We start from the raw sequence: 72,089 nt of genomic DNA, 5'->3' as shown, positions 1-72,089 counted from the left end.
TCCCCCAGAAGTTGTTTGTGTGTTGTGTTTCTTGTGTTTTGATGTCTAAGTGTAACTGAAAGGCGAGTCGGCACAGGGGGCAGCCATAGACTGTGTATAAAAGATGGACAGAGCCTCCGTGACGTCACCCATAGGTTTCTGAAGAGCAAAAGTGAAGCTCTTGGGCATTCCCACTGTTGCCATCTTGGTAGGGTCACGCATGTCGCTAGTCCCGGAAAATCCAAAAATGGGCAAAGAGGTCGAGTTGAGAGGTGGACTGTGAAGGTGGGGGTGGATGATTGACAATCATCAAACTCCGAGCTGCCCCTAGCTAAGAGCTAACCGAGCTAACCCCGAGCTAACGGTAACTAACCAGCTAACGGAGGTAGGTGGGCTAAAGCTAAGGGACGCTGTTAGCTGGCTAAAAACCTCAGTTGTGCTGCACTCTCCCTTCTTTCCCATTCAAACGGATGAGCTAGAAAAACAATTCACCCCCCTCACAGTTGTCATGAAGGTAAACTTGACCTATTAATCCTAAAATTAATTTTTGTACCAGGCTTTAAACATGCTTATTTCTGCTGTGAAGTTGTTTTTTTTTTTTTTTTTTAACATGGGTGACTATGTGGATTTGTTCTGTTTTGGAGCCGGACCCTAAGAGATGAGGGGTGAACTGCAATTTTTTAGATGATACGTCTCATCTTAAGTGTCACACAAGCATAAAGGTTACATGTATAATTTGCCCTTACAGTTGCTAGCAGCACTAGGCACCCCTGTTCCCCAGGAAGCCCCTCAGGGCAAGACAGGTCAGGGGCAGCTGCCCCCCATAACTGGGCCACGCTGCGACTACCGCCAACAAGCCGCCACCGACCCCAGAAGGCACCCACCCACCACACACCCAGGGTGGAAGGAGAGGAGCGGGAGGAGAATAGTGGGAGATCCATGGCGCACCACCCCCAGGCCCACCCAGGTCTCCCCCACAGGTTCATGTGATCCCTCCTCTTGCATCCATGATATTGCATTCTAGCACACACACACACACACACACACACACACACACACACACACACACACACACACACACACACACACACACACACACAGCCCTCTTTAGAGCTGTCAGATTATTACAATTTTTAATCAGAATAATCACAGCTTTTAAAATAATCATAATTAATCACCATTTGCATGTTTTTATATGCCTGAAGTATGTCCATTTTGACTGTATTGTATCAACAGAACAAGCCAATCCTACAAACATTTACTGTTAACTGACCTTCCCTTGGGTAAACGCCAGATGTCAGTAAATGTGGCATGTAACGTACATGCCGCATTTACTGACCATGGTTGGAGTTCTGTATATGTTGTTCTGTTGTTCTTAATCATCTTCCTGGGAGCATTGGGGTGGGTGCTGGCTGAAGAAATTTTACTTATTATGCTCTACATTTATTCATTTGTAAATTGTATTTATACTGATTGTTACTATATTACACTTTTTACATTGTACGTTTTTATTCATCATGCTTTGATTCACTTTTAAGGTTTAACTATTGTTTATCCTCTTGCCTCCCCAGAGTCTCTCCTGACTTCATGCGAGTCGGGACGACCACCCTCATTACTTGCAAGTAATTCTGTATTCAATACTTCTCCTGTAAAAAAACCTTATATACTTTTACTTGTTCCAGAGTTTTGGTCATTTTTCTACAACATGGCCCATGCTGGGTGGTTGTCTGGGGGGGCCAGTGCCATGTCTCCCACTAGACGTGATGAATTTGACTTAATATGTTATTTGAAATTAAGAAGTTAAATAATAATAATAAAAACAATAGTAGTCAGAGGTTCATGTTGATGTTGACGGTTTTTCCTTTCTTATTGGTGATAATAAATTTTCTCCAAAATGTGGTGAATTTAATTTATATTGAATATGTATTTAAGTTATTGCTTATTTGTATTGTTTTTGATGTTATTATTATTGTCATATTTTTGTATGTTGTTTATAGATGAATTGAAAATTGTGAAAAAGTTAGATCAATAAATGTTTTTTGCACATTTTATATCAATGAAGACATAACACGGAACAACGAGGGAGGAAGCAGCTACAACACAAACAGAGACAGCCACAGTCACTAGAATAACACTGCGCAAAACGAAGGATAATTTTGAACAAGAATGCAGGAAAAGTGTGGGTGTGTGAGGGATCTAAGCATAGCATTTTATGATACACACTTAAGATTTACCATATAAGGTTCTCTGTCCTATAGACTGGATTCACACACGAACATGTCTTCTACGCACACGAACATCCTATATGCAAACTCTATGATTGGAGGATACAGGACTGAGGAATTTTCTTTGTTTAAACCATATATAAGACAGAACTTTACATCAGGTCTTTGGGTCTTCGTTCTGGTTTTGGGACCTCCAGATTTTTCTGCAGAAATCTGTTTTGATGTCTAAACTTTTGTAATAAACTTCTTTTTATTATTCGAGTCAGCGTCCAGAGACATTTTTGCCTGAGGTTCAACTTTTCCACATCTCCTTATCAAGATACATCATGTGGAACCCACTTTAAACTTGATCCTGTTTTAAAACTGTCTTTCCCCACACTGGAACGTTCTTGCATTTTATCTATTTTATTTTAGCTTTTTCTTTCTGTTTTTGTTAATTAATTTTATTTCTTTTAGTCTTTGGTTTATTTTATGCACTTGTAATGGTTTCTTCACCCTGCTGTAATGTTTTATGTAAAGCACTTTCAATTGTCTTGTACTTGAAACGCGCTTTACAAATAAATTTACCTTGCCTTGCCTATATATATATATATATATATATATACAGGCAAACCAAAAATAGCAGAAATGTCTTGGAAGTTCTTATTCTTTAAATTTGCGGCTTACATCAAAAGATCAAAATAAATTTAAGACGCTCTTTACCTGTTATGTTTGGGTTTATTGGTTTCTTTTATAAAAAAAATGGGAACATGCGTACAGCTGTGAAACACCGAGACTCATCACTTTTTAATTTCTCTGTAACACTCAGGTTCTGCTATTTGCTTGATAAAAGATGAAAGTTCCTCAACCTGCTCTTTGCAGAACTAAATATCAAAATCAGAAGTGAGTTTACTTCCTCTTGAGCAGCTGATCCAGTTTTGAGAACCTAACTGAGGCCAGATAACATTGCAGACAATAAATTGTCCAATAAATAAACACAGACTTTTTATTTGTGTTTTTCAGAGTCTGAGTCACAGCTATCTGGTAAGTTTTTAATACAGTTAATTACTTCCTTGTGTCATTTTTACAGGTTCTATATAAAATTGTACATTGATAGGAAGATCTTTTATTATAAGATCAAATGGATCAAACATCTTCTTTTCAACTTCTTCACAATAGCCGATTAATTTCAGTCAGGTGTGTTAGATCAGGGAAACAATGAAAATCTGCAGGATACCGGCCCTCGAGGACCAAAGTTTGACACCCCTGGTCTAAGTTGTGTAAAATCTGCTCTAGAGGCTTTATTAAACACTTTGGCATTGTACCTGCACTTGTGTCCGGCTTCTCTCTCTGGTTCGCCTGGCAGAAAAAACTTGCTGAATCCACCAGAAGTTGGTTTTCCTGAGCACACATCCCCAACATGAACAAGGGTTGGGCCAACCAATCAGTTCTGGAAAAAAGATGTTTTCTGTTTTTTCTCTCTTTCTTAGCTTCCTCCTCCCATTTCTTACTCTGCATCTGGGACGTCAGAGTCAGGAGGGACCACACCCAAACGAGGTCACTCTGCCATTTGCAGGGTTTGTTGTTCATCCCAAATACAACTACAGAACTAATAACAACGACATCGCCCTCCTGAAGCTCCCCATAGCTGTGAATTTCACTGCTTTCATTGCACCAGTCTGCATTGCTGCCTCAAACAGCACCTTCTTTAGAGGAGTGACCGGCTGGCTTCGACCATTCTCCAGACAGATGGGTTGAATGTGGTCACTCAGGGTGGGCCGCACTGAAAGCCAAAGCACTGCCACGTTGTGTTGGGTCATCTCAAGCAGAATGGATCAAACCCCTCTGAGGTATCGATCAAAGTCTCAAACATCACTCGGAGCAACCTGATGGGGTCCAACGTGGCAGTGCTTCGGCTGTCAGTGCGGCCCACAATGAGTGACCACATTAAACCCATCTGTCTGGAGAACGGTCGAAGCTTCCCCATGGGATCCACATGCTGGGCTGCTGGCTGGAGCTCAGGGCGAGGAGGAGGTAAATCCACAGCGCACAGGTTCAGATAGTCATGATTAAACTCTGCACACCAGCCTTATCACATTTTCTTTTTCCGTTTGCTCCTCAGAAGAGCAAATCCTGCAGGAGTTCCAGACTTCAGTGCAAAATTGTGGGAATGCATCAACAACTGACAGCATTTATACAGGACAGTTCACTCAGGAACAGGTAAATGATGACAGGTAAATGACCTTTTATCATTTTATAGACCATAATTTATGCACCTTATACGGATTACAATATATATGAGTCCTTTTATTTATTAAACAAACTGACAAAAGCTTTCCCATCCATCCTCTCAGGGTGACACTGGTGGTCCACTCATGTGCCAGCAGGATGGGTCTTGGTTCCAGGTCGCTGTATTATCAGCTGCAAACGGCTCTGCCAGGAAAAAACGAGACGCTGCAGTGAAAGTTTTTGAAAAACTAAGTCGTTTTCAGACCTTCCTGACTAAGACCCTGGGGACGTTCTTATCTCCAGCTTCCACCACCACCATCACGGCCACCACGAACCCCACCAGCTCTACTACGTTCAATGGGAACACTCCTGCTAACTCCCCCTTCTTCTCCTGTCTCTCTCTCCTTATTCTCACCTTCTGGCTCCAACTCCTTTCATAGAGATGTTCAAACTCTGTCTGGTTTACATGATGTGTCATGCACAGATGAATGTGGATAAACCTTAAATTATACACAACTTTAAACTCTGAAACTATGACTAAACTCTGCCTCGAAACAAAACATAAAATTGCACAAAGCAAAGCAGCTCAGTGTTTGTGTACCTGATGAACCTAAATTCAATGTTATGCAAAGATATGCACCAATGTAATGGTGTGTATATCTTTGGTTTTCATTTAAGCAAAGCTTTACATATAACAGGATATTTCTAATCATTTAAATGTATTTTTCTGTGACAAACAAAGCCTTTCTTAAAGTGTCTTATTCTCAACTTTTCATCATTAGAATGAATTAAAAATACATTGATTAGAATTATACTGGGTTGCAACTTAAGCAGACTGCAATTTGCTAAGAGTAAATTTAGACTCCATGTATAGTGTTATATATTATTTTAATTTGTCTTTGAATGCATAACTTGTGTATGACCTTAGTTAAAATATTTAATTGCAGCTTTGCAAGTTGGGGAAAAATAACACACATGCTTAACAAGAACATTGTATAATCTTGGATTAACATGTGTTTCTTTCTGTTTTTAAGTAAACAAAAGGAGAAGCTGACATTTAAAGACTCAAACTGGTATTAGGGGAAATGTCTGACCTGCAACATGTGGATGCTTTGGGCCGTACTTCTGTTTTAGCAGAAACAGGAAACCAGCACCTCAGATGGAGCCGAAGCAGACAGACGAGGCTGACAACAGAAGATACAGAAAAAATCTGCCTTGCAACAGCTGACTAGAGTTTGTGAATGTTATCAAGGACAATAACCAACAAAATGGCATCACAAGCCAGAAAGAGGGTCACCACTCAATGGAATCACCTCATCACCTGTTTCATCACAGAAACTACAAAATGCAATCACAAACTATTTTTCCACATCACCTGCTTCCACAAAATAAACAACACTTTACAAAGCAAAGCAGCTCAGTGCCTTCTACCTGATGAACTTAAATTCAATGTTTTGATTAGAATTAAAGGTGCATATCTTTGGTTTTTATTTAAACAAGAGTCCCATGTGTATCAGGACCCATATGTATGAAATATGGGGAAATTGAGGTTATTCATTCATTCATTCATTCATTCATTCAAACACTGTTGTTTCTTCACTGTGGTGTATAGAGGATGTGAGGAATCTTTCATTATTTTTACCACCTTATGCAATATTCTTTTCCAGACAATCTGTTCCAACATCTGCAGAGTAATCTTCATCAGTTTGTTCAGTCTCTTGAAATTATTTAGTTAGATCATTTTTTTTTGAACATGTAAAACTCATACATCAATGGACAGACATAAATAATAATAATAATAATAAAAAATTATATAAAATAATAAGTAAAAAGAAACCATCACTGAAAATACATATTCTATAAAAGTAGTGGGAAGAAGTAAAAACTAATATTGTCCCACCCCCTTTTGGGGGTGGACGAGAGGGTAGCCGTCCTCCGCCTTCAGGTGAAGGATGAGGCAGTAGACAGTGTTAGGGAAAGTCTTCCCAACACCAACACCAATAAACCTTCAACCAAAAGAAGACACAGAGAGTTATTCTCAAGGTATACAACTTTACTTGCAAGGAGCATGTGTACGTTACAAGTAAGATACACACACTGAATTGTTTTACAGATCACAAGACATTATAAATGGAGGTTCACGAAGTTCATGCTTCAAACATAACAACATTACTGAAGACTAATGCTTCAGCATTTTCCACTGGAAGGTAAGAGATGCAGAACTGGAGGCATGGGTGGATAAGCGACTGGTCTCCTTGCAAAATCGTGTTGTGGTTCTTCTTTCTTCCCTTCCATGGCTTTGACATCCTGTACTTTCGGACCCAAGCATGAAACCATCACACATGCATCACAGAATGCTGCTGAGTACATTTTTAAAATGTTGATACATAATATAATGAAGGATATAAAAAAACATAATGATAATAAGATATATAGAAAACATAATGATAATGAATTATATATATATTTTTTTACATTTCCCCCCTGCTTATCCTTATTAATAACTGACAACACTTTTGTTAACATACATAACTTCTTTCGATTTTCTATGTAAGCAACATCAAGTTACTAATCTCATAAATTTGTGGTCTGGAAGCCTAAATATAATTTTTTTCACATCATTATTTTCAGTGTACTTTAGGAGTTGCAGATAAATTTCACCATGTTCATGGAATAGTACTTTGATTACTGATCCAGAAATCATCTTAGTGACCAAGCTGCAAAGACAAGGTATTATACATGAAGCAAATGATAAAGAGCAGAAATATTATTACAATAGGGATTAGAAATCTTGCAAAGATATAAAGCCCGGAACTCGCTGTCAGCCAGCTCTAACAGGTTTTCTCCCATGGTGTGGTCATTGTCTACTGCTTCCCTAAGAGCTGTAAGATTAGCAATAGCTTGGGAAATAACACCTCAGTCCTCATCATTAGTAGGGACAAAAGAACAGCACAAAGAGCTGACCATAGCGCACAGTCCTACTTTTAAGTGGAAAATGAAATCTTGTTTCAGAAGATTTATGGGGCTGTGGGTGGAAATACTACAGGATCTACATGTATTTTCCCAGTTTTAGAGTCAGTCATCATAACTGGTTGTGTTAGTTTCTCTTTTTGTAGGCATCCATTTATGCAGTAAACCAGAACAGAATTAGGTGAGAACTTCATATACTTAAGTGTTCTGTTTATTACTGTATGTGTTGCTCCTGAATCACACAGGGAGGTTAATGGCTAGCCCAAAACTTACAATGTTATTTGTGGTTTCTCATCTGCTAAAAAAGGATCTCTTCTAATTTCAAAACTTCCTCTTCTACTTCCCCTGAACCTTTATCACTTCCTGTTTCCGTTTGTTTCCAGTAAGTCATGCTTGTTCTGAGTCAGGGCAATCTCGTGACCAGTATTCTAAATGTCCACAATTATAACACCTGTCTCCCTCAGCACCCTCTCTTCTATTATTTTGCCATCCACAACGTCCTCTCTGTCCTTGTCCTCTGCCCTTGAACATGCCTCGACCTTGACCTCTTGCTCAACCTCTAGTAACTTCCCCATACATAGTGTCTTCTACCACAAAAACATCCTGGGGTTTCTTACTTTCCTTTTCTTTCTGTCATTCATTACCTTTTCTGTATGTTTAGCATAATCTAAGTAACTCTGTAAGGTTCCTGATGCAAAATCTATCGTGTTTTTCAACAAACCCTTTGACTGGGGGCAAACTACCCACATACTGTTGGTTATATGCGTCTTCATTCGCTCCTGGAGTTAAACCACAATGATTGTGAATTATTTCCTCAATTCTCCTGTAGTAGTCCTCAAAACTTTAAAACCTCATTTTATTTGGTCTTATATGATAGTCCAGTCTTTCTATGTGGACAACTGTCTCCATGGTGTGCCTACCTCAGCGGAAGCCAAGAGGTTAGTGGAAAGCATTCGCCAACTTCTGGCTGAAGGGGGATTTGAGATCAGGCACTGGGCATGCAATATACCATCTGTCACTGAACATCTCCCACCTGAGGCCAAGTCTGCTTCTAGTGAGCTGGTTGTCAAGGAGCAGTACTGAACTCCAGGAGTCTGCTCTGGGCATGCAGTGGAACTGCCTTGATGAAACCCTGGGTTATTAACACTGTTCAACAGAGCCAATGTCTCCTACTCTCAGAAAGCTGTACAAGAAACTAGTCAGCCAGTATGATCCTCTGGGCTTCATGATACCCTTCACCTCCAGGACCAAAATCCTTATTCAGGATATTTGGAAACAGGACCTTGACTGGGATGACCATGAGCCTCAACATCTACAACACCAGTGGTTAACTTGGGAAGCAGAACTCTCTAACCTTCCACTCATGCACTTCCCGAGACCCTACTTTCCAGCCTGTGCTAATACCACAGATGAGCATGTTGGAATCCACAGTGCCTTCATATTAGCAAGGTTTAGAGTAGCACCAAAGAAACAGCTGTCAGTGCCCAGACTGGAACTAAATGCCACGTCGAGTTCATGTCAAGGTGTCCTTGGTCAAGACACCGAACCCTTACTTGCTCACGATGGGCCGTGGTTGAGCAACTTGCATGGCAGCTTCAGCTATCATTGTGTGAATGTGATGTATGATGTAAAGTGCTTTGGGTATCGTTCCAGGTACAGTAAAGCTCTATATAAATACGGACAATTTCCCATTTAACCCTGGAAATTGATCAGACCGATTTGTACATGTAGAACTTCTGGGAAGTCTGGATTCAGATGCCTTTCTCCTCTCTTTGCATTGTTTCATTGCTCGAAGAGGCAAACCATTTGAGTTGCTATGTGACAACGGCACTAACTTTGTTGGAGCTGAGCGGGAGCTACGGGAGGCCTTTGAGGTCATGGAACCCCAGCTGAAGGAGCAACTGGCCAGTCAGCAATTTACATTTTACTTCAATCCACCCAGCGCTCCACATTTCAGAGAGACATGGGAGTGAGAGGTGAAATCAGTAAAGACAGCCCTCAAAGTTATCCTGCCAGAGGAAATTCTATATACTGTCCTTGTGGAAATTGAGATTATGCTAAATGCCAATCCCCTAGGATACATATCATCAGATGTCACAGATCCTGACCCCATAACGCCAAACATCCTTTTATTAGGACAAAGGGACTCCTCATTACCACAGGCCAGGTTCTTGCAGATCGCACCTGGAAAGCATTAATTTCTTTTTAACTTTCAGAACTGCAGGAACGCCAAAAGTGGAGAACTGATACTTCAGGACTTACTGCTGGGCAAGACATATTAATAATGGACCAGCGGGCGCTGCTGAGCTGCCAATGGAGTAGGACGTGAGTTTCGGTGCTCCTGCCAACTTCGATGAAAAAATTGTAATTCACTTGCGCTCTCGTTCACCAGTCAAGTTTACATCGCCTTGTTCAATTGTTTATCGTGAGGAGTAACTCAGACAAGCCAAAATGTCTGGAAAAAGCGCAAAAGGCCGTACTGTTGTACAGACTCAACTGAGGCCTAGTCTCCGGGCCGCGACCACGCCTTCAGGTGAATCATCAGCCTCGGCTGAACCCACCCTAACACCGGCTGACTCCGACTTTGCCGCCCTCAGGCTTGAGTTGCTAGCAACCCTAAGGAAGGACATTGCTGATATTTTTAAAAAGGAACTCCAAGAGACTCTTGGAGATGCTTTATCATCTATAAAGCTCGACCTGCAAGCCGTGAAAGCACAGTTGGCGAAAGATAAAGCCGTTACTGACGCTAATGTGGCTACACTGAAAAGCACCGTGGGTGAGATGGAGCATGCACTCTCTAGTTGTGCTGATGACGTTGCTCAGATGAAAACTACCATAGAGTCCCTCACCGCTAACCTAACCAAGCTCGAAAATAAATGTGAAGACTTGGAGTCCAGATCTAGGCGTAGTAATATCAGGATTGTGGGAGTTCCAGAAGGTCCTGAAACAAGCTCCACCGCGGCTATCGCCGCCCTGCTAAAAGACGCCTTTGAATTAAAAAAGGAGCCGCTTTTGGACCACTGTCATCGGACCCTTCAGCCCATGCCAAGGCCAGGTGAACGACCACGAGCCATTGTGTGCAAGTTTCACTATTATAGTGATTGTGCTGACATATTACGCCGTGCGAGGGAGCTCCGTCAGATTAAAATCAGGGACATCACTCTCTCAGTATTTCCGGACTTCACTGCCAAGGTAGCCCGGGCTCGAGCTGCATTCAACGAGGTCAGGCGACAACTCCGCGGCATTGATGGCGCTAGGTATGGACTGATCCACCCTGCGCGCCTCCGCATTACATACAAAGGCGTTGAAAAGGATTTCGTGTCAGCGGAGGAAGCGACCAAATACGTCCAAAACATGATTCCGGGGTGAACCACGCAAGTATCTACAAGCCGACTTATAAGTGTGGGTATTCACATACAAATAAGTATATATGTCAGCTCAAACGGACACAGTGTCTTTGTAATTTTCTCAGTTGTGGTGTGCTTGGAGCCTGTGGTCTCATTGGACCTATATTGTTCCTAACAAGTAGATTGATGCACTAACTGTCTCAATGTTACCTTAGTTTAATGTAGTAGGCCTTCTTTCTGGCATTTGTTTTAATTGAACAGTTAAATCGTGACTAATTTTTCTGAAAAAATTGGTTTGTGGATGTAGATTAATATTTTATAAAATTACAATAATAATTGCGCATATTATTGTTAACTTTTTACTTGGCAGGAGTCTTCTGTTTTCTCTTTTTTGTTCCGCCTTGCCTCTGAGTTGTCTTCACGTTAGTGTGGACAGCCTTTTTTCTAATACGAATAACACTGCTGTCTCCCTTGTTCTTTTGTTTTGTGGAGACCCTGGGTGCTCTTATGTTTTGTTCTGGGGAATGTTGGGTGAAGGGGGTCCCATCTCAGCTCTCAACGGTTATGTATATTCATGTACATGTGTGTTTATGTATATTTTAAATGGTTAACACCATAATTAATCCCAGCTTCGCTGGGCCAGGCACGTCTCACAGATTTATTAGTTGGAATGTTAGAGGCATGGGCAATCCCATCAAGAGATCTAAGGTCTTTACTCATTTGAAACGTCTAAACCCGGCTATGGTGTTTCTACAGGAGACTCATCTCCGGATTAAGGATCATCATAGGTTACACAGTCCTTGGGTAAGTCAACTCTTTCACTCAGACTTTAATTCAAAGTCTAGGGGGGTCGCCATTTTAATCAGCAATAAAGTACAGTTCTCTTCCACTAATGTTATTGCGGACAAGAATGGCAGATACTTGATAGTCGCTGGTACTCTAATGCAAAAAAAGGTCCTATTGGTAAATGTATATGCCCCAAACTTTGATGATGCTGCTTTTGCGAATAGGTTAATAAGCAATTTGCCCTTCCTAAATACACATTTGCTGATTCTGGGTGGGGATCTGAACTGTGTTATTGATCCAACCATGGATCGTTCTAATCCTCGCAACCTAAATCACTCGGCTATGTCTCATGCATTTGCTGATTTTATTAACCAAAATGGTCTGGTTGATCCGTGGAGATTTCGTAACCCTTCTATTAAAAAATTCTCTTTTTTCTCCCAGGTACATCATTCCTACTCTAGGATTGATTATTTTTTTATTGATCGTGCTCTCAATTCCTGTGTAACTTCCTCAGACTATTTGAGCATCGCTATATCTGATCATGCACCTGTAATATTAGATATTCAGTTTTCATCTTTTAGGCGTAGTCCACCACCTTGGAGGTTTAATTCTCTTTTTTTGGCAGATGAGGAGTTTTGCGACTTCATTTCTAATTCGATTGATGAGTTTCTGTTGTTTAATCAAAATGATTCCACTTCGTATTCATTGTTATGGGAGACTCTAAAAGCTTATCTTAGGGGACAAATTATTTCTTATGCTGCACTTTCTAGTAGAAAGCTTAATTCTAGGCTTAATGATCTTAGTACTGCGATTAGCAATCTTGATCAAGAATGCGCTCTTAATCCTACTCCAGAACTCCTTAAACAACGTGTGAATTTACAGGCAGAATTTGATTTGATTTCGACTAAAGAAGCAGAACGCTTACTACTTCGTAGTCGCAGTTCATACCACGAACATGGTGAAAAGGCCGGTCGTTTATTAGCACATCAGCTACGCCATCAGGCTACTTCCCGGTTGATACCTACAATTAAAAACACCTGGGATGTAATAACCACTGACCAGACTGAAATTAACTCAATTTTTAAAACATTTTACTCTTTACTATACAAATCTGAGTATCCTACGGACAACACTAAAATGAATGAATTTTTACAAAACCTTTCGAATCCTGTTATAGATTCTGATACTGCGCTACACCTGGATTCCCCACTCTCTCTTAAAGAAGTGCTAAAATCAATCAAATCTATGCAATCTAATAAAGCCCCGGCCCAGACGGCTTTCCAATTGAATTTTTTAAAAAATTTAGTGAAAAATTGGCGCCACTACTTTTAGGTATGTTTAATGAATCCCTGGAGTGTGGTACTCTACCACCTACTCTCACGCAAGCCTCTATAGCTCTCCTTCTTAAAAAGGACAAAGATCCAAATTCGTGTAGTTCTTATCGACCATTATCGTTGCTGAATGTGGATGTGGAAGTGTTGGCAAAGATAATCGCATCTCGCTTAGAGAACGTGCTTCCATCTATTATATCTGAAGAGCAGAATGGTTTTATAAAAGGTCGTCAACTGTTTTTTAACACCCGTACACTTTTTAACATTATTTACTCTAAACATTCGGCTGAGGCCCCTGAGATTGTAATTTCCTTAGATGCTGAAAAGGCATTTGATAGGGTGGAGTGGAAGTACTTATTTGCAGTTTTGGAAAAATTTGGATTTGGTGATCGGTTTATTTCTTGGATTTGTCTTCTTTATGCTTCCCCAAAAGCCAGTGTTCATACTAATGATACTCATTCGGATTATTTTGCTCTTGAACGGGGAACTCGGCAAGGCTGTCCCCTATCACCGTTGTTATTTGCCATTGCGATTGAGCCTCTGTCTATTGCATTGAGAACTTCCCCTCTATTCAGAGGAATCACTCGGAATGGGATTGAATTCAAGTTATCGTTATATGCAGACGATTTATTATTGTATGTGTCTGATCCTACAGCTTCTATCCCTGGAATATTGAGTATTTTGGAAAATTTCAGTTTCTTTTCAGGCTACAAGTTAAACCTGGAGAAAAGTGAGTGTTTTCCTGTTAACACGGCTGCTTCCAGTCTCCAACAATCAGACCTACCCTTTAAATTCACTCAGTCGGAATTTAAATATCTGGGTATCACTGTAACGCGTTCTGTATCCAAACTGGCACCTGCTAATTTCACTTCTCTTATCTCTAAGATTAATTCTGATATTCAAAGATGGCGTAATCTCCCTCTGTCATTAGTCGGTAAGATCAATGCTGTCAAAATGAATATATTACCAAGATTTCTCTTCTTATTCCAGTCGATTCCTCTTTTTCTGCCAAAGATTTTTTTTGATTCATTAGATAAAATCGTTTGTGCTTTTATTTGGGGCGGGAGGCCACCAAGAATTCGTAAAACCTTACTCCAAAGGTGCAGACTTAGTGGTGGACTTGCGTTGCCCAATTTTCAGTCATACTATTGGGCTGCTCACATCCATAAACTGTGCTATTGGTTTAAATCTCCTAATTCACCCTGGTGTAAATTGGAGCTCTCCTCTTGCACAGGATCTTCTATACCTGCTTTAATTTATTCTTCTTTACCAGCAAAACCTTCTCTTTACACGGATAATAAAGTAGTTCTTAATACCCTCAGGATCTGGTTTCAGTTCAGACAGCGCTTTAAATTTGTAGCTGCTTCTTCCTTGGGTCCGTTAAGCAATAACCACCTGTTTCTTCCATCTCTCATCGATCTTTCGTTTTCAGTGTGGGAGGATAAAGGTATTAAGCAATTAAAGGATCTATATGTAAATGGTGTCTTTGATAGTTTTACCAACTTGTCTTCTAATCACAACCTTCCCACCAGCCAGTTGTTTCGCTATTTTCAGGTTCGTAATTTTGTTTCCAAGCTTTTCACTAGCTTTCCTTTTCAACCACAAGACCAGGTCTGGGAAGGCTTGCTCTCTCATAGCCCTCATCAGAGAGGCCTGATCTCCAAAATATATGATTTTATTCTGTTTTTAGGCTGTCAGTCAAGTAACAAAATTAAAAACACATGGGAAGAAGAATTAGGGATACATTTTACTGATGATCTCTGGAAAAATGCTATAGATCGGGTACGATCCACTACCTCCTGTGCTCGTCTTGGATTGATCCAATTTAAAGTGCTACACAGGGTTCATTTTTCAAAATCCAGGCTTTTGGCAATTTATCCTGAAGTGGAGGACAAATGTGACAAGTGTCAGGGCTCATCATGTCATCTCAGTCATATGTTTTTTCTGTGCCCTGATCTGAAGAAATTCTGGACCAGTTACTTCTCTATCCTGTCAGCTGTAGTTGGTGTAGATCTTCATCCCTGCCCGCTTATCGCTATATTTGGGATCCCTGACTCCTCAATTCCTTTATCCATTACACAAAAAGATATTATAGCCTTCACATCCTTAATAGCAAGACGTTCTCTATTGCTGCACTGGAAGTCTGCCAAATATCCTTCGATTTCCCAGTGGTTAAGAGATATGATGTTCTTTCTGAAACTTGAGAAGATCAAGTATACATTGAGAGGTTGTTCAAACAAGTTTTTCTACAAATGGAAATCTTTTATTGATTACTTTTCCAATTTGGAGCTACTACCTGATTGACTCGGTGCCTGTTATGTTATCCACTATGTTTACTTAATGTACATTTATTTTTTGTTTTTTATAGTCATGCTGAGCTGAGGTGGAATGGGGTTGGGAGGGGTTCACTCTGTTCATTACATGTTTTGTCTTTTCCCTTAAATTTTGATTGTAATTTTTCAATTTACAGTTTATATGTGCCTTGGTGTGTTCACCTAGGTTTGTAGGGGTACATTTATATAAGAAAATTTGACTGTATTTTTCAGTGATATTCAACTATTTCTGCCAATAAAAATATTTTGGAAAAAATAATGGACCAGCAACTACCACAGGTTCAGTGGGCTGTGGGCATTGTGACAGACGTTATTACTGGGGCAGATGGACGAGTGCTGATCGCTAATGCCAAGGACAGAGCTTATACCTGCCCAGTTGCTCGGTTAATAAAGCTTCCCAAGATTATAGACGATGACCCAAACATTCCTGCCAGCCTTCCCAACTGATTACAAATGTCAAAGTTGACATTTGGGGGCGGCTATGTCTGGAGGGCTGACAGGACACCTAGTGATGGAGATGTGAACTGCTGAAACATGATCAGTTGTCTTCTTCAGATTCAGTATAGCAGAGCGAGTTGACAGTTAATGAGGCAATCAAGCATGTGTGTTGTAAATTGGGCACTATGAAACAAAATAAAATCAAGAAAACTCAAAGTATGGGGTTGGGACAAAGAGCAGCATTAAACTAAAACAAGGTTCCACACCTGAGTGCCCCGCATCACAATTACCTCTCCCACACGAGCGATCAGCTGTGCTGCAGTGAGGAAAACAGATAAGCCATCCGCATATCTGTATTTCTGAGCCGAAAAAGAGAGGCAGCTTGTCTTACCTAATTCCAAAAGCTGCCACTCCAACAAAAGCACACGCTATGACCACCGGGAAGGCAAGAAGAGAAAGTAAGGTCATAATGTGCTACGTCTGGGCTTAAATGCTCACTCAGCGCCGCTGCCTCATCAGTGCATCATAATCCTGACAGCCCAACACCACACCATGGCCCGGAGGAAAACACCTCCAGCCACAAAGGTATGAATATAACAGACAGATTGAGTGTTCTTTATTTAATCTTAATTATTGTAGATATAATGTGTATGTGATTCAGTGCCTTTTATGGTATTTTGTAAGCAGCTAATCCCATCCTTGTTAGTGGACTATTAGCATGTAGCAGTATGCTTATTTGAGAGCACAATTTGGCAGTTATTGTTACTTGAGTGAACAGAATTTCATTGCTTCTAATCAATATTCAGGACTGTTCAGATGGTTCTTGTGAATAGCCATGTCAATGATGTTAGGTGTGGAGAAAGTAGTTAACTGCCATGCCTATTTATATTTGATTTAATATTCTAGATTGCTATCTTTAGTTTAATCCTTCTAGGAACTGTGTGAAGCTTTATTTAATTTGGTTTCAATATGTGTGCTGTTTGCAGACTACACACACACCTGCTTTCACACTCTTATGTTCTGTTTCATCTGTGTTGCTGAATGAACAAGTTAAATGACATCTCTTCTCTGAAGCCTGATTCTCTGACTGGAATCAAAGTTCATGTTGTTACCACCTTAACCAGCGTCACAGCTTAATGTGGAAAATCATTACCACAATAATTCAGAATTCATATATCATCATCTCACAAACTGGTGAAAGTTTCTGTCATAAAACCACCAAAAGTGACGACTGACGTTAAACAGCCAACATTGATGAAGAAACTCTGATAAACTGATGATCTGATTTAATAATCGAAGTGTATATGTTTGAGTTTGATAAAAGTCCTTCAGCAGCATCACCCAAAGTAAACTCCTATTGATAAACTAAATCTCTGGCTGTTTGTTTTACAAGTTTTTCTTCACTTTGTTATATTAGATGATCACTTAAGTTGTAATAATCAGTTCAGTATTTCATAAAATGCAGACCTTGAAAAGGTCTTATTTGTGCCCCCCTTTTCCTGGTCAGTTCTACTTCCATCAGAACTTTTCTAATCCCGCCCCTGCAAAGTTGATGTATAAAACCTGTCTTCCACCAGCCAGCTACTGTGTTAGAGAAGGTCCTGCCAAAAACAATACTTTTGGGTAAATGTGTGAGGTGGGAACCATGAACCGCTAGTTTCCTCCTGCTCAGCTGAACCATAAAGAAACGCAACAAAAGCGGATCAGCTGATCACGACAGCCGTTATGATTATGATTCATGGAACAACATGAGAGGAGAGGGAGGAAGCAGCTGTTACACTAAGAGACATGACCAGAGATCATCTAGAGCAGACATGTTGGTGCAAAACACAGAATAGTTTTAAAAAGAATGCAGGAAAAGTGCATGCGTGGAACGTTCTTACCGGGACAAGAGTTTGTGTTAAAAAACCCCCAATGTCCACAGAGGCGATGTCCATGGGTTGATTATTTAGCAGCCATTAATGCTGTTTTTTTTTATCAAGTTCATCCATAGAGCCACCTGGCTGATGTTTTCCATTGTGCTTTTCCATGCCGTGCCATCATAACAGACAAATGACGTATATGGGGTTTGTTATGCTGTGCATGTGTTAATTGGGTTAAAAAATTTAACGCAGTTAATTATTAGTCATTATATTATTATTAAATGAGTTAATACTGTTTTTTATGATAACTCTGATATCAATATATATATATATATATATATATATATATATATATATATAAAACAAGGAAAGTCTGTAGCTGCAAAAGATGAAATGCTCAACCTGAAATAGAGATGGTCTGATGATTGATGTGAGGAAAAAGGGGTGAGGTGTTAAGGTGGAGCTGGACAGGTGAGGGAGGTGTTTGAATGAGAGAAAGTATTTATGCAGGAGCAGATGTGATGAGGTCAACCTACAGGTATGGATCTCTGCTGGTTGATCGGTGTGGCCGCTGTGATGACTCTCCTAACACGAGGTAGGAATCTGCTCAATTGTCTCACCTGGATCACTTTCACAGCCAGTTCATCAACTTATTGAAAAGCTTTGGAGAATATATATATATATATATATATATATATGATGATGATTGTTGATTATAACTGACAACTATTCATGTTCACCTTCACCTTCATGTTCATACTTTTCAGTTGGCCAACATTTCTAGAAATCCTTTTTTGCATTGGTTTTAAGTAATATTCTAGTTTTCTGGGATATTGAGTTTGGGGTTTTCATTAGTTAACCATCAAAATTAAAAGAAATGAACATTTGAAAAATGTATATATATATACATATATACGGGCAGACTGAGAATAGAAAAAATGTCTTGGAAGTTCAACAAACTAAACAAACTGATCCACAAAGCCAGTAACGTGAGGATGGAGCTGGAGTCTACGACAGTGGTGTCAGATAGGAGAATGTTGTCCACATTAAAGACAATACTGAACAGTACCACCCGCTTCACAAGCTGCTGATCAGTCACAGGAGTACGTTCAGTGAGAGACTGATACCACCTAAATGCTCCATTGAACCACACAGGAAATCATCCCTACCTGTGGCCATTAAACTGTACAACTCCTCTTTACAGCAACAATATCCACTGTTACACATCTGCACCTTGCACTGCATTTACATTTTACTGTCTATCATATTGATAATACTGTACATATTACTCACTATCATGATTTATCCTGTGTTTGTTTATATAGATATCATAATGAATTTGTGATTTTTCTTACTGTGATGGCTATCTTTATCTTATCCTTTATTATTTGGTATGGAGCGACTGTGTGCACACAGTTTCCTCCAGGATTAATAACGTATTCTGACTCTGATTCTGATTCTGATTGAGAACCTAACTGAGGCCAGATACCATTGCAGACAGTAAACAAACCAATAAATATAACAGACTTTTTATTTGTCTGTTTTTCAGAGTCTGAATCACAGCTATCTGGTAAGTTTTCAATGTAGTTCATTATTTCCTTGTGTCATTTTTACAGGTTCAATTTAAAATTGTGCATTGAGAGGAAGATCTTTTATTAGAAATTAGTGCATCACTGAAATAAGAACCTACAAGAAAAAACTTGCTGAATCCACCACAAGTTGGTTTTCCTGAGCACACATGAAGCAGGTTGATGTTTAATGTCCAATTTTCCCCAGTTTGTGGTTTGGCACCACTCAACACCAGGATCGTTGGAGGACAGGATGCTCCTCCAGGCAGCTGGCCCTGGCAGGTCAGTCTGACCCTCGGTAGATATCACATCTGTGGAGGATCCCTCATAAACAACCAGTGGGTGCTGACTGCAGCGCAATGCCTCGGCTTCCCAACGTGAGCAACAAGGGTTGGGCCAACCAATCAGTTCTAGAATTATTGGACAAATGTCTTCTCTCAGTAACTGAGTCATTATTTAGTTCTGAAATATACTAAAATGATATTTTATGTGTTTTCTGATGACCTTAGCTTCCTCCTCCAGTTTCTGACTGTGAATCTGGGACGTCAGAGCCAGCAGGGACCAAACCCAAACGAGGTCACTCTGCCACTTGCAGGGTTTGTCGTTCATCCCAAGTACAACAACAAAGATGGTAACAACGACATCGCCCTCCTGAAGCTCATCAGACCCGTGGATTTCACCTCTTTCATTGCACCAGTCTGCATTGCTGCCTCAAACAGCACCTTCTTTAGTGGCGTGAACGGCTGGGTCACCGGCTGGGGCAACATTAAATTTGGAGGTGAGTCATAAAAACAGCTCAGTTGGGTTACTGTCATGGCTCAAATTACTGTGGAAGCTAAGGGGAGCTCGGTTCCCTGAAAAGCAGAGGAGCTCACTAAAGACATCCAGCTTACACACTAAGGGCGGATCCCTGAAAATAGTCCACTTCAAGGTTACATTTAAGTTTTCCATAAGTTTCCTGATATTTTTACATTTTTTTCATATTTCAATCAGCAGGATAAATAAGGAGAATAAAACATATAAAAACCATAAAATATTGCACTTTGAAAAAAGGGAGCCCACATGTGTTGCTGCCATTAGATTCAAAATGAGCTCATTTTTTTCATGAAATGGTAAAATGTCTCAGTTCCAACATCTGATATGTTGTTTATGTTCTACTGGGAATAAAATATAGACTGATGAGATTTGGAAATCTTTTAATTCTGTTCTTATATATCTTTTACATGTCATCCCAACTTTTTGAAGTTGGGGTTGTAACAAAATCTAATCAGCTGTGATTTAAAGTGTTACCAGCAATCTGCAGTAGCAAATTGGCCAAAGCCTCATCACATTGTGCTAATATAGTTGGATGTATTTGTTCCCATTTTAGTGCCCCCTCCTTCCTCACAAAACTTGTCCGAGGTGGAGGTGCCAGTTGTGGGAAACACAGAGTGTAAGTGTAGCTATGGAGACTTAATCACAGACAACATGATGTGTGCTGGGTTACGTACTGGAGGGAAGGGCCCCTGTCAGGTGATGATCTTTACCTGTTTACATCAGGTTTTTACCTCCCACATGGATTCCTTTTCCTCACCTGCTCTGAACAACATGTTTCTGGTCTTAAAGGGAGACGGAGGAGGTCCTCTGGTGATCAAACAAGACAATCGGTGGATTCTAGCAGGAATCCCAATTTTCGGAGTTGGTTGTGCTAAACCAAATTTCCCAACAGTCTACACCCGAGTGTCCCAGTACGAGACATGGATCAACAGTTTTGTCTCCATCAACAAGCCTGGCTTCATCAACTTCAGCTCTCCCGGGAATAACAGTGATCTCAACTTCACATGCCCAGTTTTAACCACAACTTTCACTCCAACAAACCTCACTGCTGTCCCTACAGCCACCATGAAACCCACCAACTCTATTAAGTTCAACGGGAACACTCCTGCTAACTCCCCTTTCTTCTCCTGTCTCTCTCTCCTTATTCTCACCTTCTGGCTCCAACTCCTTTCATAGAGATGTTCAAACCCTGCCTGGTTTACATGATGTGTCATGCACAGATGAATGTGGACAAACCTTAAATTATACACAACTTTAAACTCTTTAAAGCAGCTCAGTGTTTGTGTACCTGATGAACCTAAATTCAATGTTATGCAAAGATATGTACCAATGTAATGGTGTGTATCTTTGGTTTTCATTTAAGCAAAGCTTTACATATAACAGGATATTTCTAATCATTAAAATGTATTTTTCTGTGACAAAAAAGCCTGTCGTAATGGATAAAAATTGAAACAAATCAATGGAATAATCTGAGGAATCTAACTGGAAATTTACATGTTACTGCTGTTTTAACAAATCTGGGATTGTTCTGTTTTTTGATTTAATGTTTTGTGCAAATCTTTAAATAAAGAATAAAATCATAAAAAGCAAATGTTGTCTTTCAGACAAGCTGTCCCTACTTTCAATAGTCTTCAGGAATAGTTCTCCAGACTCCTTGACGGACTTTCCAAAGCTCTTCTTTGGATGTTTTTGTCTTTTGTTCTGTTCTTTGTCCAGATGATCCCACACTGCTTTAATAATGTTCAGGTCTGGGTTCTGGGGAAGATCCATCCCTCCATTAGACCTGTTGCCACTGATCTTGTAGGCAAGGCAAGTTTATTTGGACAGCACATTTCAATGAAAGAGTGATTCAAAGTGCTTTACAGAAACATTGAAACATGAAATAATAAGAAGCATAACTCTACATTAAAAACAAAAGAGAAAGGCAAAGGAAAGAACATTAGATAAAAACAGTATTAAAACATGATCAAGTTTTAAAATTCAAGCTTAAAAGGACAGATGCAGATTTGGACTTATTAAATAAAAACTACTAAAATGCAGCAGAGAACAGGTGGGTCTAAGTGAGTGTTTCAGCTGATCTGAGGCTTTCTGGGAGTTTGTCCCAGACAGGTGGAGCATAGAAGCTGAATGCAGCTTCTCCATGTCTGGTTCTGACTCTGGGAACCGATAAGAAACGGGAACCAGATGACCTGAGGGTTCTGGTAGGTTCATACTGAGTCAAAAGGTCAAGGCAAGGCATATTTATTTGTATAGCACATTTCATATACAAGACAACTCAAGGTGCTTTACATAAAATATTGAAAGCATTATAACGGGGTGCAGGAAGCGATAACAAGTGCATTAAAAAAACAAACATTAAAAGTAATTAAATAAATTAAAAACAGAAGGAAAAAACTAAAATAAAATAGATAAAATGGAAGAATTAAATTTCCAATGTGGGGAAAATCAGCAAAATACATGATCAAGTTTTAAAAATTCAAACTTAAAAGAACCAGATGCAGATCTGGACTTCTAAATAAAAAACTAGTGAAATGCAGCAGAGAACAGGTGGGTCTTTAACCTTGATTTAAATAAACTGAGTGTTTCAGCTGATCTGAGGCTTTCTGGGAGTTTGTTCCAGACAGGTGGAGCATAGAAGCTGAATGCAGCTTCTCCATGTCTGGTTCTGACTCTAGGAACCAATAAGAAACTGGAACCAGATGACCTGAGGCTTCTGGAAGGTTCATACAGGGTCAAGAGGTCACTGATGTATTTTGGTCCTAAACCATTCAGAGCTTTATAGACCAGCAGAAGAACTTTAAAACCTTTCCTCTGACGAACAGGCAGCCAGTGTAAAGACCTCAGAGCTGGACTGATGTGGTCCACTTTCTTGGTCTTAGTGAGGACTCGAGCAGCAGAGTTCTGAATCAGCTGCAGGTGTCTAATTGATGTTTTAGGTGATGGAAATGATCAAACTAATTTGCAGAATGAAATTTTATTGGATGGGTAGAGTTTGAAAGAGTGAATGAAATACAATTTTTAGGGTTAACAATAGTTAAACAAATTAGTTGGAAACAACACAGACGTTTGGCAGTATTAAATAAAGCAAAACAGAATCTAGATCATAAATTACTACATACTCTTTATTGCTCATTAGTTCTTCCATATTTTAATTACTGTGCAGAAGTTTGGGGTAATAATTGCAAAACAATAATACATCTACTATTTGTTCTCCAAAATACAGCTATAAGGATCATCCATGGAGTAGGTTACAGGGATCATACTAATTCATTATTTTTGCAATCAAAATTATTAAAATTGGAAGATATTATTAATCTAGAGACTATACAAATTTTTATTTAAGACAAAACACAAACTACTACCTGCAAATATTCAAGGACTGTTTACAGAGAGGAAAGGGGGTTATCTTTTGAGAGGGAAATTTAATTATAAGGTCAAAAGGGTGAAAACAAGGAGGAGAGGTTTCTGTATTTCTGTTTGTGGAGTAAAATTGTGGAATAAGTTGAATGTGGAGTTCAAGGAATGTCCAAGTCTGAAACAATTTAAAAAAATGTTCCAAGATATTACTTTCACACAATATATGTATGAAGAAACTTTTTTTTTAAAATGATATATATATATATATACAATGGGGGAAATAAGTATTGGACACGTCAACTTTTTTCTCATTATATTTATTTCCAAAGATGCCATTCATGTGACATTTCTTCCAGACACTGGTATTAACTCAAATAATCCACGCATGAAAAGAAATCACAAGATTCAAATCCATAAATAGTGATTATGTGGAATTAAGTGCAATAACACAGGAAAAAAGTATTGAACACACCATGGGAAAGCTGTATAGTTTGGCAAGGAAAGGCACCATACCATCTCAAACCTGAAAGTAATTAGTCTTTGTACTTCCTATAAGTGCAAACCAACATCAGCTGGGTTAGTGCTAATTGATGGCCCTATAAACAGGTTGTTTTTTTTACTAAGTAGTCAAACAAGACACATCTCATGATGGGTAAAAGCAAGGAGCTCTCTCAAGACCTTCGCAGCCTGATTGTTGCTCAGCATCAGAATGGAACTGGTTATAGACTTATCTCAAAGAATCTGAGTATTCCAGTAAGCACCGTTGGGGCCATTATCCGCAAGTGGAAGAAGCATCACCTTATCATCAACAGGCTGCGCACAGGAGCTCCTCGCAAGATTTCTGACCAGGGAGTCAGAAAGATGGTCAGAAGAGTTCTCAAAGAGCCAAGGACCACCCGGAAAGCGCTCCAGAAAGACATGGAGGCAGCAGGTACAAGTGTTACAGAGAAAACGATAGGCAATGCACTCCACCGCCATGGCCTCTATGGACGTTCAGCCCGCAAGACTCCGTTCCTCAAAAAAAGGCATGTTGAAGCTCGTTTACAGTTTGCTAAACAGCATCTGGATAAGCCTGTGGAATACTGGGAGAATGTTGTCTGGTCAGATGAGACCAAAATTGAACTTTTTGGCTGTCATACTACACACCATGTTTGGAGGAGAAATGGCACTGCACATCACCCAAATAACACTATACCAACAGTGAAGTTTGGTGGTGGAAACATCATGGCGTGGGGTTGTTTCTCATCTCGGGGTACTGGCAGACTTCATATAATTGAAGGAGCAATGAATGGAAACATCTATCGGCACATTCTTGAGATGAATCTGCTGCCATCCACCAGGATGATGAAGATGAGACGTGGCTGGACCTTTCAACAGGACAATGATCCGAAGCACACGGCAAATTTGACTCTCGAATGGTTTAAAAAAAAGAAAATCAATGTGTTAGAATGGCCCAGTCAATCACCTGACCTAAATCCGATTGAACATTTGTGGAAAGAACTAAAGATAGGGGTTCACCAGAGGGCACCAAAGAATATTCAAGATTTGAAGACAATCTGTGCGGAGGAATGGGCAAAAATCACACCTGAGCAGTGTGGGCGATTAGTTCATACATACAAGAAGCGTCTGGAAGCAGTCATTGCAAACAAAGGCTTCTCCACAAAGTATTAAACGAGTCTCAGATAGTGTGTTCAATACTTTTTTCCTGTGTTATTGCACTTAATTCCACATAATCACTATTTATGGATTTGAATCTTGTGATTTCTTTTCATGCGTGGATTATTTGAGTTAATACCAGTGTCTGGAAGAAATGTCACATGAATGGCATCTTTGGAAATAAATATAATGAGAAAAAAGTTGACGTGTCCAATACTTATTTCCCCCATTGTATATATATATATTATTTTAACTTTGGAGAAGGGGTGGGATTTAATAAGTTTGACTTCTTCCCACTCCTTTTTGAGCATGATCTTTGTTTCATTTTTCTTGTTTTTTTGTATTATCAAGGCTGTACATTTGGTTTTGTATGAGCTCGAAATAAACTTACTTACTACTACTACTACTACTTACTGGGCAGAACCTGTAAAAACACTGTTACAATAATTAAGCCGACTAAAGATGAAAGCGTGGACTGGTTTTCCCAAGTCTTGCTGAGACATCAGATCTTTTACCCTTGATATATTCTTAAGGTGATAGTAGGCTGACTTTGTAATTCCCATAATGTGTTTTTCAAAGTTTAGGTCTGAGTTCATCGCTACACCCAGATTTCTGGCCTGGTTGGTGGTTTTTAGTTGTATAGACTGAAGCTCTGACCTTTAATCATTTATTTTTTCAGTCCAGTTCTTGTGTCATGACATACCAGCCTGTTCTACCAGTTTCCCTTCCTCAAGAATAGCTTCTTGACAACCAGAACTTCTGTCTGTGGAAATCTGGACAATGCTGTAAGTTTCATTGCGTCTTGGGACAGAGTAAGAACATAGACAAACAGAGAATACACAAAAGAATTCCTTAAAATATTGGAGTATCTATTATTGGACCGTAAAGGACAGGAGCATTAAAAACATCTCAACTCAGCAAACTGATTCAGCTCCAGTAGACTCAGTTTTGTTATCAGTTGGACAGATAATGATGTAGATATATGATGGTGTGCCGGTTTGGCATTTTCTTTTGTCATGACACATAAAAAGCAAAAAAATGTTAGTAGTTTTGTTTATGGTACGTTATTTTTATGAAAAAACTGGTTTTGAGGCTCCACACAGTTTATTTAATAGCACGGGTACTAAAAATTGCTTTGTAGTTAAACTGTTTAGCTAGCCCAACGGTCTCCAGTGTTTAAATGCTGCAGTCGCCTGGCCTAGCTAAATAGTTTACCTACAAAACAACAAACTTAATGGCCTGTCCGATTTAACAAGCTTAGATGGGACACCATTACTTCTCCAAACCACAGTTTTTGTTTGGTAATTTCCAACACCACAGGTATGGGCACCTCTTGGGTATCTCTTTTCTGGTTGCATCTTTCTGGAGTTCCCAATACTTCCCTCCATGTTGCTTAATTTTGACTTCCAACCTCCAAAACCATGGTGGGTATTATTGTCCTTCACTCTTCACTGTTGCTGAAATGTACATCAGCTAATTGGTTTCAGTGATGGTGTTAGCACGGATGCTCCCACTGCTGCATGCACATCAGCTAGGGGACTTTCAGCTTGGTACCCAGTCTTGTGTTAACCACCCTTTCTGACCTATCGCCCCTGGCTCATCAACATTCAGTGTAGGGCTGGGCGATATGGCCTAAAAATAAAATCTCCGATTTTTTATAACCAAATCCGATTTCCGATTTTAATCGATTTTTTTTCCTTTTCTTTTACAAAACATAAATAAACTTATTAAAACATTCATTTGTTTATATAGATGAATGCTAGCAAAAATAAAGCATATAATGTCATAGCTCTTCCACCATATAAACGCCTTCATTTCTTACATAGAAATATGCGACACAATGCATCCGTGATCTCTTTCCATCTGGATCCTTATCATACAGGATCCACTGTAGGAATAATTCCCCTGATGAAGGTTGTCTCTTAACAAGGGTTTGCAGCATTTCTCACTGCAGTTATACGTACAGCTAAATCCCAGGTGTGAGTGAAGGGTCACTTTACTGAAAATCTGTCAGACAAACACCATTCTGGTGTGGAGGGAGGGCTGAGTCTGCTGCTAACTAACTATGGAAAAAAATCCCGATTTTCAAAAAAATTAATCTCCAGAAATGAAAAATTCGATTTATCGATTTTATCGATTAATCGCCCAGCTCTAATTCAGTGGTAATTCCTTCATCTCTTTCCTTCATCTAAAATACTATATTGAAATAAGAGTATGCATATGTTATGAACACCTCAGTGTTTTTATTTATAGGCTGTTATTGTATTATCTCATACTTCAAAACGTGCATGCATCTTTAAATATTTTTACTTAATTTCATATTGATGGATGTGTGCATGTAGATAAGAGGTTTTTTTCTGTTTAGTTATGTATGTTGATGTATTTATATCAATTATATGTCTGTATGGTCACATTATTTTCAATCTTTTCAAACTGTGTCATTGTTTTTGTCAAGGCCTGTTTTATTAGTTTGTTCTGTTAAAAAAGAATGTCGGATTTCCATTGTGGGTTTTTCTTTATTTAACAGAATAGTACCAACAACTTAGTCCATGTCTGTATATGTGTATGTATGTAGCTCTGGATGGATATTTGTTTGGTGTATGTGTAAATGTTTATATGTATTTATTTAGATAAATACTGCATTAAATAGCTCAGAAATAATACATAATGTTTTCTTTAGTACACATCTCATATTAAACAACTGAAAAAGAAGCAGCACAGACACAAAATAAAGGGAGACTCTTTAATAAAAAAAAAATAAAATAAAATAAGGCATTCCCAACAACTTTTTCTTGTTTTTTGTTTCTTTGTTTTGGACATTCAGAGGGTTTCCTAAAACAGGAGCACAGCTAAGGCACAGCACAACTCCCACAATGAGAGACAATAAAAGACAGAAACAAGGACCAGTCAGAAATAAAGAAAAACAGGTTTTAACAGCATAAAAAAGCATGAACATCGAGTCTCATAAATAATCCTGACTGTGCAAACATCTGGACAGCTGTTCTTGTTCATTTAAAATATGCAGCAAACATCACCAGTTTGTCTTGGGTGTTTTTTATTTTTTTTCTTTCTTTTCTTTTCTTTACCAAACTTATGTAGTTTCACTCTTTCTATAAAAATATGTTGAATGGCTTTCAGTTTTAATGAAGAAGTTTGAAATTTGACCCCTTACAGCTGGATTATATCTGGTTTGGATATAAATTCCTGCTGTTTTCATGGTGTTGCTATAGCATTAACCATTTTAAAAGTCATAAATAAATTTGTGTGTGTAAATGCTGGCTGTCAAAGTTCCTTCGGATTTAGCTGAAAAAGTCTGCCAATTTTCACGTTGGTCCCAACAACTTCCATATCACATGTTAACATCACATATTAGATCCATTTCTATAAGTTTCCAAACGTTTCTTTTTTATTTTTAAATAATGATGAAAAACAAGTGATTGTGAACTGTATCGAGGACAATAATTAATTAAATTAAATTAAGATATAATCGCAATAAATAATAATTAAAAACATTTAGATGAATTAAAACATCCTCATTTATTTAATATTTATTTCTAAATTTCCATTAAACGTTTTTAGCCATTTCTCCATTTCTTTGTACCTCCTGATGACCTCCCCTCTGGTGACCTTTGGGATTTGTTTGTTTGTCTGAAATAATTTCTGATTATTAACATGTTTATTAGATGTTGATTAAAAATTATTTATCACACAAAGACAATAAATAAATAAATAAAATCTTGGGGCCAGCTGGTAGTCAGAAGGCTTCATAATACAACTACTAAGCGACTGTATCAGCTGGAAAACAGTAAAAATATTAAATATCTCGACTTTTTTCCTAAATGAAATACTGACTTTACAGCATTAATACTTTTAAACTTGAATAATAGTGAAATTAAAAAAATGTAGTTTTAATAGAAGTCAATGGAGAATCTGACATTACATCTACGCTGCTGATCTTTAACATAATCCAAGACTTTAATCACCACCAAGGCCACCCCCTGATGTTTATTATATTGAAAATAATTCATTTTTATGTAGAATGAATTAAGATAAACTTACATTTAAAGGGTTAAAATCTTGAAAATGATTAAACATGTGGTAGTTGAGAAAGTCTAAAGTTGTTTGAGGGAAAAAAAGCCGGAATAAATATGTGATTTTATAGCAGTTTCTGGTCACCAGAGGGGGCAAAATACAACAACCAAGTATAAAAGAAACATTCGTAAAGAGACTCTGGAATTTAAAAGCAAAGTTTATGCACAAATCCAAGCAACTAAATGATCACAGTCAAATAATCATCAGGTAATAAATGAACAAAAAAAGAAAAAATCCAGAGGAGATCTGAAGGGTTAACACACCTAAGCTAACCTAAGACAGGGAGTTAGTGTTGTTGTTTTTAATAATGATTTGTTGGGAATAGTTTATTAGTGTTTTTAGCGGACCACCTTCAGATGGATAAATACATGTTAAAATGCAAATTTATAGAGAAAAATGTAAAATAAATTAAAGTCTGTAGAATTTAATAACATTCTTCATTCATAATTTCTTTTTATTGCTGGAAGTTAAGATATATTGATGGTTTGACTGGGACTTTGTGGACGCTCATCATGTTCAGTTCTCTCTGTAGTTTAGGTTTGAGTTTATTTATGTTGGCTTGTGTGGAAATATGGAGAAAAACTCCAGAAAGTGTCAGTATTCCTGCAGATTGACCTGGAGCTGTTTTTATTCCACTGACTCATGCAGGTGGTCACAAAGTTTGGGCTGAAACCATATGCAGCAGTGATCAGTCCTCGAGGGCCTCTGTCCTGCAGGTTTTAGCTGTTTCCCTGCTTCATCACACCTGAATCAAATCAATGGGTCATTGAGAAGCGTAGTGGATCAGGGAAACATCTAAATCATGCAGGATGGCAGCCCTCCAGGACCAGAGTTGGACATTTTTTAAATGATAAGATGAATACAACTCATGTCTGTTGCGATGGGTTTAAGACTGGAACCTGAAGGTGCATCAGTGTATCCGGTTGTTCCTCAACCTAACAAAGTAAATTTGTAAACAGCCCCGTAAATATGTAAAGATTTCATTTTATTTCATTATAGATGAAACATCTGGCCTCACATGTTGCATTTGTCTTACAGATTAAAAATAATCATAACAATAATATCTGCATCAGGTTGTAGAAGTGAGGAGGAAAAGGAGGATGAAGAATCCTGTTGAAATCTACCTCAACCTGATAGCACATTTAGAAACAAGACCGCCTTTAGAAACAAAGGCAAACATCTTTGTCCAGAAAACAAAACACCAGCTGCACCAAATATCAGCATCTCAAATATTAGTCACTGACTAAAAAACAAACAAACTAAAAGAAAAAAATATATATATTTATATATAAACTTTAAATAAATTATTTGAGTCGCTATTACAAGCTTTGACACAGTCTCACACACACTTGCACGCGCACACACACACACACACACACACACACCAGGGAGATTTAAAATGTGTGTAGAGTCTGGGGGAAGGAGGAGGTGAATGGCGGACGTCTCAGGATGAAAACACCAGTTTCACACAGAACGGAGGTGGTTGGTGTCAGGATATAAAAAGCTGACCATTGGTGGAAAGTAACTATAACTTTAAGGACTGAAGATGAATACAGTTTATGATGAAAACAGAGCGTATTTGTAAAAGCAGATTAATTCAATGTGTAATAATTAACTATGAACACCCCCTGGTGGCATCTGTGGGGAACTATTACTGCAGAGACAGAGGAGACCATAAAAATGAGATGTGATAAAACTTGTGACACTGGCTTGAAGAACAACGTGTTTTGCGTGTTTTAACGGATTTGATTTGATCAGGATGAATGTTTCACAACACCGATCCAATTCAGGTATCAGTACATCAGGAACCCCCCCTAACTGTTGCTAGTAGAGCTGTAAATACACTGACCAGCCACTTATTGGACCCATTTTTCTTCCAGAACTGCCTTAATCCTTGGCCTCATAGATTGAACAAGGTGTTGAAAACATTCCTCAGAAATTTTGCTTCACATTGACATGACAGCATCATACAGTTGCTGCAGGTTTGTCGGCTGCTTCCATGATGAGAATCTCCCGTTCCACCACGTCCCAAAGCTGCTCTATAGGATTGAGATCTGGTGACTGTGGAGGCCGTTGGAGTCCAGTGAACTCATTGTCATGTTGGAGATGATCTGAGCTTTGTGACATGGTGCATTATCCTGCTGGAAGTAGCATCAAAAGATGCTACACTGTGGTCATAAAGGGATGGACATGGTCAGCAACAATACTCAGGTAGGCTGTGGTGGTTAAACCAGGAAACGTCAGTACTAAGGGACCAAAGTGGGCCAAGAAAATATCCCCCCCACCATTACACCACCAGCAGCCTGAAGCGTTGATCAAAGGCTGGAGGGATCCATGTTTTCATGTTTCCACCAAATTGTGAGCCTACCATCTGAATGTGGAGCTGAAATGGAGACTCATCAGACCAGTTTTTCCAGTCAGTTGGTCCATTCTGGTCCAGACAGCTGCTGCTCGCTGGATATTTTCTCTTCTTCAGACCATTCTCTGTAAACCCTAGAGATGGTTGTGTGTGAAAATCCCAGTAAATATTCAGACCAATTTGTTGTTGTGTTTAATTTCTCATTGTGATTTGCACTTCAGGGCCACCGTACCTTTCTTCCTCATTCTGATGCTCAGTTTGAACTTCAGCAAGTCGTCTTCACCATGTCTACATGGCTACATGCTGCCATGTGATCGGCTGGTTAGATATTTGTGTTAAAATGCAATTAAACTGTACCTAATAAAATGCCCAGTCAGTGTATATTTAATGTTTCGATGTAGTCCCACTATTCTCCCCAACAAAAAATATGCAGTCAGTTTCAGGCCGTTTTATTAAATTTATGGGACAAATTTTTAGAATAATATTAATCCAAAAAGGATTTTTTTTTTTAGTAATTTTGAGGTGAGGTTTGTGCAGAAATTACTTTAATGTAGATGATCAATGAGAGTTTTGTCCAAGAAACCTACCTGGCTCTGTGGGAGAACATCTGTGATTGGTAGTAACATTTTTAAAGGCTCATTATCTCTAAAAACCAGAAATGTTTTATATTGTTTTCTGCAATGAAAAGGAAAAAATAAATAAAAATGAATAATAATAATAATAATAATAATAATAATAATAATAATAATAATAATAATAATAATAATAATAATAATAATGTTCTAATGAATGTGTTTTTTATTGTTGGTTTGTTAACCTAAATTTTATGGACACAAAACTAAAATCCTTCAAACTTGCTATTAAATCTTTATCATCATGCTGCCCCCTGCTGGAAATAACACGAATGTCTTTCTTTTTAACGCTGCTGTTTGAATCATATTTGACTTTCACTTATTCCCTAAAATTACTTTTAAACTCTTTAACCTAAACTCACAATTTAACCTGACTTCTATGCAGCTGTATTTCTTTATTGCACTGTTTTTTTCTCTTTTGCATTTTAACGCTGCCTCCATGGTGTCATTCTTCTTCTCTCTTAAATCTTTTAATGCTGCTTTCCTCCTAAACATGACTAATGTGAAGGATCCAGGTAGAAATGATTCTGAATTCACCTCTTCTATATTTCAATAGTTAATCTCACTGATTTCCCAGCATTTATATCCAAGCTGTTAACATTGGAGAGGTAAAATTCAGATGAAATCTTTAACAACGCTGTCTGAAATCCAGCCAGCCATGTTAAACTCCGCATGTCATGTGACACAAATCTCCAAAATTTCAGCCTGGCAGCAAATGAAAGACAGTAGATTCGCTCTTTGATATGAGTTTTCTCTGGTTTGTAAATGTAAATAAATATTGAATGCAATGACTTTCAAATCTCATCCACCCATATTTTATTCCCAGTAGAAGATAAACAACATATCAGATGATGAAACTGAGACATTTCACCATGTGATGGAAAATATGAGCTGATAGTGAATCTGATGCCAGCAATATGTCTGTAAGCAACATAAAAAGAAGCAACAAAAGGCTGGAAAAGTGAATGGTACACATCTAAAACAACTATAGGAACATTTGATAACTAATCATGTTAATTGGCAACAGGTCAGTAACATGACTGGATATAAAAGGAGCATTTCAGGGAGGCAGAGTCTCTCAGATGGAAAAATGGACAGAGGTTCACCAGTCTGAGACAAAAATTAATCTAAAATTGTTAAACAACTTCAGCAAAATGTTCCTCAGACTGAAGATCCCACCATCAACAGTGTATATCATCTACAGATTCAGAGAATAAGGAGGAATCTCTGTGTGCATGGGACAAGGCTGAGTGCTTGTTATTTTGGGGTTCTCAGGCAGCACTGCATTAAAAACAAATGTGATTCTCTACTGGAAACCACTGCATGGACTCAGAAAGACGTCCAGAAATCACTGTCAGTTCACCCTGAAATCCAAACATGTAGGTTAAAGCTCCATCATGCAACGAAATGGCCAGATGTGAACAGGATCTAGAAACACTGCCATCTTCTCTGGACCAAAAAGCTAATTTAGTGGAAAACTGTTCAGATAGATTAAAATGTGAACTTGTTTCTGGACAGCATGGACAGCGTGTCCTGTAGACTAAAGAGGAGAGGGAGCATCCAGCTTGTTATCAGTGGACAGGTGAAAAGCTGCATCTCTGATGGGATGGGGCTGCATTAGTGCCTATGGTGTGGGCAGCTTCCACATCTGTGAAGCTCCATCAATGCTGAAAAGTACATGGAGGTTTTAGAGCAACATTTGCTCACATCCAGACAACGTCTCTTTCAGGGAAGGCCTTGCAGATTTCAGCAAGACAATGGTGAACCACATCCTGCATCCATTACAACAACATGGCTTCACAGGAGAAGAGTCCAGCTGCTGAACTGGCCTGCCTGCAGTCCAGACCTTTCACCAATACACAACATCTGGAGCATCATGGAAGCAGAAATCCAGCAACCATGGTCCAGGACTGTAGAGCAGCTAGAATCCTGCATCAGACCAGAATGGGACAACATTCCTCTCCTAAAACTCCATCAACTGGTCTCCTCACTTCCCAGATGCTTCCAGACATGTTAGAAGAAGAGGAGATGCTACACCATGCTGAACATCACCCTGGAACTACTTTTTACACCGTGCTGAACATCACCCTGGAACTACTTTTTACACCATGCTGAACATCACCCTGGAACTACTTTTTACACCATGCTAAACATCACCACAACGTTTTCCAGACATGTTGCTGCCATCAGATTCACTATCAGCTCATATTTTCCATTAAATGGTGAAATGTCTTCGTTTCATCATCTGATATGTTGTTTATCTTCTACTGGGAATAAAATATGACTTGATGAGATGTGGAAATTATTTCTGGAGCTGGGAATGTACAATAAAATGACACTTGAAGTGTTGCATTCTAGAAACATGTTAATATTTAGTCCATCAAATTCTTAAAGAGTAGCTTATCAGGTATAAAAAAAGTCTAATCTTTTAGTGAATTTGGGGTTTTCATGTCATGTCACTGCTCAGTGTTTGTTCCAGCTACCAACTTAATTTGCCATCACAATCTAAATGGATTTTAATTTAGGAAATTTGAGAATAAAGTGACTTTAAATGAATGACATTTGAATATTTTCAAACTTCAAAGACATGGTGAGGCAGATTTGCTAGAAATGAATAAATCTGGAAACCTTTTGAAAACAATAGGCCCAAAATGGGCTCAAAAGATGAGCAACACAGCCATTGTGAGCATTTAAAGCCCCCCTTCACCAGGGACACATTCAACAATGAGAGGTACTGAGTTCATCATCTCACATTCATTCATTCGTCAGCACACACTTGGGCTTTCCTCCCAAACCCAAGTGACTGGGAGAGAATATTTTCCTCAGTTTTGAGTCTTCTATTTACCCCTGAAACTTTAAATAAATAAATATCAGACACAAACAGGTCTTCCTTCATTTCTGCCCATCTGTCCATTCCTCCTCCCCCAGCCTTTCCGCCTGCTACCTGATCCGTCCGTCCTGCTTGGGCAGGGTCAGTTCGGATTTGGGGTCGGGGCTGGCGGAGCTCCACGGAGCGAGGTGGCAGCGCTGCATGACGGGACAGGCGCTGGGGCCCACTGAGCAGACGTCCGAGGCGGACCAGTGGCCCTCCAGGAGTCCATCCAGCCAGCGGCGAAGCGGTGCTCCTGTCAGTCCGGCGTTGGCCTCAGCCTCCTCCACGGCACCCAGGCTCACCGGCAGCCGGAGCACCGGGTTCAGGCCGTGGAAGCTCTGTTCCATGTAGGAGTTCCTGGCCGGACCACCATGAAGCCGCAGAGTGTCCTCTGGATCCCAAACACAGCCGGTCAGGAGAGGAAGGGAAAAATAGAAACAGATGATTTAGAGACATTTTCTTCCATCTCACCTGTTGTCTTCAAAGAGGAGATAAATATTTTTCATCCAGATTAGCAGATCTATCATTCAAGCTGAATTAGCTGTATTTGCACATACAGACATCAGTTCCAGATACTTGAGGTGAAAAACAGGTCAACCATCAGGTCAGATCATGTCACATGCCACCTTCATGTCACGTCTATTCGTGAACCGGGCTTCACTTAGTCCCGTAGTTATCCCTGCACACCCACACACCCCCAGCTGAGCACTAACAAATCAGACACTGAGGAAAAGGAGGATAATTCAGACAGAGGTGACCCTGTGTGTGCATGGCAGAGTGACAGGAAACTGACACTATAAATATATGTCTGCATGCTGCTGACAGCTGGGACAGGAGGGCCTCCGCTCTGTGCTGGTATCAGCTGTGGACTTCAGTGACCACGTTACCACTAACAAACCTTTTCACTAAACAACCAAAGTCTGAGTTTACTGATGAAAAATTTCAGGCTTGACTTTGATTAGGAGATGACCTGGTAATATTAGCTGGAAACCATCAACTATGGATTTATTCTACAAACTCTGCCCCAACTGGTAGTTATCAGCATCGTGAAGATTCGTGTTTGGTTAATTATTTCCTGATTCTTATTCATGGTTCGGAAGCTGGATTAGTCACCTTTCCAACCAGGATGGTGCAAATCACAGCATAGTGGTTTTTTATTAGTGGAGTTTCTCACCACTTATGGTATTGATATGCTAAAAGATTCTAGAGTACTAGAGGCAGTGCATATAATTTTTTTTTTTTTTTTGTAGTTTTTCTTGTAGTTTATGTAAGTAATTTTGTTTAAATACAAACATCACAATTTCATCAAACAATATCAACTTGGGTATAAGTGCATAGAGCTTCTTCAGTACTTGGTTGAGCCAAAGAGCTGGACAAATCTTTCTAACTCATTCTGTTGAGTAGAAGAGTTAAGCTAAGTGTGGAAATGCTCCTTAAACAACTGAAAAGATTAGTAACAAATCTGATAAAATAAAAAACAGACCCACCTTTCTGAATGGGCTGCTGACGGTGAAACTCCAGAGGGGCTACGATAAAGCTGGTCTGACCCAGCAGGCTCCAGTGGTGCAGGACCCTCAGCGTCCAGACGCCCGGCCTTAGCGGGGAGGTGAGCGGTGGCCGGTAGTGAGTGACCTCAGCAGAGGCATCCACCAGGATGTCGTAGGTGGCTGCGATGACATTGGTGGGGTCGATCCATACCACGGTGGCAGTCAGGTTGTTCTGGCTTCGGCTCCAGCGCTGCACAGCCACTGGCTCGTCCTCGGGCCCCAGCAGGCACCCCCAGTTCCTGAAGAGACGCTCCTTCGGATCCCAGTCTGACCCAACCTGAAAGCATGAGTTTGCATCTGTACTTTTACTTTCATTCTGACGTATTCACAAAACCTGCAGCAAAACCAGCAGTCCTGGTCTAGAGCTTAAAACAAAACCTTCCAGTTCTGGATGTACAGTGGAGACATCATCACTGTCTGACCTGGATGTGCTGGAGCCTGTTGCTGGCGTGGAGCGAGTTGGCTAGGGTGAAGTGATCTCTGGGTGTCACCCACGTCTCCAGGTTCTCCAGCTGGGTGGATGCTCGGTTAGTGGCCACATGACGCACCAGGTAGCCCTGGAACTGATCCGACAAGAAGTAGAGGTGCACTGACACTGGGTGGCTCATGGTCATGTACCTGAGAAACACACAGAGTTTATTTAAAACCACCTGCTGGTTTTTCAGTGATGTTTTCTCCTAAACAGCAGCAATGAAATTTTATTTCTATGGTAAATAATTCCAATGAATGGAAACCAATGGAGTTAGCAGTGGGTGCACTTTGCACTCTGAGACGATATGAGAGAAAACCATTGGGCCCATCATAAGCATGGCCACATTGATTGAAAGAGGAGGAAAATGCCTACGTTTTGATGTATAATTTCTACATGTACAGGAGAAGTTGTGAGTGTGAAAAAACTTAGTTTCAGAAATTTTCTGAATAATTTTGATGGACAACACATGAGTGTGTGTTATCATCCTAGAGCATGGACTCTCCGTAGCAATTTATTACATTCAATAAAACTTAAACTGCAATTATGTCAAAACCATAAAAGATATCAAAATGCACTTTGAGACACCAAATGTTTAATCTTTCATGAACAGTTTAAACTTGAAATGAGGTTTCAGTGGGATTGTATGCCTGAGTTATAGGGCTCCAAAATGGGCATCGTATTTTGCTCACATCAGCAAAACCCCATTCATTTCTATAATTTAGCTTTTGTGATTTTTGCTAACACCCTGTTGTGTATTGTTATACCATAGCACACTGTTCCCAATTAAGCCAAGTTTGAAAGTTTTAATGTTTCTTTTTTCCTTTAGGTTTTTTATTTGGGCAGAATTTTGTGAGGAAAATAAAAAGAGGGTAAAGTATGAGCAGTTGCAATATGTGTGTTGACTCCTGGCAGATAAGACAATAAAAAACTGTGGGGAGTATAACCCAGTTTGTAGAACAGAAGTTGAGTATAAAATAATCATAAACCACAAAGACATGCAGCAGCAGAAATGTTAATGAGGAAAAGAGACGGAAATAAAGCAGAACTGTTCTTAAACTGAAAATCTGCACTGATGTAGTTGGAAGTGTGTGAAGGTGTTTTTAAATGTGTTCACATCAGTGTGGACATGCTCTCAGATGCTGGACAGACTGCTCCTTTTCAACCGGTTGCTACTCACACATTCCCCATAATTCTGCCTCCACCCATGCTAACCACCAATCTCCACCCAAATCCAGCAACAAGTACCTCCTTGTACCTACTGTGGGTCCACACTTACCACACACTCACCACACACACACACACACACACACACACACACACACACACACACACACACACACACACACACACACACACACACACACACACACACACACACACAGCTGGAAAAATCCAGCCTGTGCAGAAACTGAAGCCTGATTGTACCTCAGGACAGGGTGGCCTTATCTTCATGTTTAATTTGGAGAGCACAAACTGGTGGAGTGGTGAGTTTGGAGGAAAGATTTCACCGAGCGTCCTCCTCCTTCCGTTCATACGGTGACAGAGTTTCTCTCTCTGATACAAGGCAGCCTTATTCATGTGATACCTGGACGTGAGGCAGCCTGTAAACCTCACACCAGCAGGTTGTTTTGGTATAAACACAGACTTCATTGTGGTATTTTTCACTTTTTTTTTGTTTGGGTTTTCTTTAAAGTCTCCATATTATGGTTTGTTTCTAGTACCGGGTTGGACCTATTTGTCATTTCGAACTGCTTTAATTCTTGGCGTGATAGATTTAACAAGGTGCTGGAAATATTCTGCAGAGGTTTTGCTCCATATTGACATGACAGCATCACAGTTGCTGCAGATTTGTCGGCTGCATCCATGATGAGAATCTCCACCACATCCCAAAGCTGCTCTGTTGCAGTGGTTCCCAAACAGTTTTACTGTTTCTTTTTTTAATCTATTTTAGTGAAATAATGATAATGATCTTTTATCACATTCTATGTCTTTGGTTTGTAAATGTCTTAATATAGATGAGTGTGTGTTTTCTATTTTTGGTATCTGTGTGTACTATAGACAGCTGTCTGCAACAACATATTTCCTCAATGAGTGATGGAAGAATGGAAGGGATGGAAGGTCTTATCTAATCAAATCTAAGCTCTAATCTAATCTAATCTAATCTAATCTAAAATGAAATTATATCTCTATTTAAAAAAATTGTAATCTGATGTATTTTGACTTTGAACATGTTTTTCATATTATTTTAACATTACATAAATAAATTTGCTGTTTTTTTCTGTAATCTTATTACAGGTTTTTCCCCTTATCAAAAACAAAAAAAAAAAAAATATGGCAAATGTAACATTACAGATTTTTTATAGTCTATGTCAATTTGTGATTTTAGATACTAATGTACTGTATATAATTCAGTATAATTTAATTAAATTCAGCTATATTTGTACAGTGCTAATTCACAACGTGCTGCAGCAGCACGTATAGGAATAAATCCTAAATATTTCTTGTTTTTCCTACCTGACAAAAAGTGGGGCAGCACAAGCAGAACTATTAATTCTGTTATTCAGGCATCTATGATGGTACCTGCAGCTGTTGTCGTTAGGATGTCCCTGCAGCGAGGCGGCGGCGCGGGACAGTCCCATGCGAGTGAAGACATGGTAGTGGCTGAGCGAGGAGTCCGACAGGCTGCCCAGTCCGTCTGTCTCCTGTTCAAAGATGTTCTCCCAGTAGGCCTGGAGACCTGGGGTCCCGGAGGCGTACGCCCCAAACAAGAAGGCGTCAAGCTGGCTGATGATCTCCTGGCTGACGCTGGCCTCAAACTTCCGGGCGAAGAAGGTGGGACGAGATGCTTGCTGTGGTCAGAAAATACAGACACAAAGAAGGAAATCTAGACCTCATTTGATTTTAGTCGTCAATAAAATTATTAGAAGATATTGGAGACAACACTGAACTCACAAATAAAAAGTAAAAAAAAACCCTAATAAACGCATTTGAATCATAAACTGGGACGTAATGAGTGGTTGTTTGTCTCTGTGTTGGCCCCGCCATAGACTGATGACCTGTCCAGGGTGTCCCTGCCTCTTGTCTGTCTGTCTGTCTATCTATCTATCTATCTATCTATCTATCTATCTATCTATCTATCTATCTATCTATCTATCTATCTATCTATCTATCTATCTATACATACATATATATATATATATATATATATATATAATACGTAATTTAGAAAATATGAAAATTCTATGGAACCAGCTCTTTGAAAAAAGTTATTTTCTTCAGTCAGTTCACTTTTCTGTGTTTTCTGACTTTCATTTATTTAATGATGTCAAAGTTTTATGACCTTTAAATGAAAAAGTGTGTGTTATTCTGTACATACTGCAGACGTGAGTCTCTGACCTTCAGCTGCCTCCCGCTGTCGAACCCGACATTATAATAATGAGAACCCTGAAACCTCAGCGGTTGCGAGCTACAAAGCTCTAAAAATACGTCCTGGCTCGGAGTTCAGCTGCTTTTGGGATCAGCTCCTCTTATAGCAACCAACAGCAGCCCCACCACCAACACTGACCTCAGATCTGTCGTTACACCACCGCCTGCTGGAGGTAAAACCAGGACTGCTAATTTGTGAATGTGGAGCTATTCTGGGCCCCCGGCAGTCATGAAGGGGGAAAAAAGAAAAGAGGTCGAGCTTCATGAGACGGTACACGTCTGCAGAAATATCACGTTTCATACAAATGGAACCAAAAATGAAAAAGCTGTTCAACTTCTCTGAAGTTCAAAAGAAATCTGACGTAGTTCATGTGGCTTTTAAAAAAATCAGCATTCAGATTGCTTCAGGAAATCATCCCTCGAGCTCATTTTCCTGGAAAAATGTAAAGTTATTCTCTATGGTTTGTCTAAGAAAATACAAAAAAGTAAATTGATTTCTTTTTTTTAATGTTGAGGAAATCTTAAATATCATAAAAAGATTTTGTAGTTGAAGTGCAGCATCTCAGATATGAGGATTTGCTTTTTTTGGTCTTTATTTGGGGGTTTATTTATTGAGGGGGCCCTGGGTAATTATATTTTTAAAGTGTTAATGGGCTGCATGACTTTCAGACATCACAGCTGTCGGGTCGACCTTCATTTTAACCCATTAAGACCCAACAGCTACATCAGATTCACTTAAACGGTTGTGGATGTTGTTCAGATTCAAGCTCGAGTTTGGGGGTTAAAAAACAGAGTTTAGTTTGAAGAGGAGTTCTCTGAATGAACTAAAACAATAAAATTAAAAAATACTTCAAATGCACTTTAAGCATGTGTTAACAGTCTTGTTAACAGACTTGACATTACAGTACAGTTTCAGCTCATCTTCTCTCATAAAGAAGACGGAGAACCAACATTTTGTTTACCTGCATTTCTTATAGTGGACGTAAGTTATTGAAAAAAGGATACAGATGTATAAACAACGGGGGACAGGTGGTGATCCTTTTCCTGTTGCATCCTGTTATAGCTGCTACACATTAAGCTGTTCAGAAGCTTTCTCAGTGTGTTCTGTAGAAGCCTGTTCTGATTTGGTAGAGAAATAAAACTCTGATTCTTAATGCTCTTAAAAATCAAAACCTGCCTTCACCTTTCCAGAAGAAAAGAAGATCCCCTACCACTCCCACATGTTGTGACATGACTATAACTTTCAGCTTGTTAAATAGAAATCTGCAAGTTTTGTTCCTCATCATTATTATCTAATATTATATCATATATAATATGTGATTTTCCTGCAGCTTTGCATCAAAATAATCTGACTAAAAGACAGAAATTAGCTGCTTGGATTTTCCCATTCATCTTCATCTGCTGACCTGTGATGCATTCAGTGTCTGGTTTTCATCTGTTGGTTTAAATTAGGGATGAGCCATACCAACATTTTTCTTTTCAATATAATACAATTAGTTTCTGGCATTTTTACTTTACTGATATTGACACAGATATTTTTCCCCGTATAGAAAAAAAAATTACATGATTGTGCAGTGTGCATTAGTATATTTATTGTAAGTTTAAATCAAATATGAATGACACTCATACATAAATACTTGAAAGAAATGCTTTTAAAATGATAATAGAATATATCAAACAAATTAAATAAAAATAGAATCTTTAAAAAAATAAAGGATTATGATAAAAAATAATTAGACTATAAATTAATTTAAATTTCTTTACTTTTATTAAACTGAATAAACATAGTGCTTAAGAACTATAAAATATTAAAATACAACATCATCTTCACTAACAATCTGATATCTGAGAGGCTGCTCTAATCCCGTGACACGGAAGACAGAAGTGCTGGTTTCTGGTTAATTTTACTGCCTGAAACTCTCAGAATTGAAAAGAAATTGCATGTTTTGTATGAGTAGAGCCATCTTGTGATATTTAAAGGTCCCATATTATACATTTTTCTCAACTAATTCATATGGGTATCAGAGATCAAACAACATAGTTTTCAAAGTGTATTACCCGAAATTCAGCCTTGGTCCTTAATTTCAGCCATTACTAAAGTGGCTCTAGTGAGCTCTACTGAGGACGAGCTGTTTTTGTTTCTGAACCCTTAAATCTTCCTGAGTGGTGCCTGTCCACGCCCACTTCACACCCCTCTCTGGTAGAGGATCTGGCTTTCGCTGTTGCACGCTCGGTGATGTTTGAGGGCAGGCTCAGCTAGCTGGGGGGGGTGGGTCAATGGCAGTATCCACTTCCGGGGGGAGTGGCTATTTCCCTTCGTGAGGTCACAATAGAAAAAAGATCTCAGATTCACCCATTTGAGCATGTATTTGCTAAAAAGGGGAGTAAGCAAGTGAGAGAGGAGACAGAATTTTCAAATTTTTCAGCCTCATGTAGAGGCTATGAGGACACGTAAGACTGTTAGAAAACCTTTAGAAAGTCAATTTTGCATAATATGGGACCTTTCAAAAAGTATGAAATTCGATACTTTGATCGGCAGATATTGAAGTATCAATTCTAGAATGTCAATACACCCATTCCTAGTTTAAATATATGGATTTCATGGTGAACCTTGTTCATAGACAGTGATATCTGTAAGTTCTATGCTTCAGGGCCCCGAGATCACACAGAGATTTCTCCTGATTTTCTGAATCTATTGATCTTCTAAATTGTAGATCATAGATGGGCTTCACAATTTTACGAATATTTTTTGAAAATTTTCCACAATTTCTCTCAGGTTGGTGAACCTCTGTCCATCATTCCTTCTGAGAGACTCTGCCTCTCTGAAATGCTCCTTTTATACCCTGTCATGTTACTGACATGATGCCAGCTAACCTAATTAGTTGTCAAAGGTTCTTCCAGTTGTTTCTGATTTGTACCAGTTACTTTTCCAGCCTTTTGTTGCTCCTGTTACAACTTCTTACAGATGTGTTGCTGCCATCAGATTCTCTATCAGCTCATATTTTCCATGAAATGATGAAATGTCTCAGTTTCATCATCTGATATGTTGTTTATCTTCTACTGGGAATAAAATATGACTTGATGAGATTTATAAATCATTGGTTTCGGTTATTTACTTGTTATTTATTTGGAATTAGAGTTGTAAGAAGTATGTTCTCTTAAATTTATTCTGGACCCTGTGATATCACACACTCCTTCAGGTACGCCAGCTGTTTCATTAAGAGCTTCTTCTGCATGATAGAGCATAAATGCTGGATCTCACCTGGAAGCGCGGCAGGTCCGAGGGTTTGAAGTCGTTTGGCGAGCAGCCGCACCAGTCCACGATGTGCTTGTACTGGCATTTACATCCCAGTTTACGATTCCAGTTGGTGAGCCGCAGGTTGTTGTCCACCATGGTCTCACAGTGGACGCTGTTCTCCAGCACAGTGTGGAAAAACGACTGCAAGTGGGAGGGCAAACAGAAATGTATTCATTGTTTCAGTTTTATGGATAAAAATGACATTTTTGGGTTTTTTCCTTTTCTTGATGCTTCATAAACGTTTACTTGTGTTACCTCGGCGGGCAGCAGCGTGTATGTGTAGAAGCGTTTCATGCTGACGACCAGCTCATCCCTGGAGTTGACCACGTAATCCACAAACGGCCGGTTGAGCAGGAACCAATCAGAGCCTCCATCCACGGCGATGCCCTCGGGGATCTTGCGATCACCGAGTCGCCACATGTGGGTGTCACACTCGTAGAAGAGACGGTCCAGACCCTGTTTACGGATGAAACTGAGATGACAGCAGCAGCCAGAGTTAAACCACGTTAATTCATACGTTTTATAGACATAGTCTGTGGCACGCTCCTTTCATTTTAATTTTCATGACTGAAACTTCTCAATTTCAACCAGTTTCTGTCCCCCAAAAAAATAAGCTTCCAGCTCACTAAGATTTGTTGATTTCTGAGCTGCAGCTGCTTTTAATCCCACTGAAGATTAAAATCCCTGGACTGAAGCGGTTTCTCAAGGACAAGCTTTGGTTATTTTGTTTGTTTGTTTGTTTCACAGTTTACCAGATTGACAATAATAATAATAATAATAATAATAATAAATTAATTGAAAATTATTTGTTATAATTTCTTTATTATCAAATTAATTTATTACACAATTCTGCTATAAAGTATCATTTTAATAACTAAAGAAAACTAACTTTACTCATCAACTCCTTTTTATATAGTTGTTACTGAAGCCAATATTTTTGTGGAAAAAGATTAAATTAAAACCTGTCATATGAATTAAACCATATTATTCTGTATAATAATGAATGTAAAACAGAACAAAGCAGAAATAAATAATAACACATTAAAATTCCTTTTTTTCCACTTTTTTTTTTAATTGACAAGGCGATGAAAGGAAGAGAAACAAAGATCAACCGAGCATCTTTCTTACCGAGCGTTGTCTCTGCCGTGAGATTTGATGAAGTTCATGTTGCGATATTTGGACAGGAAGGACACCAGTTGCTCATTGGTCCTGAGGAGAGACGACAGCCATCAATCAGCCAGTGATCACACAGCACAGACTCAACCTGATCCGTAACCTGCTCTGAACTAGTTTTAAACTAAGTTTGTCCAACAGAGATTTTAAAATCAGTTTGGACAGCAGGGATCTCAAACTCCCTGGTCGACATACTGATGGTTGAAACAAGTCACCTGCCCTCCTTGGTTTTTTTCTTAAATCATGACTGAATCTGACCTTCAGAGGTTTAGTTTCTGCCATCTCATCGTTCACATATGGCTAAAGTTCTTGTTTTGTTCCATCTATCATCTGTTTGTCCATTTGTCCACCAGCAGAGGAAAAACAAATCATCAGACCCACAGTTCCAGCTGTTTTCTTTTCTTTTTACCATCCAGCGTTTGAAGAGGATTTAGTCCTCTAATGGATTCATTAGAAGCAGGATGCATCTCTCGTTTTAAACAAAGCAAAACAAGCATCCATTTAAGGGAATTAGAGCGTCTCTGTGAGTGTTTGGGACAGCTGGCCCAGCTGCAGAGACACAGTGCCCTGCATGTCAAACACCATCCTGACGTCGTCCGGAGGAGCAGATCGCTCTGATTACGTTTGATTACAGTGGTTGAGACAAACAGGCACGCATGTGTGGTCATGTTTATACTACTGCTTTTTCTACAACTGGACACTTTCATTGAAGATGTTTTGTGGGTAAAATAAATCAATCTTAATGTTATTTCTGGCTTCAGTTTGTCTCCATGTTGAATTAAAGGATGATTTTATTGGACAAAAGACTCAGACATCAACAAGCATCACTTCATTTACAACCAGATAAACCTGATAAAATAACCTGATAATAAAACATTCCTCACTGGCACAAGTCACAAGGACAATGTTAGACAAGGACAGATGTGGACAGGCTATAGATGAGCAGGCTACGTGTCAAAATATCCAACTGTCAGTTTAACATAGCACATAATAATAACAACTAATATTTTATTTATGATAGCAGGAAATCCCATTTAGGGCCTGCTGTAGATCAAAATTAACTGCAAATCCATCTGCAAAAAACTGGAACATTTCCACATTGACGAAACAGTATTGAGTCTGTTTTACCGTTCTGCTTGGTGGCATGGTTCAGTCAGACTTTGGTTACAGAGAAAAACTCACTTAACCAAATAGTGAGATGCTCCAATCGCCTGACTGGTGAGTCCCAGTCTTGTCCAGCCTCCCTGTACACTAAAGAGGATGGCTCTACCAATTCCTAATAACGACTCCCATCCTGTGTGGGGTGAAGCTCAGCTTCTTCCCTCTGGACAGAGCATGTTTTCTATTTATTTATTTTTATCTATCTTAATATCACTTATTTTATTATTTATTATTACTGTTATATTGGTGAAAGCACTTTTTTGTTTTTCTTGTCACTTGATCACCTGTCTGTCAGGTTCAATGTGTGCTTTGCTATGGATGCCAAATGCAAAACAAATCTACAATGCAGGTATTAACAAAGTAACCCTCCAAGGTTGAAATATTCAGTAAGTTTCAGCTAATAGAGATCTAACATTACTGCAACAAACCAGAGCAACATTACCAGAATCATTATTACAGCCAAATAAAAAGGAACACAGAGAATCCGAACTAGTGATCATCAAGTTTACAGCTTCTAACACACCAGCTGACTCTCTTCTATCACTAATTTATTAACCAGTCGCCTCAAGTGATGTTACTGTTGCTTCTGATTTGAAAATAGCCAAAATTTTACATTTGCTCGCCTCTTATGCAAAAGCCTCCTTTTTTATTCTCTCTGCTCCTTTCAGCTTTATTTTCTAACTCAATTTGCGCCATCTCTAAACACTTTACTTGTATTGATTGTTAAAAAACAAACAAACAAAAAAAAAACACACAACAACAAAAAAAACTATCGCAATTATTAGTGACAACTGACCAGCACATTTTATTTTATTTTATTATTTAAATTATTTATTTTATTTAAATTGTTTTATTTTAATTAATGATTTTATTTTATTCTACTATTTTCTTTTTATTTGACAAGCAGACTGGTCAGACCATTTTCAGCCCAGGCCACTAGAAACTGTCGCTCTCCATTAAACGTATGCTTTATGTTTTATGGAGCCACAGTGTGTTACCACTGATTCTCATAACCTTTTCTATCCATTCTCTTTATAACACACCAATTTACGTTTTCTCGTTGATCAAAAGCAAAATCCAACTTTTTCTTCTTCTGTAACTCTTGTTTTAGTCTACAGAAGGTCAAACTATCACACGCTGCTCCATTGACTCCTGCTCCATGAACCTCTGTGACCTCCCTATTGATGGATGTTGTGGAGCTACTGCTGTAGCCGTGTTATGGATTTTAGCTGGAAGCGTGTTCAACCTGTCACTGATGGGAGGACAGATCGCTGTGTGGCTTCTTGTTTTTCTATCCTTGTGAGGAACCCCACAGAGATGAAACATTAAAAAGAAGACAAAAGATGAGAATGTGCTCTCCGGTTCAGGACTTCAGGGTAACATGTTGCTTCATCATCAAGAACAAAGATTAGGTCAGAGTGCGTGAGACAAACAGTGACATCAGCAGAGCTTTAATAACCTTCATTGAACTCCAATTTTCCATTTTAGAAGCCAACATCAGGGGGATGTCTGTATCCGACATGTTTGTGGCCTCCCTGTGTGTCTGCCCAGTGTGTTTTAATTGCAGCCTAACAATGCTGTTTCACCTGACTCATATTTCTGTTTACACACCACAGCTGCTGCTGTAAGAGGAGAAGCATGAGCAACTTTCATAAGCTTCATCAAAGAGAGAAACCAGTCAGAGGAGGATGCAGAAATCTGAGCTTTGCACAGCTTCAAATGACTGCATTTACAGTCAAATAAATCCAGGCAGTGTGGCCACAACTAGGTCTATTCAAAGTATTTTTGCAAGTTACAATTTGTAAGACTGATTCAAGGAGGTCTGACTCGTGTTTCAGAAAACTAATTTGCATACTGCAACATGTTGCTGGATGCATTGTGCACACAATCCATTTCATACCTGATGGGGTAGTCAGCAGCGCTGAGATTGATGAAGAAGTCCCAGGACCAGTCGGCCATTTTGAGCAGGTCCTCCATGCTGTGCAGGTACATGGTCAAGAGGCTGGCTCCGCCCCAGATGGTGGCCATCCTCCAGGGAGTCACCCGCACGTTTGGATACTGGCTGGTCAGAGACAGCACCTCTCTGTGGAGGTAATCGGACCTCTGAGAAGGGCAGAGGAACCAGGTTAGCTGACAGATCCCACAAATATGAATCACATCTTTATTTCCATTTGTTCAAACAAATCTGTTGTGATTATCCACAGCTGGATCCACTGTGCCCCACTGTGATCTGTGAAGTGGGTTTATGTTCAACTGTACTTGATTTTAACATACTTAACACAACTTGCATCGTACTCCAAAGAATCATATGATGTCTCTAAAATGTTGCTGCTCATGGTCAGTTCATCTTGATTAGTTGCATTTAAATCAAATTTAAATATTTGCTGCAAAAAGCAGCATTTTCTAATTTATATGGATTGTAGTGGACGACTGAATCAAATAATAGACACTTACATTAATATTGTAAAGTGAAGCTCTAGAAATGTCTGGAAAAAATGCATTTAATTTCATTTCAATTTAAAATAAAAGAAGAAGAAATAAAATAAGGGCCTAAAGTTATATTGTCATTTTAAGTACTTTAACTAGCAGCTCCTGCTGTTCTCTAATGAAGAGTCTACAGCATGGGGCTTCTTTGCACAGCCTGCACCTGGGGTCCTGCCTGTTGTGGTAGATCTGGGCCTCCATTGCCCTGGTACTGGTATACACACACACACACACACACACACACACACACACACACACACACACACACACATATATATATATATGTATATATATATATATATATATATATATATTCGTATATAGGATTGTGTCTGGGAAATTAAAGAATTTCATTTCAACCAATCAGCATCTCTTGTAGCAGCTTTAGCATCAGCTGAGCAGCAGCAGTGCATGCTGGGACTAACTTTTCTTTAGGTTTCTTCCCCTTATCAAAATTATATTACAAATGTTGCTGTGGTTAAAATAAACAAACAAATTAATTAATGAACAATTGGAGCTTGATCAGCGTCCCACCTGGTCTACGTGGATGTAGTAGTAGTGTGAGGTGTGGTAAATGGCCTTGAAGAGCCGCTGGAACTGCCTTGAGGCTCTGCCGTGGACGACCAGGACGAAGGCGATGCGTATGGGCTGAGCGGCGTCAGAGGCTGTGCCCTCATCCCACTGTGCGTTTACGTTGGCTTTACCTGGACAGGGAGGCGAGCAGCTGGTTTACAAGGAAGTTAGCATCACTTCAGTCATAAAGGCTTTCAATGATGCTTTCAAGTTGAGGTGGAAAATTCAGCTTTTTAAAGTTTTTTATATTCTTGTTTGTTCTGTCAATTATCAGGCAAAAAGATGTCCTGCATTTGTTTATTTAAAAAACCAAGCCTAATCTGTCATTTTTTATTTCAGCAGACTGCAGCACTTCATGCAAATTATTTGGTCTTGAAGACAGTTAGGAAGACATAAAAAGTGACTTTTAAAAATATTTTAACTCTTGTTTTCCTTTTTTTTTTTTTTTTTTTTGGACTAGGAAAATTCATCGGCCTGTTTGGCCTCAATTCATCCATTTTTATTTCAGTTCCTGCAAACAAATTTCTAAATGTGTTATTTTTAACATAAATCATAAATAAATGAATCTATGAGGGTCAAATATTCCTCCATGTACTGTACCTGCTTTACTCTACTGACAGTCCGAGGGGGGTGGGGGGGTGGTCTTACGCTAAAACTTACAATCCAGTTAAAATTACCAGTTAACCCAACATGCATGTGTGTTTGAACTGGGAGAGGAAACTAGAGTTCCTGGAGAAACAAACACAGGAAGAACATGCAAACTCCACCAAGCTGCAGCAGCGTAACAACCATCCCACAGAGGTCGGATGAACAGCTATAAACAAGGCTGCGTAGAAATGCTGCAATGTCATTTTGTTTATAGGAACAGCTATGTGTCTGATTTACAGGCCAGACGTGTTTTATTTAACACCAGTAAACAAAAACAGCTAAAAACACACAGAAACTTTCAGCTCAAAACTACCAAAGAAAACCATCTGAAATGTGTTGCTCTTAGTTTATAAGTATGTGGGCAGTTTAATTGATGTATTAAATAAGGCTGCTGCTTTTAGAAACATTTCAGTCCCTACAGAACTTCCTGATGTTGTGACTGCAAAGCAAATTCAGCCACACCTCAAGAGTTTGGCACATTCTTGCAATTTTGTACCCTTCTGGATAGGTAAATTTATTCATATAGCACCTTTTCTACATTACAGTCATTTAGCAGACGCTTTTACCCAAAGTGATTGGACAATGGTATTAAGGGTCTTGCCTAAGGACCCAACTGGAAGGTGCTAATATTCATCCCCTGGGGAAATCAAACCCTGGTCTCCCACATGGAAGACTAACACTCTACCAATTGAGCTAACCTGTCATACCCTGAGGCAATACAAAGTGCAATGGTAGAGGTATGATGATGAACAAATCGTTTCTTTTGAATGGCTCTTTTAAATCAACGATGAAAACCAAGTCACTGTTGTGAGGTTTTTTTTATATATTCAAATTATCAATGCTGCCTTCATGTGACACGTGTGTGCCATCATGGGAGTCTGATGTCCAACACGCTCCATTCACGTGATGCATCTATGGACAGAAAGTGGAAAGTTGTTTTGCATGGAAATTGAATGCAGCCCTCTTAGTTTTTGTTGAGCCACAAAGTTATTTGGTGAGCAATGTATGCATGTAGATATGCCTTTTTTTTTGTTGTTTTTTTTGAAAAACCTATTTAACCTTACAAAATGATTACAATAAAAAAAACAAGCCAAAAGAAATTATAACCAATATTTCAGTATTCTTCCCACCAACAGAGTTTATAATGATGGAGTAAGTTTGACTTGATTTAAATCTTACCATATAATTACTACCAGTAATTATCTTTTGAGCGATTCTTTGAAAGGAGCCGCTCATTAAGATCCGGCTCGCTTCAAAGAGCCATGAATCCCATTACTAATACTTACTGGAATAGTAGTGAGTATAACTTTCCAATACGGGTCCCAGATCACGGCACCAATCATGATTTTTTGGGAAGCGTATCTGATCAAACATCATCTCACTGATCAGATCATGTCTGATGATGAACTCACCGCCGAGCTCAGAGTTTAAAATATCTTCTAATAACTTTAGATTAATGATAATTAGTCCTCATCTGTCTGTCACTGGTGTCTTTATTAAGTTTTGAAACCAATGAAGCTACACACTTGCTTATTTTTATCTAAAAGATCTAAAATAATTGAGTAATTATTATTTAGATTAAATAAAGCATCCATGTAAAAGTAAGACATCTGCTAAGATAATGCAGGTCAGAGCTGTTCTGATACTTAAGAACATTACTAAGTAGAAGTACAACCTGGTAAATTCCACATTTAGCATTAAATGTGGGTCCTGGTCAGAAAACAATCGGAATATTTTTCCTGTTTAATGTAAATCTTAAACTAAAACTTCAAATCCTGTGGATGAGTTTAGACTTCGGTGTTGAATCTAATTAAAAACATTTAATTGGAAAACAGAAAATACTTTAATTAGTCAAGGAAAGACCTTACAGATGAATCTACCTAATAGATAACTTCCTCACTTTTCCATACTTTTGTTTGAACATGCAAATGAAGAATGATCTAATTAATCAAGGATTAACATGAACATGAAAATCTGTCCTTTCCAGTTATCTGAACAAATTAGAAACATGGATTAACTGGTGGCACGTATGTCTGCAGCTAGTTGACTTCAATCTGCCTCATGTACCGTGCAGACGAACGTCCTGATGCTACGCCGTCATCCGCCCAAAGATGGCGCGGAACGAGGCCTTCTCGGCTAATTAGTGACCTCCCCGGGCTCTGGGGCATGCTGGGATTGAAGTTGGAGGAGAAATAACTGTAATCAGGTGGCTCAGCTGAGCAGAGAGGGACTGAGGGGCACCGTGCACACCCAGGGATGTGCACCGAAACATCAAACTGGTTCTCCTCAGACGACTGAAGACAAACCGTAATGACTACTGTATCATCAAAGCATCCTATAATCACATAAATTAAACCTCAAGTAGGCCCGGGTGGTTCTGAGAGCACAGCTAAGTCATTAGTCAGCCTTTCCAGAAAAGACTACAAACTGCTGGTTTAATGATGGGGTAATTACTCTGGATAAGAAGCGTCCTCACTCTGTCCATTCAAGCTGCACGTCCCTGAAATTACAGCTGGCGACCACAGGGATGCCTCTTTCCTTCTATGGCACACACTCTGCTAAAAATGTCCCTCAGAGAGTAAAATTAGAAGAAAAAAAAAACCTACAATCTGCCACTCCAAAGCTGCAGCTTCACAAATCTGCCTGTCTTTCTATCTGTCATGCCTTAATTTTCCCACATTCCCTGATTTAACCCCCAAAATCAGTTAAACCTTTACACTTTGCTTCAGTTCACAGATTTAGGTCATTACAGGACAAAAATGTCTTCTCCCAAAAATACTATAAAACTAATAAAAATGTATAGCTTCTCATCAGTTTTCCCTCAAATCTTTGAATCAACTTCAGTTTAAATTAAATTACCAAATATAGAATTATTCAAATTATTTTAACCCTTTAAATGCCAATTTAATTACATAATTTCACAGTTTTTATGGGAAAAAGATAACAAGCAAAATACTTTTTTTATAAAATGCATGTTTAGAAGATGACAGATTTTTGTATATCAGTCTTACATGTACTAAAAATTAATAAAATAATTAACTTTATCTTGAAATAAAATCCCTTATACGCCTAACAAGCATTATATTAAAAATAATTAATTTTATGTGTTTTTTATTATTATTAAAAAAAACAGTAACATCATGCAATCAAATGTAAAGGCATGTAAAGGGTTAAAATAATTTTAATATTTGCAAATTTGGTATGTTTTATTAGGACTGAAACTGATGGGGCTGTTTGGGCAAAGAAAAGTGGAAACAATATTAATCTGCCATGTCTTTATTGCACTTTTTGGATCGGGACTTTTGTGTCCTTTAACGACCCATAATGGTAGTAGAATTTAAATTAAGACACTGAAGAAAAAAATAAATGAAAAAAATTCTTCTTCTTTTTCTTCTTCTTTTTAATAATAATAATAATAATAAGAAGAAGAAGAAGAAGAATCTATTTTAAGAAAAATAAATTGTTTTTCTGGAGCTTTTTTCATAAAAAAAATAGTGACATTATGTAATTAAATCAGCATTTAAAATGTTAAAATAACTTGAATTGTTGTATTTTTGGCATTTTTATTATTAGGATTGAAGCTGACTGAGCAATTTGAGCAAAAAAAAAAAAAAAAAAAAATTGGAAAAAGTATTAATCTAATACTTTCATAGCAGTTTTTGAAAGAGGAATTTTTAAAATTTGTCCTATTGACATTTGAAAAAATTTGAAATTGGCATTTAAAAGTTTTTCAAGATAAACGTTCATCTGTTAAGGGGTAACAAAACCAGAATGGAGGCTAAAAATTGAGAGAAAAATGACTTTTATCATTAGAGAAGTATCTTATAGACGCAGTCAACAGGTGCTTTCAGTTAAAGGAACTGAAATTTGGAACAGCATCCCAGCTGATATTCAAGACTGTGTCACATTCAAAATATTTAAAAACAAAACTCAAACGTTGGCTAATGAGGACCCAGACAGGTAACTACTAATGAATATTCTTTTATTTATGTCTTATATCTCAAGTGCTGGATTGTGCTGATGATTTTTCTTTTTAATTCTCTGTCATAATTGTTGTAAACTGCTTTTATATTTTTCCTTGATCTGCCAGGGACCACAGATGGAAAGTAGCCACTGGCTAATTCTGGTATATTTACATTTTTGTGCCCATTATTATTCATTGTGCCTTTTAAGTAAATACATTAAACCTTATTAAATCTGAAAGGGCAAAAAGGGACAAAAAAGTCCCTGGTGACCTGAAAGGGTTAAACTGTGTTAAACGTTAAATATGTGGGAAATCCACCCAGCGAGACTCGGTGCAGAGTCTCTGAAAGCAGCTGCAGGAGAACAGTGTGTTTCAGGCTTACGTAATCAAACATCCCTCCCCAGATGACTAATCTCACCTTCTATGGGGCAGAAACGAGGAACTTTCTCGGGCATCAGCGCCTTGTCTTTGTGCTTGCAGTACACCTCCACGATCTGCTGCCGGCATTCCCGGCTCTTGGCTCTGGACAGAGCTGAGATGGCCTCTTTCCCACTGATCTCGCACTGCGGCTGTTCCTTCCTCGGCTCCGGGCCGGAGGGCAGCTGAGGCGAGGCTGGCCTCCTCGTCTGGTAGAATGGAGGATCCTGATTGGACCCCTGGGCAGGTGCAGGGAGGGTTGGCAGCTGGGGGTGTGCCTTACGGATGTGGGTGCGGTTGTAACTGTGGCCTCTGGGTTGGGGGTTGGGGTATTTGAGGATGTCATTTCCCAGCATGCTCGGGACCTTGTCTAGCTTGCGCTTGGCGTTTGCAGCAGGAAGTCGCTGGCGTTGGGATTGTGCTCCCAAGTTGCTGTTGCTGTCGATGGAGTCGAAGTCTTTGGGGACCGAGTTCTCGTTATTGTTGCTGTCTGGATGGAGTTTCTCTTTGGGGCGGTGGGAGTGGTACACATCCTGACAGGGAGGAAGACAAAAACATCATAAACTCACTGTTTAAAAGTCAGAATTAAAACAGTTTCTTGAAATATTAGAGACGTGTTTACTTATTTTATTTATTTACTTCCTATAGTTTTTATGCCAAGTTAAAAAGACTTGTAATGCCCTAGTCTATGTCTTTATGTGCAAAGTACAATTGGCTCAGTTATTTAATTTTTAATGAGAAACTTTGTGTACCACCCCATGGTGGTACACACGGTGGTGTCCAAAACTTTATATGCCACGTGTTGTTTATATTTTTATAACACCTCAACCAACCATTCATTAAGACTATCCATTTAAAGACTGAAAATAAGCCAAAATTCTGTCTTTAAACTAAAAGAAACTTAACAAAACATCTTTTTCAAGATCGAAAGTGGTCAAAAAACAATTTTTTACCCGACATTTGAACTAAAAAACAATCCCAGCTACCAGGTGTGAGACGTACATATTCAGCCAAGTAAACTAATAACACTTGGGACTTGTGTATGTAATTCCAACAAATCGGCCACATTACCGGGAGTCTTCCTCCTCTGAGGATGAGGAGGGAGCCCTCGTTTGTTCTAGGCCCAACTCTCTGTCTATTCCTATAAGAGCATGTGTGTGTGTGTGTGTGTGTGTGTGTGTGTGTGTGTGTGTGTGTGTGTGTGTGTGTGTGTGTGTGTGTGTGTGTGTGTGTGTGTGTGTGTGTGTGTGTGTGTCTGTCAGCACTAAAGCCACATGACCTCAATAGGTATTCTAATCCCACATATCGTCCCATTTCTGTCGTTTCCAGAGATAAACAATGTGTTTCTGCGTGTTTATATATGGTCCAAACACACACACACACACACACACACACAATCAGAAAGCAGTAATATCAGCTCTTGCCACCTGCTCTACAGACAACCTTTCATTATCTCATCTGTAATATCAGCTTAGAGGAATGTCAGTGAGTGTGTGTGTGTGCTGCCATCATTGTGAATGTCAGAGGAATAAAACAGAAAGAGATAAACAGCTTTCACACACCGCAGATGAATTAACACGGTGAGGATTTATTCTTCTAGTGGTGGAGCTTTTCTAACAGCAATGTTAAAACCTTAAAGTCTGTCCCGAGAAAGATCCTTCCCCATCACACAACGCTAAATACACACATTTCCATCTGAAACGCTGCAGCCGCCAGGTCTTTTACATAATAATACGACAAACTGGGAACTTTCACAATGCTTTTGTTAAGAGAGAGAGTGTAAAAGACCACGAAGACAAAAGGTATGAAAAATCAAATGCAAAGAGAAAAACATGCACAATGAGAGGAAATACGGCCACATGAAAACAACAACAAACATCCAAAACGTTTAAAAGGAAGCCAAAGCTGCGCAAAAAAGAAACTCAAAGACAAACATGATGCAGAAGAAACACATTTAGTAGAACTTTATCAGGTTCACCTGTTTAACCTCCACAAATATCTAACCAGCCAATCATATGGCAGCAACTCAACCTGATGAAGTTCAAACTGAGCATCAGAATGAGGAAAAAAATGGATTTAAGTTACTTTGACTTTTGAATTATAGAGAATAGTCTGAAAGGAGAAAATATCCAGCAGATAGCCTACAGAAGCAGAAAACCACACCGGGTCAAATGCATAAACAAACAAAAACCTTTACCAAACTAAAAATATGCTCAATTTTTAAAGATAAAAATTACCAGTTTGTTTTTACTTGTCTTACAAAAGAATTTAAAAAGTTATAGTTTTTAAACCAGAAACTGGTTATGTTTACTTTTATTATCTGTACTAAAAGCCAGCAGGTACTATTACTGTGATTTTATGTGACTGATTTTAAGATATTGAAAATGTAGTGGTGCTTTGTATTAATTGTACATCGAGTATAAGAGTAACAGCAGAGGTGAATGTGTGGCCCGCTGGCCATTAGCGGCGGGCAATACTGGAAGATTTGTTATCGATCGAAAAATTAACGAGTTAATTCAAAGACATTAATCTATGGAATTAATGTATCTATTTTTAAGGCATGAACAAAAATGTTATCACTTATAAAAATAAAAATTTGGCATTATTTTTGCAAGAGCACCTAGTTTTGAGGATATAAGTGCTTTGTCACAGGGGTGAACCAAATCTACTAAAAGCCACTTTATTTTTCTTATTTATAAAGATTCTAACAGTTTTCAAGCCACACATCAAAGTATCAGTGTTATCACACCAGTATTGATACCAGCATATCAGATATGATCTGTATTTTGATCGATCGCCCTGCCACTACTGGCCAGAGCCTTCCCACAATTTGGCCCATAGGAAAATGTAATTAAACAGCCCTGTCCTTTAGGAAAAATGTTGGATGGATAAACCAATAAAGAGCTTTCTAAAAATCAACACTTTGATTGTATAACAAATGTCTCTCTCTCACAGAAGTACTGAATAAAACAAACTAAACATTGAACATGTCTGACGACTTTGTGTTTAACACCTGATTTTTTGCTGAAGATGTAAAATTCTGCAGAAACTCTGGAAAACATCCTGAAAAGAGCCTGGCTTTTATTTGGCACAGAAAAACACCAGTTTGTCTCCCCTTTACTGATCTCTACACAGAGAAAAGCTGTGCGTTCTTCCCAGAAGGCCGTGCATTCCATGGAGACGGGCCATGGCTGAAATACCAGAGCTCACCTACAAAGACACCATTCTTTATGCACACTCAGACTGAGTCACTGCTGGCTTCTTGTTCCAGTCTCCTCCTCAGCAGGTTCTTATTGAAGCTGTCCTCGCTGCCTTCAGACCTCCTGCTGCGCCAACACAAAGGCGACAGAGGAAAAACAACAGAGGCGTCCTCTCAGGCAGAGACGGACACGGACAGAGGTGAGACGGACATACAACCTCCTGTTGATGGGACTTCTGCTGATTTCAGGGCAAACTCATTAAAAGACACACTGGCTGTGACTGAAAGTTATTAGGTTGGATCACTGGGTTTTGTCCCACTGCTCATGCTAACGTTAGCAGTGCAGCGTCCAAAGAAAAGCGAAAAAACTCAGTCATGAAGTGATTCAACTTTAACGTCTGCTACAGCTTATCTTTCTGAACTTTTCGACAGCTCAACATTTATAAAACACAGCTGCTCTGCTGCAGGTTTAGTGGTGCAGCAGTGAAAAGGGTCCCCCTCAAACAGTTTCTGAATATACAGGCTCATTCACCAACAGTTCTTATAAACAAATTTACAGAGATTGTGGCATTACAAAAATCTTTGTATCCTGGATTTGTTCTTAGAGGAGAACTAATCCTACCAACACTCAGGAGAACTCCTAAGAACATTTGAGTACCGACATGTTTGAACAAAGTCAATGTTTGTGTTGATTTCTGATGTTCAGTTCATTAAAATACAAAAATAAAATTAGAGACGGGATTTCATTCTCTTGGTCGTTCTAAAACCATCGGTGCTGTAGACTGAACACATGCCCTCTATCTTGTAAATCTGAGTCCTTTAGTAAAGAAAAACCTCTTAGCCACAATTTAAGAATAAGTTTAAGAAGATTCATAAGAAGATTTTGGTAAATGAGGCCCACTTGTTTAGTCTATTTAAACTAGTGTTTGCTATATAAGACAAATTCCAATCATAACAAAAAGAAAATGAACCAGTATACAGTCCAACAGTAATGCAGAATGTCGTCCAACTCAAAGTAAAAATGCTAATAAAATGGGTTCAGATGGAGAGAAGAGTGCAACGCTTTGAAATAAACAGATTAATTTTCACCTGAATCATTTCATTCACTTTTAGTGTTGTTTTTAAGTGTGCTGCATAAATAAACTGGCTTGGTTGGAGGCACTAAATGTGTTTATGTGGTGTAAATGATCAGATAAGCTAACAGAGAAAGAGAGGAGAGGCTGTGGTCTTTTGGCAGCAGTTAGAAAACATGTTAAATGTGACAGAAAGAGAAAAAAAACACGCGTTTACAGAAATAAAGAGTCCATTTACTGTATCATGCATTAAGGAAACTGCTGTGGAGGTTTGTTTGCTCTCAGCATTTCTTTGGCCAATGAAAACAGGTTTTTTTAAACTCATGTCCATGAGCCAAACAAATTCAGGAGAAGGTGTGGTACCTTAGGAGTTTCTAACCCACAGACTGCTGGTTCAGACAAACAGTCAACAACAAGCGTCTTCACCATTCAGTCTGTCAAAATCTAAGGTTACATAATGAATCTTGTTGCTCATGGTACCGCTAACAGTTTTCTGGTGTCACACGATCATCACATCCCTCTGTTGATCTTTAAAAAAGATGAGAAAAAAATCGGGACAGTTTGATCTCTCAAGGAGAATGTGTCAAGTAACAAAAACCAGAAAGCTGGAGAGACAAAAGGAAAAGCAGAGCCAGATGGACACAGAGTAAGCTAAATGGACTATCATGCAGGTCAGGATGTTACTGTGAAACCTGCCTGAAACAAGCAGGGATTACAGCTGGGATTTCACTCCATCTATGCCAGATTTAGTGAGAATTATTTCAAAGAAAATACACATAACGCAGCTTTCTGGTTTTTATATTAACAGTGTGTGGAGATAAAAAATGGATCTATCTCTCTCTCTAGAGAGAAATCCTTCGTTTTACCACTTATAGTGTACTTATATGTACTTATATGACTAAACAAGTCTTATCTACCCGTGCAATATTTTACAAATCCCTCCCATCTAGGCTAGTAGTAGGCTGCAGCAAACAATATTTCTATTGTTGTAAATTTTACTTTCTACATTTTTGTAGTATTTGTTATGTTCTAATATTTATTTCTACTTCTGCTGTCTGCTTGCTACTTACTGCTATAATGTCTCAGCCTATGCGATGAATAAAATCTTAAAAGAAGAACCAGCAGCAGAAAGTCTGGACCTCTAAAGACCTGACCTCACCATCATGGAAGACCAAAACCAGTCCAATATCCAAAACAAGTCCAAAGGTTAGACTAAGGGTGCATTCACACTGTCGCTGTTTGGTCCGCTTTAAACAGACAGTGGTGCATCCGTGGATAGTACGACTCGTTTGGTGCTGTGTGAACACCAATCGCACTTAGATGTGGACTCTGGTCTGCCGTGTGCCTGAAAGTCAGGGGTCTCGGTTAAATTGCAAACAGACTATCCGGTGGACCAAAAGGGAAGTGACGTGTGCCACCCACGACGTAGGATCAAGAAGAAGAAGGAAGTGAGTATTAACTTTATCTGACTTTACCAACTCAATTTAGGGTGCATTCAAAGCCCCAAGACGACGTGTGTTATCAGACACTGATAAGTCTGATAACACACTTGTCAGTGTTGAGGCTCATGTTTTCACCTCACAATCCGTTACAGAAAAAAGTGTAATATTTACAGAACAAAATAATCTCCAAAATCATTTCTACCATTACTTTCTAAAAGTCTGTGATGTTCACAGAAACAGAGTATTTATGGATTATTGATCAGTTCAAACAGGAAACTGGATACAAACCTATCATCTAATCTAATCTGGCTGTGACAACGTCAGCGATACAAGTGTTTGTTCACATTAAGCTTTTTGCTTGTGAGGGCAAGCTTAACATGTCTTCTCAGCTTGGAGGAGCAGTTTGAGGGTTCAGACCAGGTTTTAGGGTCCTCATAAACACTGGAACATGTGTGAAGGGGCTGCAGCTTCCTTAGTTCTCACATTCACTTTATAGCTACATCAAAATACCAACAGCACTCAGATTTTCACCAATGAGACTGCTGGAGAAGTGTTTACAGGTGTGTGTGTGTGTGTGTGTCCAGGTTGATGTGTTTACGGCAGTCATGAATACTTGTGAGGACCGTTGTTGAGTTATGCTTAACCTCTTCTTGATGAGAAACTTGTGTACAGGGGACAGCCTGAGATGATGCCAAACACAGTAGCAGACCATCAACAGAGCCAAGGTGTTCACATGGTCCATTGAAACCATCTGAACCTGCAGCCTGGTTCTGGTTTAGTCTCTCTAGCTGCTTATTGACCTGACTGCTGGAAACAGACAGACTGGAGGGGATGAAGGTCTCAGTGTGGTCTGGTCAAAGTCCAGACCTCAATCTGGTTGAAGTGCTGTGGTGGGACCTTCAGATACTGCAAACCTCAGTGAACTGAAGCAACAATGGACAGAAGAGTAGACCAAAATACCTCCGCAACCATGAGAGAATGATGTCATCGAGACAACTATGACTTCAACTTCCTGCTGCTGACGGTGCTTCTAGAAGCTACTGGATCATGAGATGGATTTAGTGTTTCTGCACTGTAGTTTAGTTTTAGTTTAGAAAGATATCGAGACACTAGAAGCGTTTACATAACCCTTAGAAGTGTACTAAACCTAAATATCGCAATAAAAAACTGATAATGGAAACACCTCAATTTTGAAAAACCTCTAAAATATCACTAAAAAGTTTTTACGCTCTCATGAAGTGGTTTTTCAGATGTGTCGATATAGATGTAAATCGCAAAGTGTAATGGAAACACTTGGACACCGGACGTTGCGTAGGGGTCACATGACATTTCAAGTAATGATGGTGCAGTATGTTCAGACGGAGGAGGAGATTTAAATCTTTTTACAAATAATTAAAGATACAAATATAACCATCATCCTTGATAGCAAACAACAGTGAAATGCTATCAAAGTGGAGTCTCGCTGGACGATATTTTACGAGAATTATGGCTAATGCGCTAAGCATCATTCAGTAAAAACACCTGCAAATTGCAATTGTACTTAATTAAAACTTTAGAAATATTGCTTTTATTTTGCAAAAAACTATAATGGAAACAAAACTAGTGTGATCTGTCATGTGTTATCTGAGGATGAATTTACTGAATTTTAAGAACAAATGATGTTTAATCATCTTCTCTTGCTTGTATGTTGTTGTTCTGTGTATTGTTGTGGCCTCCCAATGGCAATTAGATACAAATTAGCTGCTAGGCTAACTCTGTAGCGCACTTACATTTGTGCGTTTGTACTTACGTTCATTAGTTTACATTCATTCCTTTTTAAAATAGTTTTAGAAATAAATAAAAGTGAAAAGGTGTTTAACTAAACCCGATTTCACCCTGAATATGTAGGAGGGGACATGTTGTCCAGTTTGATAGTCAAACAGGTCCTCACTAAGACACAAGTCCACACATGCAGTGTTTATGTGGGGGGGCGTTCCACTTTTTATTGAGCTCCTTCAAATGACTGTTTATTGGAAATAGGACGCTTCTTCCTGTCAATAAAGACACCCACACACATGCAGTTTATGACAGCAGACCGTCAGGCGGCCATGAACGCCCCAGGTTGTCTGTCAAAAAGTAATCAGATTACTTGCATGTTCTGTCCAAGGGAGGAAGGGGTGTATTTAACCGGTTATTATCCTCAGAAACAGAGAAACAATCACTAATTTAATGTTGCTCTTCTCTTTCTCACCTGTTCTCTTACACCAAACCTCAGATCATACACCTAAAAAAAACTTCAGATTAGTTTAATAAATATACAAAAATACATTCAACGCTGTCTGAATGAATTAACATTGTTCAGACTGAAAATATGGATTTCTCATACCATCCAGCCCAGTTACACTCAATTAACATATTTTATTTCAATAACTGAAATAAAACTGATTTTTAAAATGCTCTTAGATTAATTTTCTGTTTCTCAAACCTTTAAATGGCCCTTAAAACTCCAAGACATTTCTTGCTATTTTTAGCCCACCTGTTAGTTATTTTAATGTTAAAATACATATAAAATCCTTTTAATCCCAGTCAGCAGGCAGACATGATGTTTTATTAAGGCTAAAATGATGTAAAATGAATGTATCAATAGATATAGCAGCATAAAGGCCGACCAGAACAAGAAAACTGAATTTATTATCAGAACTCTGTAGAAATAACACACAGATCAACAGTGACCAAGCCTTTTCTCATCTGCATCATTCTCTCAAGTTTTAGCTTTCAGGAAAAAAAATATTGACACCGAAACACACAACAGAAACTATTTCCATATTTCCACTTTTTCCTCATTTCCAGTTATTTCTGCTACTATTTACCTGCTATCCTCACTAAACCAACTCCAGCTCAGCTGCTTTGTGGCGCCACCGTGCATCAGAAACGTCTTCTTGGCTTTATTCCAGCCATAGAGGAGCATTATTTTTCTTCTTTTCAGACACACATAGAACTTTCTGCTCACTGGTTGATCTTTGGCTGCTCCTGATTGGACATTACCGTCAATCTAAGCTCTCTGATTGGTGGAAAGTTTGACAGGAAGTGGCTTCATCATCATGTCCAGGTCTAAATAGAGGTCTCTTAGCAACATAGTAGTGATAGTCATCTTTTTATGATGGAAATGTCATAAATAATGCTGTTATCATCGATCATTGTAGATTTACCAGATAGAGTTAAACACTACATTTAGTGGCTGGATTGTAAACCTCCTGGGATATAAATGCCTGGAAAACTTCTGTAGATCAGCTAAAGGGTAGCTATCCATCACAATTCATCCCACAGAGTTACTCACTACCATTCCTGAGACACTGGTGATTGATAGATTTATGCATATTATGCAAAACTGACTTTCTAAAGGTTTTCTAACAGTCACATGTGTCCTCATATCCTGTGCATGAGGCCCAAAAATAAGAAAACTCTGTCTCCTCTCTCACTTGCTTGCTCCACTTTTTAGTGAATGTGTGCTCAAACGGGTGAGTCTGAGATCTTTCCCTTTGTGACGTCACAAAGGAAAAAACCACTGCCCCAGGTAATGGATTCTGTCATTGACCCGCCCCCCAGCCTACCTTCTAAAATCACTGAGCAAGCACCAGCGAAAGCCAAATCCTCTCTCAGAGAGGGGCGTGGACAGGCACCACTCATGAACATTTAAAGGTTCAGACATAGAAACAGCCCATTTTCAGTAGATCTCACTAGAGCTACTTTTGAATTTGGCTGAAATTAAGGAGCAAGGCTGAGCTTGGGGTAATACACTTTAAAACAATGTTGTTGGACCTCTGATATCCAAATGAAATTGTTAAGAAAATGTATAATATGGGACTTTTAAGGGTTAACCTTTGCAGTACAACACAGCCTTAAGCTTCATTCAAACTTTTTTACAACTTTTACAAAAGTTGGATAAAATTATGACTGCTACCAACTTTCACTCAGTCTCAAACACAAAAAGGAGTTTAACATGTCCAAAACCCTAAAAGCAACGTTGAAACTTCCTAAAATCCCCTTTCTTCCTCATTCTGATGCTCGTTTTAACTTCAGCAAGTCGTCTTCACCATGTCTACATGACTACATGCTGCCATGTGATTGGCTGGTTAGTTATTGGCGTTAAAAAGCAGCTGAATAGGTGAAGCTGATGAAGTGGATGGTGAGTGTATGCCAGCTGCAACATAAAGATGCAGATTTTTAATTATTATAAAATTATAAAATTATCAAAGTAGCAGGTGAACCTTTAGTCAAACCTCTGATCAATCAGTTGTTTAAATCTTACAAAAACAGTTGTACAGAAATGATTTAATGAATTCAACAAAAAAACAGGTAAAAGAGCAAGCATAATGTCAACTTCTGCCACCCCAATAACCCAGCTAGAATATCCTGATTAGCATGAGGTGAGAGGGTACACCATTGACAGGTCACCAGTCCATCACAGGGATAGTTATGCTTACTTTTAGGGAAAATTTCCAGAAATACCAATCAACCCAACAAGCAGAAGAAGTTGGAGATCCCAAGCAAGCACAAGGAAAACATACAAACTCCACACAGAAAGGCCAGCTGAACCAGGAACCTTCCTGCTACAAGATGACCTAACAAACTATCAATGATAACAGTAATATTTGCTGAAGTTATGAGCAAAACGTCCTCTGTGACTGAATCATTACATCAAATCCCAAAGATATTCAACTTATCACCACAATTGTTGAATGTAAAAAGAAAGGAGCAAAATATCTGGTTAAATATCTAAATTCTTTCATTTTTTTTCCTTTTGTTTAAAACTACTTATTTCCATGTTAATAACTCTTAATTTCCCCTCAAATAAATTGAAAACAGCACAAATTGAACCATTTTAAAGATATTTATCTTCATATGCAGTCCTCACCAAACATTTGAGCTAACTTTGAGTTTGACTTATAAGAGTTTATCGATACTTTGGAATCAATATTTCGAAACCTACCAGTCAAAATATTGGAGTCAATACTTTTTAAATATCATAATACCACTGATTTAAAGCATGCGGTTTCTTTAACTTCTGAGAGTTTTAGGCAATACAATTTTGTCTTAGATCAGTCCGATGTATTCCTTCTGTGTTTTCTGATGACAGCCTTTCAGGTGATGATGATGAGGAGGAGGAGGATGCTGTTAACGCTGCTGATGATGTTGTTGATGTGTTTAAATATTTTACTGGTTCTTCAACACTTATGTTCTTTCAGTTTAAGAAATTTAATTAATTTTAAATTAATTTGTGATCTAATTATTATTATTATTTTTAAAAGCCGTATTTTTTTAATCTTATTTTCACTCAGTTTACTCATTGATTTGTTTTATTACCATTTTATAAACATTTTATATGTTTCAATGTAAATTCTAATAATCAGATTATACTGTTACATGGTCACTTCAATTATCTGATAACCCTCCATACCAGTTCTACCTGGTTGTAAAGGTGACTTCCAACAATGTATAACACAACACCTGTTAGTATTATTAAAGGGGAGAAATAATCAACCAAACCAAATTTCCTTACTTTCTCTGCTAAGTTTAGAAGTATTCTGAAACTTTTGGTCGGATAAATAAAAACAGAAATATAAATAAGAAAATATTAAGCTTAAGGTGATGAAGACTCAGAGGCTCCATCACATCTCTGCAGCCTAAACTCCTCTTCCTCATCCTCATTCACAGTTTTAACAGAACGTATCAACCCCGATCTTCATCAGACACGTACCCAGTCCTTTCTGACTGATGACAGTGGCTTCCCTTCTTTCTTTCTCTCTCTCCCTACACGTATTCACCTCTAACTTCGTTCAACTTCATCCTCTTTTCTCGTCTCCGCCTCCTAAAACTCTCGTCCTATAATAAGCGCCTGCACGAGCCTCCACGGTGTAAGTATCAGAACGTACAGAGGGAAGATCACAGGGTCTCCACTAAATTCTAATGAAAGGATGTAAAAGAAAATCCCTGCAACACACCTCACCTTTCCCCCTCATTCTCTCACAGAAGCCAGTACAGTAAGTTCATGTCAGAACAACACAAGAACACCTGGATCCAAAGTTTACTTTACATAAAAACACAAAGGAATCTACATCATTTCATACATGATCTATGTGGTGATGATTACAGACCGGCTGAGCCCGACGAGTGATGGGGAGAGACGATTGAGTGATAGTGTGGAAGATGGATGACACTAAAAAATTTTTTTTTTCCTTGTAAATATTAAACACAGCATTACAGTGGAGCAGTTTCTATCCATAAAATGGGTTTGTCTGTCATGATTTAACCAAGAAAACCCTTCAAATCACAAAGCTAAGAACATTTTACCTCCTGAAGTAAATTCAAGGGTAACAAATTTGGCAAAAAAATGATACTGAGATTTAATTTATGGGCTTATTTCTCATTAAAGCACCAGATTTGTTTGAAATTAGCACCATTCCCTCAATAATGCGGGTCTTATCAATGAAAACGTGCGTATTTATCTGTTAATCTTCGTCTCATTTGGCTGTGATTTAATCAGCTGATGTTACGCTGGATGTGAAACTGCAGACCCATGAGTCAGACTGGTGTTTTCCTGGCAGAGTGGCCGTTCATCAACATCAAAATAAGCTGATTTTGTAATGAAGTCTTGGCCTACCGACACGTCTCCCCGTGAGCAGAGAAATGCCAGAACAACAGGCAGCAGCTGCCGCCGTGCAGCATCATCATCTCCGCGGCTGCCATGCGGCTCCTCTCCGGGACACATTCCCACACAAAACACGCGTGTAAATCAACGATTAAAGCAGCAATACATCATTCACACCCACCGCCTGCAGCTTGTGCCGGACGGCCGCTTTTCCGTGCAGCGGCGGCGGGTCGCCCTTCTTCTCCAGCCCCTTCCGCGGGGACTCCTTGTCAGCTTTGTTGAGCCCCCCGCTCCGGTCCTCTCTCTTCTCCCGACCCCTGGCGCCTTCGTCCCCGCCTCCAGAGTCCAGGTTGCTGAAGTTCCACACAATGAGTGTCTGGACCAGCAGGACGGCCAGAGCGGCGACCAGCAGAGCGGACCGGGAGCGCCTGGCCAGCCTGCGGGCACACGGGTTACCGTTCATCTCTCCTCCTCCCTCTCCCTCCGGTTCTCACTGACACTGGGAGCCCCGTCCGCTAAACGGAGACAGCGGGGTGAGAATGCTCCCCACCGCGGCCTGAGAGGGGCTACAGGCAGGCAGATAGGAGAAGGAGGAGGAGGAGGAGGAGGAGGAGGAAGAGGAGAAGGAGGAGGGAATTTGGCACAAGCTCGGAATGAGGATAGAGATTTGGAGGCGGCGGGGAGGACTCAGAGGCCCTCATGTGGCTATTAACGAGTCAACAGTTGAGGAAAGCCTTTATTTTCTCATTTAAATGACGTCCTGCAGGGCCGGATCTACAGATCTCCTGGGGGCAAAATATAGTGTTGGGCCCCACTGACCCCTCACGAAATACGAAAGTTTTACTATTTCCTCATGTTTCCAGGAATAATCCGAAACTTGAAATCGTTGTGCATGTTGCTGATCAGAGATTTTCTTATTTCCTTAAACTGGACAGAATCAGGCTGTAAATTTGGGAAAATATAGGATCCATTTTTGAATTTCTTCAGGGCAGACCTCTAATTTATCTCTTCTTAAAATGACTGTGATGGTTGTTACTGACTGATGTGATTTAAGAAAAAAAGAAAGAAAGTGATAATATTTTTTTTTATTATTATTATTAAAAATAATCATTATTATGTGGTTGTGATTGTATTCATAATTTCAAATTATTTTGGCAAGCAGTAATGTGCCAATGAGTATTTCCTTCTTCAGCTTTTTTTGTTTGGTTTTTTTTTTTCTTTTTTTTTCCATAAAGGAAAAGTATATTTTATAAATTTCTCTAAATGTTTTGAAACAATTCTGTATGCAAAACACAATAAATAAACTTTGGAACAAAAGAAGCATTTCAATCACAGGTGGAGGATATTGTGTGTCCTGATGACCCTAGCGGCTACGTTATCAGGGGCTTTATGCCCCTGGTAGGGTCACCCATGGCAAACAGGTGTCTCGGGGAGGGACCAGATGACGTGCAGCTCAAAGCGTGAGATTGACATGTCCCACCGGAAAGAGGCCCTGGGACAAGCTGGATGAACTAGATCTCTCGGCTGGCCTGGGAAAGCCTTGGGATCCCCCCAGATGAGCTGGTGAATGTGGCCAGGGAGGGGGCAGCCTGGGTTTCCCTACTTAGGCAGTTCCCCCGCAACCTGACGGCAGATAATGGGTGGATGGATGGATTTTAAAAACAGGATTTGTGGATAAAACTTGGCTCATAAAACCCTCTACAGGGTAAAACCAGGTTATGTTTTTCATGACATAGAGAGGTTATCTACATCACAAGAAAATTTTAAAAACCCCACAGCTCCTCCCTCCAGATGCAGATAGACGGGTCCTCCTCTTGCAGGCAAAGAAAACCACGCCCACCAACACGCATGACGGGGTGTGTAGTTACACTTTAATTAAATTATTGTAAAGCAAATTAGTTAAACTGCTCCTTTCTTTTCTTTTCTTTTCTTTTCTTTTCATTTTTTTTCTTTTCTTTTCTCTCCTTTCCTTTTCCTTTCCTTTCCTTTCCAAGACCCAGCAATCACATGTGAGGGGGTGTGATTTTACTAACTTTTCCATAATGATCTTTTCAAAATGGCATCCATTTTGGCCAGCACATTTAGTGTAAAAATAAAAGATAATCATGTAATTATCAATTAACATCACTTTAAATACTAGAATGCTTTTTCTGTTTTGTTCCCCTCTGTTTCTCTTACTTCACACATACAAATGAACACATGGATAAAACAGAGGTAACTGTGTAAACAATACTGACATCTAGAGGTCAAGTTAGCAATAACACCTCAAATGCATTTTTCACACTATAACGTCAATTTCCATTTAAATCAGCAGGCTTAATTATTGGTAAAGGAGAAAACAAGGAACTTCACTCCTTTGTTTTCCACCCTCACGTCTACTGAACTCTACCCTTCATAATTTTGTTTCTTCCATGAGGTCTTTGCCTCATGCTCAAATAAATATGATCCCTCATTTATCAAGTATTGACAGACTTAAATTCCTGACAAAACACGTCCACAGCCACTGATTCTCGCTTCTTCTCTTTTTTTTTATCCTTTTATAACTACAGAGTTATTAATTACATGTACTGTTGACTCACCAGACATCAAATGTGCATGGATGGATGGTAAATGGTAAATTATATAGCGCTTTACTGTACCTGGAATGATACCCAAAGCGCTTTACATCATACATCACATTCATTCATTCACACACACATTCACATACTGATGGCAGAAGCTGCCATGCAAGGCGCTCAACCACGACCCATCAGGAGCACTTAGGTGTTCAGTGTCTTGCTCAGGGACACCTCGACGTGGCTGAGGATCAAAACGGCAACCCTCGGATTACAAGACGACCGCTCTACCTTGCTGAGCCACGCTGACCGGGCAGTCCCAATAAACATGGAAGTGAACTGCATTTTGATTATTACAATTCCTCCAACACACCCAGGGGATTTCATCATAATGGGATTTCGGAAAGGGTGTGATAAAAATTCATACTTCCAGCTGTATTCTGGGCCGCCCTAGTCTGCCTCTAGCCTCTGTGGAGGAGTGGTTGCATTTGCACGATCACACAGGTGTACAGGTGTAGCAGCTGGTTGTCTGGTGTTAGGTTGAATTGAAGGTCGTTGCTTCTGGATCTTTGTCTGTACTTCCTTTGTTCCACTTTCCTTTTAACTTCTCTCCGTTACTGTCCTTTTTTTCTGTCCCCTCCAGTCAGGTCCAGAAAGATTACATAAATTCCATAATACAAAATAAATAAGATAAAGACATTTTAAAAAGCAGATTATCAAGAGGAGCCTTATACCCAAAGCAAATTTGTTCCACATAACACAGCAGCCAGACCATCATTCACTTTGCTACAATGCTGGACAGTTAAAAAAAATAAAAAAATTAAAAAATACGTATATATATATATATATATATATATATATATATATATATATATATATATATATATATATATGCATAATATTATTTGTTTACAAATCCCAGAATGGTTTAGAACCAGAATACATCTGTGATATGTTCAGAGAATATAAACCTAGCAGAGCTCGTAGATCCAAAGACTCTGGTCAACTAGTCCAGACCAGAGTCCAGACTAAACATGGAGAAGCAGCATTTAGCTGTTATGCTGCAAACAAATGGAACAAACTGCCAGTGGAGATTAAACTTTCCCCAAATGTAGACATTTTTAAATCCAGGTTAAAAACATTTCTTTTCTCATGTGCCTATGCATGAAATCTGCACGGTAACTTTTTTTTTAACTTATCTTGCTTTTAATCATTTTAATGTAATTTATTATTTTATTGTGATTATGTGTTGATGCCTTTTACTATTTCTAAATATCTGTAATGTCTTTGTTTTATGTAAAGCACTTTGAATTGTCCTGTACATGAAATGTGCTACAAAAATAAACTGCCTTGCTTTGCCTTATTTCTTTTATTTAAGGATAGTTGATTAAATGTAAACATCTTGATTATGTGTTTTACTTTGTTGCAGTACAACAAAGGGTGAAATTAGGATTCGTTTTTATTCTTTACAGGTTATTGTGCTGTTATTTTACTGGTTGGCCCACTGGATATGACATGTGGAACCTGAACTAAAATTTAATTGAGACCCTGGTTTAGGAGGGTCTGGGCTGAAAAATGATTCCACAGGGAACAATGTTGGTAAAAGATTGAGAACCACTGATTTAATCCAGGGATTTATGCTGAGAAAGAAGAAGAGAAACACAAATGAATGACAACAAGAATCTCAGGTATTTCTACATGGAGATAGTAGAGATGACCCCAGTACTGAAGTCCCGCAGTAGTCTTGGCCTATAGCAGCAGGACTAAAGGGATGGATGAGGGTCACCAAGCCAGACCTACTATAAGATTCATCTGTAAGGGAAGTTTAAAGATAACCTGAAAGGTAACATGGCAACACTTTACTAAACAGCTGTTGTCTCTTGCGTGCACATCACTTGATCATAGGATTTAGAAATGTCACAGTTAGGTACAAAATACATTATTTTACTATTCCACCATCACCCTAATAGAAGCCTCTTTCACCTTTCACATGCAACTGTACTCATGACTACCTTTAAAATGATTTAGAGGTTGTCTGCATGAATAAATGACCATGTGGTGGAGTTTGGGAGGAGAAATTCATTTAAGTTGATAAAAGATAAAGTTAATTCAGCTGACAACATACATTATTAATGCATCTACTGATTGGCTTTTTACTTTGTCTTCAGGGCTGTAAAAACATGCTACACCAATCAATTCATGAAGGATTTATCTGTCTGTAATGTTAACCGAAGAATGTAAGAAAGTCCAGTTTCTTAATGTAAATGGTTCTTTTTGTCTCTGGTTGAAGCAGGTTGGAAAAAGAAAGAGATACACAACTTTCTGGACAAATTTTTCTAAATCCTGCTGAGTCATCAGTCCTTTAATCCTCTATATGTTATGTAGTGACACATGTATTGACAGTTCATACCCAACAGGGGACTATAGTCTTCTGTATGTGATTAAGTAGTGAAGCAGGAGCCGGGTGCAGCGCAAACGGCATGAGACCCGTAGACCGTCAGGATGTTCTGATAAATGTTAAATAAATTATAAATGTTCTGTAAATTGGCAATAAAGTTGGTTCTCAAGACAAGCAGCAGTTCCTCCATCTATTCATTGCAACAAAGATATTACATGTTCTTGAAGTGATAACAGGCTGACTTCACAACTGTCTTAATATAACGGCTAAAATTCAGGTCTGAGTCCAGGACAACTCTTAGATTGCTTGGTTGTTAGTTTTGAACTTAGCTGTTAAGCTACTGACTTTTAATCTTTCTTCCTTAACTGAAGGAAGTTCTGGCCTTCAGAGTTACAGGTGTGAGCTGACAGAGATGCATCATTTAAAATCAACATACCTGAATGTCGTAGAAAGTAAATGAAACCTAAAGCCAGCAGGAATGTGGTGAACAGGTTTGTTGAGAACAATAAAGCGTCTTTTTTTTCTAAAGATAGCAGAAGTCATATTACTGGTCTGACAAAGATGACTGCAAACGAAAGTTATAAAAATGAGCAGCAGTGAAACGGAAGTGGAACAAGGATGACTGTAAATGGAGCTTCCTCCTGCAGCCTGAAGGTTTTTAAGGCAAGCAGAGCGAGAAGCGGATGTGCTCCGAGGTGGACACACTTTTTAAAAATACTGAATGTAAAGTTAGGTTTTTTGTAAATGAGGAGGTGTGAGAGCTGAACAAAGAACTTCCTGCCTGGTAAACACATTTATGT

General features: G+C 39.0%; 3 protein-coding genes across 4 annotated transcripts; 2 read left to right on the top strand and 1 right to left on the bottom strand.

Annotated features, from left to right (window-relative positions):
* Positions 1-3,924: 3,924 nt before the first annotated feature.
* On the top strand, positions 3,925-5,100 carry LOC121631556 (transmembrane protease serine 13-like). Of its 2 annotated transcripts, none has more exons than XM_041972572.1 (3): positions 3,925-4,217; positions 4,306-4,417; positions 4,538-5,100. In XM_041972572.1, exons 1-3 carry the CDS (start codon positions 4,073-4,075, stop codon positions 4,644-4,646), a joined length of 366 nt encoding a protein of 121 aa, XP_041828506.1. In that variant the 5' UTR covers positions 3,925-4,072; the 3' UTR covers positions 4,647-5,100. The 2 variants fall into 2 exon arrangements, with proteins under 2 accessions (XP_041828506.1, XP_041828499.1); XM_041972565.1 differs by having other exon boundaries at positions 3,947-4,217; positions 4,306-4,403.
* A 12,910-nt stretch (positions 5,101-18,010) lies between these two features.
* On the top strand, positions 18,011-21,441 carry LOC121631550 (chymotrypsin-like protease CTRL-1). The gene is made up of 6 exons (XM_041972554.1): positions 18,011-18,074; positions 19,029-19,049; positions 19,256-19,424; positions 19,557-19,825; positions 20,417-20,559; positions 20,653-21,441. Exons 1-6 carry the CDS (start codon positions 18,020-18,022, stop codon positions 21,037-21,039), a joined length of 1,044 nt encoding a protein of 347 aa, XP_041828488.1. The 5' UTR covers positions 18,011-18,019; the 3' UTR covers positions 21,040-21,441.
* Positions 21,442-34,201: 12,760 nt separating this feature from the next.
* Positions 34,202-66,908, bottom strand: LOC121647389 (xylosyltransferase 1-like). Its single transcript, XM_041996755.1, has 11 exons — positions 66,518-66,908; positions 53,996-54,527; positions 48,927-49,096; positions 47,809-48,011; positions 44,703-44,783; positions 43,830-44,046; positions 43,539-43,715; positions 39,431-39,699; positions 36,801-36,996; positions 36,319-36,655; positions 34,202-35,222 (listed from the first exon to the last, which is right to left on the bottom strand). Exons 1-11 carry the CDS (start codon positions 66,797-66,799, stop codon positions 34,900-34,902), a joined length of 2,787 nt encoding a protein of 928 aa, XP_041852689.1. The 5' UTR covers positions 66,800-66,908; the 3' UTR covers positions 34,202-34,899.
* Between the last annotated feature and the right edge of the window lie 5,181 nt (positions 66,909-72,089).

The sequence above is a fragment of the Melanotaenia boesemani genome, chromosome 2 (assembly GCF_017639745.1).
Source record: "Melanotaenia boesemani isolate fMelBoe1 chromosome 2, fMelBoe1.pri, whole genome shotgun sequence".
Classification (NCBI taxonomy): Eukaryota; Metazoa; Chordata; class Actinopteri; order Atheriniformes; family Melanotaeniidae; genus Melanotaenia; species Melanotaenia boesemani.
This window is presented reverse-complemented; position numbering and strand designations above follow the sequence as displayed.

Bases quoted from the DNA above. Each gene is read 5' to 3' on its own strand.
- LOC121631556 (XM_041972565.1), top strand. From the start codon at position 4,073: ATGGGGTCCAACGTGGCAGTGCTTCGGCTGTCAGTGCGGCCCACAATG. The intron at 4,218-4,305 runs GTAAATCCACAG...TTTGCTCCTCAG, and splicing joins GAGCTCAGGGCGAGGAGGAG to AAGAGCAAATCCTGCAGGAG. The intron at 4,404-4,537 runs GTAAATGATGAC...CCATCCTCTCAG, and splicing joins GACAGTTCACTCAGGAACAG to GGTGACACTGGTGGTCCACT.
- LOC121631550 (XM_041972554.1), top strand. From the start codon at position 18,020: ATGGATCTCTGCTGGTTGATCGGTGTGGCCGCTGTGATGACTCTCCTA. The intron at 19,425-19,556 runs GTGAGCAACAAG...TGATGACCTTAG, and splicing joins CAATGCCTCGGCTTCCCAAC to CTTCCTCCTCCAGTTTCTGA. The intron at 19,826-20,416 runs GTGAGTCATAAA...TTCCCATTTTAG, and splicing joins GGGCAACATTAAATTTGGAG to TGCCCCCTCCTTCCTCACAA.
- LOC121647389 (XM_041996755.1), bottom strand. From the start codon at position 66,799: ATGAACGGTAACCCGTGTGCCCGCAGGCTGGCCAGGCGCTCCCGGTCC. The intron at 54,528-66,517 runs GTGGGTGTGAAT...CCTCCCTGTCAG, and splicing joins TCCGGCACAAGCTGCAGGCG to GATGTGTACCACTCCCACCG. The intron at 44,784-47,808 runs GTATGAAATGGA...GTCTCTCCTCAG, and splicing joins GCTGCTGACTACCCCATCAG to GACCAATGAGCAACTGGTGT.